The sequence below is a fragment of the Eutrema salsugineum genome, unplaced genomic scaffold (assembly GCF_000478725.1).
Source record: "Eutrema salsugineum unplaced genomic scaffold, Eutsalg1_0 scaffold_20, whole genome shotgun sequence".
NCBI lineage: Eukaryota > Viridiplantae > Streptophyta > Magnoliopsida > Brassicales > Brassicaceae > Eutrema > Eutrema salsugineum.
Genome location: NW_006256828.1, coordinates 748,465 through 819,384, shown reverse-complemented (window position 1 = coordinate 819,384; position 70,920 = coordinate 748,465). Strand labels below are relative to the sequence as shown.

Sequence of the window (70,920 nt, the reverse complement as noted above, 5' to 3'; positions counted from 1 at the left end):
AATTGCCAACAAATATTCAACTCCTCGAGTATGGTTGGTTGGAAGACTCAAAGCATCTTCCCGCCTTTTACAAAACCACTTTGTTAGCTTCGCCCGTACGTACTCCAACAGGAATACTATGGGAAATCCCCATGCCCGTTTGAGAGCAGAGTTGATAGACTCTGCGATGTTGCTCGTCTTTATATTGTATCTATCACCTGGAAAGTGAACTCTTGACCACAACTGAATGCCTGCCTCCTCCAGGTACGTTGCAAGGTCAGATTTTATATGCCTTATCTCATCCATACAACGGTTAAAATCATGTACCGTATATGCATACGCAACACGTTTGACTAAGTACATAAGATGCTTCCCCTTAAACTTAGTGACAATATTGTGTTGCAGATGATAATAGCATATACCGCGTGTTACCCATGGTAAAACAGTCTCACATGCCTTCTTAATGGAATGATGCCGGTCTGAAACTATCACCAACGGATACTCGTCTGTAAAACACTCCCGCAATTTTTTAAAAAATAATTCCCATGCGTGATCATTCTCAGAGTCCACTATTCCAAAAGCTAGTGGAAATATCTGGAAGTTACCATCTTGTGTTGTCGCCACTAGCAGAGTCCTTTCATACTTTCCAGTCAGATGACACCCATCGACAACAATGACCCGTCTGAGATATTGAAAACCAGCTATGGAGGCTCTGAAGGCTAAGAATAGGTACTTGAACCTATTCTGACAGTCGCGTTCAAGGGCAGTTATAGTACCCGGATTTGCTTCAGTGATCAGACGCAAATAAGAAGGCAGTCGACTATATCCATCCTCAGGGGTTCCCCTCACACATTCTTGTGCATACATCAAAGCTCTATACGAAGTTGTGTAGTCTATTTTCAATTGAAACATCGCCTGCATTGAATCTTTGATGTGTTCTGCAGTAATCCCATCAATTATTCCCACACGCTCTATAAATAACTTTCCAATGTATCTTGGAGTCGTATGCTTTCGGTGAGCCAACCGATCTGAAACAGAACAGGTATGAGTTTTGACATATTTAGTGACCCAAAACGTCTTTGCTTCGTTCTTTACAGCTGCTTTAACTCTCCATTGGCATCCTTTAACAGCACATTTAGCAACAAACAGACGTCTCGATGACTTATCAACTCTGAATGCAAACTTCAACATAACAGCCGTCAACCTGATCTCAGAAATCAGCTCGTCTTTTGTAGCAAAACTTCCGTTTACTTTTATTTTGTCAACCCAATTTCTTTCATATCCTCTTTGAGGAGCCTTCACCAGTTCTTCAATCCGCTCACCCTCTGAATCAGAATTTGAATCGTCATCCTTCACTTTCCCATATTGGCTGTAGTCCTGATCCTCAGAGTCCTGACCCTCAGAGTCAGTACCGTCTTCCTCCTTTACTGAATCGTTTTTGATGTCCTCGTTTATCTCATCATCATCATACTCATCGACATTTTCATCTTCACCTTCCTCAGTAGTTTGATTCCCACCTTCAACAGAACACCCATCAGCAGCATCAACACCACCAGTACGTCCATCATTGTCCTTGCGACTAGATACACAAAGACGTATAACATGCGTCTTACTCAACCCAATCAATCTCTGTACTTGTCTATCATTAGTAATATGCATAGGAGGGGTATCCAGATCCATGTGTGCTAACATTAAAAACGAAAAAAAAGCAGACTTCCAGCAAAACTCCACCCGGTTTCTTTCACGAAGAAGTCTGCCAAAAAGGCAGGGTTACTTTTGCAATTGACCAAATGTTTGACTTTCGTAGTAGACTTCTATATAAAGTCTGCATAAGAAAAAGGTTATTTCTGCAATTGACCAAACGTTTGACTTTTACAGCAGACTTCTTTTGAAGTCTGCTGTAAGAGGCAAGAAGTCTTCTGTTAATGTGAAGTCTGCTGAAGAAGTCTACACTACAAACGAAGTCTGCTGCAGGTTATTTCTGCAATTGACCAAAGTTTGACTTTCGTAGCAGACTTCATTATAAGTCTGCTGAGAGGTTATTTTTGCATTTGACCAATTCTGAATTAAATTAATAGCAGACTTCTAGTCTGCTATAAATTTAATTCGCAGCAGACTTCTAATCGAACAGTCAAATGTGGTCAACATCTTGGTCAAATGCAAAAATAACCTTTCAGGTCAAACTTATCTTTTTCAGACGTCTCCACGAAGTCTGCAGAAAAGGTCAAAGTATAATATTTTCCGGTCAAATGCAAAACTATTCTCGCTTTTCGGCAGCCTGAAATAGAAGTCTAAACGTTGTTTTTTTGTATTCAAATGAAAATTGGCAGACTTACAAAGAAGTCTACTTTCAAAAAAATACCAAAATGTCAATTACAAATCTAACATTTTACGTTGACTAGCAGACTGTAAAAGAAGTCTACTTTCGCGAAACATAGCCCAATGTTAAAGAAAAGATTTAGATGTTTACCTCCTTCCAATTTGAACTCGATTAACTTTGACAGAAGTTCAAAATTTTAGAGATGCACGAAAAGGAAACCAGCCCAGAACTCGGTTATCCAAGAATCTCACAAAATATATGATTTGCGAATTCAAACATATCAATGTCGACCAAGAAAGAGATTTTTAGATGAAACCAGATAGAAATTTGAAGATAGAATGAAGTTTGAGCTGCCAAATAAGCATTTAGAGCTTCAAGTGCAGATGGGCAAGCATTAACAGCTTCCATTTTGGTTGGTAATGGTAGTTGGCGAAATTGAAGATGATGACATTTTCGTAAATACTTGATATATCTTAGGATGGTTATGTCTTTTTCAAATTACCTAAAAAAATCGATAATTATAAATATAATGGCATTTATGTTATTATATGTGGCTTTAGGGAGAAAGTGGGAAGAAATTGGCTAATATTAAAGAGGGAGAAAAAAGAAGTTAAATTTGCATTTAACTTCAATTTTGAGGTCATATGTGCAAGAACCCCAAATAAAAACTACATACTCCCTTAAAACTTTAAAACGTGTAAAAAACTAATCCTTACGTAAATGTAAAAGAAATGAATTAGTTACAACAACAACAAAATAAACAAATCCACATGCAAATGTAATTTACTAAAATTCTTTAACCAGTTTAAATTTGATTTATTTCTTCAATATTTTGTTACTTCCAGAACATTCAATAAAATGTTAATTTTGCTGCAATCTCCATTTACAATATATACGGTTCATAATATTTAGATGTTCTTAGATCACAGTTTGATTAGCACAAAGACAAACAAATTAGTATGAAATCTCGTTTATATCCGTTTGATACAGTTTATGTAATCTATTCTCACATACTCTCGGTTTGAATTCCTTAACTGTTCTAAATTTTAAAAATATGCTGATAAAAAATGGACTTCTTTAATACATTTTCGGGAATTTAAACCAATTTCATGTATTAATATCTAGGAAAATCTTTTTAGATCTTATTTTCTAAATATTCTTAATCTAGCTGAATATAAATTACGAAATGGTTAATAGGTATGAGTAAGTTTTGTTTTTTTGGTTGAATATAGGTATGAATATTTATATTGTTGATGCCTTGATTTCTTTTTTTTTCTTCAGATTTTCCTTTAAGCTGAAATTGTTTTTTTTTTCAGTAACAGATAATTATTGTCTGTTTCTTCGTCAGAAAACAAAAATCATATTAACAATCTTTAGTTTTTGATTATTTGTAACACATTGAAAACAAGTATTGTCTTTTTACATACAGAATAAAACGTAGGAAATCATTAGTTAAATTCTGTAAGTTTGGAGTAATATTTATCCCTATTTTTCTGTCAAAAAACAAAAACCATCCCTAGCTAAAGAAATACAAGTAGTTTGCCCTAACTAGTTTCTCTCAGGCACTTTCTCCAAGACAGCCGCACAGTCAACTTTCCGATCAAATCTCATCTCCGATAGATTTCTCTCTGTTTTTTTTCTACTCTTCAGCTTGGGGTTGGGTCGAGCCATGCTCCGGCCACGGCCGTGAGTCAAGCGCCGACAAGATCTTCTCTCCTCCGCCGTTTTCCCTGCTTCGCTATGTCTCTCGAAATTCTGCTCTCTCTCGTTGTCACAACATCACCGGCACAGCCTCGCCATCATTGTCTCGGCATCCTCACCGTCTCACCTTTGCTCCGACACACCATCACGCCGTCTTACTCTTTTGCTGTCTTGCTGCCTTGCCCTCTGGCTGCCTTGCAATCTTGCCGTATTTCTGACCCAAAACTCTCCGCCATTACACCTTTTCGTGGCTCACTCTTCATCTTCCTGCCCCCGCCATTGTTGAATTTCTCAATAGATCTGTTGTTGCTGCCGCTACACTTCTCTCCAAACTCTCTAAAGCAGATTCGAGGACTATCTGCATCGGAAAAGTTAAGCTGGGAGCCTACGGCAAAGCAATTGACCTTGAGTTTTTTCGCCGCCGCGTTTGATTCCTCCGGTGAGATCTATTTCGGCGGCCTCTCTACCGGTGAAGCTTTCAGCGTTAGTGTATCCTCCACAATCCCCGAAGCTTCAATAGTGTGGGCCTGGTCCAACTTTTGGATGGGTTTGGCCCAAATTGGTGTCTACATGATTTTTGGAATTAAAGGCCCACAGCACTTAAGTTTGTGTGATCTTATTCTCTACGCTAAAGAGAGCTGCTCGGGCAGTGATTTATTTTTAAGGATGGTCCCTACCGGCGTTTCTCCGGTTAAAGAAACTTCAGGCTTCCTCGTCCGAGCCAAGGTATTCATCATGGAGCATATCTCTAAATCTAATCGTGTTGGATTCATGTTTGTCTTCTCGCTCTGTTCAAACTTTGGAAGGCATACTTTTTGTGCGCTATGGGATTTGCGGGGACTCATCTCCTCTGTGTTTCATCAAGTTGCCTATCCTCAGTTTTTCATTGCCGCCCCTCGACCCCCTCGGTTCAGCCACTGGTACCAGCTGTCTCCGCCACCCTGCCAAACTGCTCGTTGTTCAATCTTCCAAGAGAATCGATTGGCCGAGCACAATCGATTATCGAGGCTTCTAAGCCCGTGGTCCTTCTCCACTTTCGGTCTATCCCTTAGGTTCAAATCAGTTGTTGGTCTCCTTGGTCTTTCGATCAGGATAGCCACAAATTTGTTAGAGTTGGGGATAGCGGTTTTAATATCTTCCCTCTCTTTGAGAGTGGTATTTATCCCAAGCTCTTTGCTGGGAAATCTTATGAGGTTTCTTACCGAATTGTCGTCTTGCGTAGCGATCTGTACGAGACTAGAAGAGGCAAACCGGATCGCTTCTGCGAACCCCGGAGGTAAGACTTCAGCTTCAACGTCACATGCCAAAGTGACTAATCTCAAACAATCCGGCTTGGCCGTGAAAATGATATTGACACATTCAAACTTCGTTATGAATTCGCTGTCTTATTATCAAGTGCTATCTTTATTAAGTTATATCGCTTTTGCTTTGTATTTGAGTTTCAATGGAGGATGTTTGATTCCCTCTTGTTGTTCTATGTTTGATTAAGTAATGAGAAGAAAGATTGTGAAAAAAAAAAAAAAAAAAAAAAAAAAAAAAACCATCCCTGACAAAGAATTATATTATGCTATACATCATGTCCGTGACCGTACGCATTATACGACTTGAAAAAGGCAAGATCCGTACAACTCTATATGACGTATGCATGTGAGCAAGAATATTGCAATTTCACCAAATCCCCAAATAAACAATCATTATTTCGCCTTAGTGTTATTCTTTTTTTCCATATTAATTTGAAATACATTCAACGTCAGCAAAATTCCGGCATGAGAATAGCCCATCCACACCACATGAAAGACATGTTTTAATTTGAAAACGTTTGGATTAAAAACGTTGGTTTTTTCTTTGAATATAATTTAACATTAGATTAAAAAAAAAAAAAATAGCCCATCCATATTATTTCCTATATAAGCTTAATTCGTAACGAGACAAGATAGAACACACAAGAATACAAAACATTTAGGAAATCAAAAACAAAGAGAAGTTTCTAAAAACAGTTATAATGGCGCCTTCGGCTACAACACTCGTGAAGCTTTTCTTCTTTGCCCTAATCCTTGTCAGCTTCACTGTATCCCCGGCGATGTCAACGGCACCAGAAGAATGTGAAGCCGAGTCAGCAAACCCATGCGTCAACAAGGCTAAAGCCTTACCTCTAAAAATCATATCCATTGTAGCCATCCTCTTGACCAGCATGATAGGCGTCTCGGCTCCTCTCTTCAGCCGATATGTTCCTTTCCTCCATCCAGACGGAAACATTTTCACGATCGTTAAGGCTTTCGCGTCCGGGATCATCCTCGGAACAAGTTTCATGCATGTTTTACCAGATTCTTTTGAGATGTTATCATCGGAATGTCTAGAAGACGACCCATGGCACAAGTTCCCATTCACGGGCTTTGTCGCTATGTTGTCGGGACTAGTCACTCTAGCCATCGATTCCATGGCTACTAGCTTCTACACTAGCAAGGACGGTAGTGAAGTCGTGCCAGCGGCTAGTAACGGTGACCATGAGAGAGCAAATCCGATGATAACTCATGGTCATAGTCACGGTCATGGCGTTACATCAAATACTAAAAATGATGGTGGCTCACAGTTATTGCGGTACCGCGTCATTGCTATGGTTAGTTCACTAGAAAACATACCATTTTGAAATGATCTAAGTTATAACAATTTATTTGACCATTTTATATCCATATGTTTATATAAACACATAATGATAGGTTTTGGAGCTTGGAATTATAGTTCACTCCGTGGTCATTGGGCTATCGCTAGGTGCAACAAATGACACATGCACCATTAAAGGTCTTATTGCAGCTCTTTGCTTCCATCAAATGTTTGAAGGCATGGGCCTAGGTGGCTGCATCCTCCAGGTAAACTCGAAGCTACATCTTTACTGATTGTTTTGATTCAATAAAAATAATAGAATGGGAAAAAAAAAATAACCGAATTGATATTTGATTATTTATATCCATTATGTCAATAGTAGATATAGGATCAAATTCCTACTAACAAAATATTGTGAATTGTGAATAGGCGGAATATACCAATGTGAAAAAGTTCGTGATGGCCTTCTTTTTTGCGGTTACGACACCATTTGGAATAGTTTTAGGGATTGCATTGTCCAGTGTATACAGAGATAACAGCCCGACAGCTTTGATTACTGTCGGTCTTCTCAACGCCTGCTCAGCAGGGTTGCTCATCTACATGGCTCTCGTCGACCTTCTTGCCGCCGAGTTCATGGGACCAAAGCTCCAAGGCAGTATAAAGCTTCAGATCAAGTGTTTCTTTGCCGCTCTACTCGGCTGCGGTGGAATGTCACTCCTCGCCAAGTGGGCGTAGAAACTTATCAATAATCTTGGTGTTCAGATTCTAAAAGAGTTTGGTCAATTGATCTCATTGCGTTGCGTGTAGTGTTTTTGTCTTTTGTTGTTTATTTTGTTATATATTACTTCATGTTGTGTGATGACTAATGAATAACTGTTTGACAGAGTTTGATCGATGAAATGAAATTTTAATTTAATCTACGCGGCAAAACAACTAAACAAGCCGAATGATTATATGATTATATATGGAAGCAGAAATTTTAAGACTTTTTTCTTAATTTGTCTTTGTGAGAATAATTTTAGAGTTTTTTTTAATATAAAAATAGTAGTTTAATATACCTTTAGACTTTTAGTACGTAGTTGAATATTATGTAATATCCATTAATATTATATATATAACAGCAATTTCTGTCTTTTCAGTTTTATAAACAACATGCATGCAGTGTTTATATTGGAATTCGATATTGAAAAAATTTCTGCAAAACTGTGTGAAAAAAAATCATATTAAGTAATCTTTACAACGAGTTACTAATGCTGCATATGCTGGTACGGATATGTTAAAATCCGTTTACAATCTTAGTTCTCACGACTTATACACACATTAACACATACCCACAGTTTGTATACATTAGATGAGTATGATGTCACGGGCTTTTTCCAGATAATCGTGCTGTGCGGTGCTCGGCATATTCTTACTCATTGAGCCAGTCTTTATTATACGGACCATAATCGACTGGTTTTGCTCTGTTCTTGAGCTCCTCGGAAATAATATTTCATTACTCAACCAGTTTGTGCAGGGATGGCCTAGTCTTTTTTTTTTTTCAAAATCAGGTCCACGATCAGTAACAAACTCCGGATGGGTCTTATCTAACTCCAAATGGTTTTACTATCCTCAGTCATCTACGATCCTCGTCTTAAAACGCAAACATGCCAAAATAACAAGTATAATACATTTTTTTATTTTTTACTTTATTACTTTAGTACTAGTTAATGGTTGTTCTTTTAACTTGTTAATGCTTGTAATCAAAATAGTTTCTTAAAATGGTGGAGTGTATACAACTGGATCATGTCTTCCAATATAACGTCTAATTTAATGTATAGTGTGTATAAAAATGTGTCACTACTCACTACTATCAACTTTGCAATATTGTTGAACAAAATGTTAGTATTAAGCAAACCAGTAATGTATCCAAAATGAAATGTTCAGACATAAATAATGAGGGCTTAGTGGGAGAAGCAACCTCTATTCCTACTAGTTAATTTTCTCTATAAAGTCAATATCATGGATTTATGGTGATTAAATGCACACTTGTTGACAAAAAAAATGTGGTTAATAGGCAATTAAATATGATATTCAATAATTGCCCAATATTGTTGGCAAAATCAATTGCCCAATTACGAGGTCGGCCCCTTTACAGAACAACCCAATGGCTACTAATAGTACAATGCTTCATATTCTGGAACTTTTATTATCTAGATATAAGTCCAAAAATTAATTAAGAGCAATAATGTAAAAAAAATAGATAAAATAATGTAGATTTTCTTTGTTGAGGATTGCATGATACAGAATTCTTATTTACAAAAACAAGTGGTAAAGCTTTCTAAGAAAATATATAAATATCATCTCAATTTTTTATTTCATTGGTTTTCATATTATTTTCCATGTGTTTACACAGTATATATCACACATATATTCGAATTGGCTTTTACGAAATTAATTCCATTCAGTTTAATTTTACGTGATGCGTTGTTAGCATTTTCCGCTATGATTAACAGTAATCTAGTATAATATTCCTTTTAGAAAAATTCTATAAAATATCATTAAAATGAGTTTTTTTCCAAAATACTATTATTAACTTTTTCATTTCAACACTATCACAAACACTGATTTTTTTCACAAATACCATGAACACTAAAAGTGAGTTTTAAAAGTTTCTAATTTAAATATTTTCGTTTGAGTACACTATTTTGGGTTTATAGTTCAGTTTTAGGGTTTATAGTTTATAGTTTATTTTTGAGGGTTTAGAGTTTAGGAATGATGGTTAAAAGTTTAGTTTTTGTTTTGTGGTATTTGAGAGAAAAATAATGTTTGTGTTAGTGATGATATTTGAAACAAAAATTTATTCTAGTGATATTTTTGAGAATTGCCCTTGTCTTTATAAAACAACTGATTTTGAATTTTTTGTTGGGGTATAAATTATTTGATACAAAATTACATTGAAATTCTGAAAACGATTTTTGTTATGTTGACTAAGAGAACATAGATAATGTTTGTTTACTAAGAGAATATAGATTATTTTTGTTAACTAAGACAGAATATTTAAGGGAACAGGGTAAACCCTTAAATATTCAAGGGAACAGAATATTTTTGTGAAAGCATGTATATCGTCTAACAAAATATCGAAATTTCAGTACTAAATAGTTGTTGGACAATAATTTAATTTAGGGAAAATATAAATATTGGATTGCGACATTGTAACGTTTCTTGAACGCAATCATCGTAACTCGTGAATTCACACATCGTATTCATCGTTCTGCGTTCTGATTCAATCTGGTTGTATAAAATAATTAAGGGGTCTTTTTCTGTCTATATGCACTGCACAAGATACGACCCCAATTTAAAAGTTTATTACACGACAAATAATAATGACTTTAAATTGCAAATGTCGTTGAAGGTATCAAATTCAGACTATTGCTTTTTATGACGTTTCCTTCCTACTTTTTTATAGTTGGGATAGCGAAACTTGATTCTTCTTGTTTAACAAAAAAAAAGAGAAAAGAAATTTGATTCTTCTTAGAAAATTAATATATTACAGTCTTGTTATGTTAAACGTCACTGGAAATTTGCACAAAAAAAAACGTCACTGGACAACTTCATTATTAGTGAAAGCGACGTATATATTTTCTAAGGTTAAATGTTACTTCTTCTGTTTTAAAATGATTTTTTAAAAATTTTAATAATGTACAATTCTTTAAAATTGTTAAAAAAATTCCATACAAATAAAAAATAAGTACAAATTATAAATACAAAATATTTAGACCATTTGGAACCAATATTAATTTAATAAAGTCAAATATTCTCAATTAATATATACTAGATTCTAACCCGTGCATCCGCACGAGAATATTTTTTATTGTTTAACGAATTTTGTAATATAATTTGTGTTTTCGAGTTTAGATATAATTATTTTTATAAATATATTTTTTAAAAGTTGAAAATATTAATTTTTGTGTTTAGATATATTTTTATAATATTAAATTAATTATGATTATAAAAATATAATTTTAACTCATCCGCTAATATTAATTCAAAATGAACTATTATAAAAACATAATTCTAACTTTTCCGTTCATATTACCATATAATATAAATATTTGTTAAAAATTTGAGATGTATTAACAGTATTATTTAGCATTATAGTTTTTAAAATTTAATCAACGAAGAGAGTGTACAACTGATTTTTCAAACCACATTTTAGTGTATGCAATAATTTTTAATTTTTATGTTTTTATTTAGTATAAAAAATATATTTTTGATATACATGTATAATTCAAAATTAGTGATTTTAGTTACCAAAATATTTTTAACCCGGTTTTTATATATATTTTTAGTTCTATAAATTTTAAAAAATATATTCTTAATATTTAAATTTTACATTTAAATTTTAGTTATTATTTTATTATTAATTTGTAAATAAATCATAATCGTAAATATATTATATAAGCAACATACATATCATATCATTTACATCATTATAAATATTTTATATTTCAAATATGACTATTATTTTTTATATGTGAATTCTTTTTTTCAAAAATTCTATATATTTTTGATAAAAATGTTTAATAGTATAAAAATTATTTAAATTAGAATCTTTAAATCAAATCTAAATTAATATCTTATTTTTTATTTTTAATCAAATCAAATCAAATATCAATTACCTATATTTAAGGAACTCTAAAAATATTTAAATTAATAACTAATTTTCGAAATTAAATATAAATAATTACTAAAATTATTTTTAAACACTTTTAAAAAAAATTAAGAATGTTTGGAAGCAAGTACTAAATGTGCTTCTGTTTTAATATAATAGATTCTTTAAAATTTATGATTTAGCAACACCATTTAGTTATAAGTGCATAATAACCAGAAAAATGAATCTTTATTAAACACCAAAAACATATAAAAAAATCAATATGTTAGAATTAATGAGTATATAGATTTTTTTCTGTATATCATTTTCTAATATATATATTTTTTTTCTTTTTTTTATTTCTTCATTGTTACATGCATGAATTAGATAAAAGTACAGATTAAAAAATTATAATTTTAAATAAAATATAATTTCATTATTAGTTAAAAACACAATTCAACTAATTATAAAAACTTTAAATAATTAAAAAGATCAAATAACATTAAAATTTGCATAGAAATTTGTAAAACATCTTACGAAAAAATAACATCTTAATTATGGGACAATGAGAGTACTATTTTTTTGTGTTATCTATAGATTCATGCTAGATGCAATTGCATTTTACTCTATATATTAGTATATTACTGGTAAATAGAATTATAAATAACTTACTTTGAATTAGTTATCCAATTTTCACGAAATTTATTTTTGTTTCATCTCAAAGCTCCACATATACTGTAGTAAGATCACAAATGTCATTATTTATACTTAAAAAACGTATACAACAGACATAAATATCTAAGAAATTATATATGTAACATCCCAATTTAGGCCCAATTGGGAAAAACTCAACAAGACCAGGCCCGCTCCAGCAACCCTAATTTGCCCTCATATTTAAGTGGAGAATTAAATGAAAAGGAGCCTCATTCTCATTCTTTTAACCCTAGCCACCAAAGCAAAAAGGAAGAGAGAGAGAGAGAGAGGAGCTCGCCGCCGCTGAGGGAGAGAAGAGAAGCCACCGCCGCCGTCTGAGCTCGCCGCCGCCGCCGTCTGAGAGGAGAAGGAGTGGTCGTCAGCCTCCTCCTACGCAGAAACTCCTTGATTCCTTTGCTACCAGTTCTCCTTAAGTCAGATCTGCTTTTAGGCCAAGGTGAGGATTAGATCTAGGCTTTTCTTTTTATTCTTTTGTCTTCTTCTGGTGTGTGGAGTCTAGATCTGATGAGCCTAGGATGTTTCCTTGTGCATCTAGCTAGATCCATGTGTGAGTCTCATGAAAAGATCTAGGGTCTCATTAGAAGAAAAACCAGCATGTTTGATTGTTCACCCTGATGTGTGGTTAGTGATTGGTAGAGTAGCTAGATCAGGTGTTCATCTTGGTGATGGTGTGCCGAGGTATGGACATGTTTGCTGGGCTATTGCTGTCTGTGTGACTATAGCGATAGTTCAACGGTGAGCGGAAGGTACGCCGATCCTTCCGGAGCCTGTATGGCTGGAGGTGTGTCTGTGTGACTGCCTGGTATTATGTCTGTGTGACATGGGAGATCATGTCCTAGTCTGTGTGACTAGGAGGTGTGGCCTTGTGTGATAGGCGGGTTGGAGACACCATTGCTTGCTAGTTGTATGTGCATCGCTAGGATGCTTATGTGTTGCTTGTTGGATTTATTCTTGACATGTTGGTGGAAAATGAATGAGTGGAAAGGGAGCCTGGTTTGGTTCTCACTGAGTAATTTCCCCAGATTACTCACCCCTCTCTTTTAAATCCATATTGCAGGTGAGTGTGATGAATGTGAGTGTGTTGATGTCTGGGAGGAACTAGACGAGTAGCTCTAGTGTGGTGTGCCTTCAGAGATGGAGGAAGATTTTTATTGCTTTCAGAACTACTTTTTCGTATTTCCTTTTAAGACATTGGTTTCTGCTTATTTTCGGATTTATTCAGGTTATTTATTTCTAATGTAAGACTGGATTTGGTTTAATTGGGAATAAGAATTAAGGATTATTCAGGATTTATTGGTTATGTTAGATAATACTGTCGGTTTAGTCTGGTTTCCTTTGGAACCCAGAACCGGGGTGTTACAATTGGTATCAGAGCCTAGGTTCGAATTAGGAATAGAGAGATGTCTAGTCTAGAGTAGTGGGATTAGGAATTAGATGTAAAAAAAAAAAAAAAAAGGTTTTTCAAATATTTTCGAATTTAAAAAAAAAAATGAATTTTTCCGGATTTAAAAAAAAAAAGTATATATATATATATATTTCAAGTTCAAAGATTTTTCTTAAAAATGTTTTTAAACAAAGAAAACCACCACCTAGATTAGTCTCTCTAGTTATTGTTGTTATTTTTAATTGCAGGAAGTTCAGTCTTTACGGGACCTGACTGACTTATCTGTTCTCTCATGTTGTGCAATGTAGATGCCTCTGAAAGCCAGAAATGTGCGCACCAGATCCCAGGCTCGTCGTTCAGGTGGGGATGAGGAGACCACTGACACGACAGGAAGTGTGAACCGAGTTCCAGTGAACCAGCAGGCTGGAAATCCTGAGGGAGATGTACCTGTTCAAGTGCCAGCAGCAGCAGCAGCAGAAGCAGCCCATGCCGCAGTCTTGGAGGAGCAGCAACGCTATCGAGAGATGTATGGCCACTTGAACCAGGGAGTGGGTGTGAATGCTCAGCAGCAGCAGGAGCAGCAGCAGTCGCAGCATCAGCAGAATGCACCTCCGCCGCCAGTGCATGAACCGCCGCCCGTGGTTGTGCCGCCAGTGTTTGTTCAGCCTCAGAATGTGCCGCCGCCAGTGTTTGTTCAGCAGCAGTATGTGCCTCCACCTCCTGCGCCTGTCAATGTGTTTGGGCTGACATATTATCAGGCTATGAAGCACCTGAAGGATATGGGGATGGAAGCTTTTGGTGGGAGATCTGACCCAGTGTCTGCAGATAACTGGAGGAAGAGGCTGGAGAGGAATTTTGATGCCATGAGATGTCCGGATGGGTACCGGAAGGACTTAGCCGTGCAGTACCTGAAGGAAGAGGCGCTGATATGGTGGGATGGTGTGGTGGAAGCAACTCAGGGCCGGTATGAGTTGACTTACAATGATTTCCAGGAAGCATTTGCTAAGGAATATTTTCCACCTGAAGCCTTGGATCAGATGGAGAGTGCCTTTGAAGACCTGCGTCAGGAGAACCGTACTGTGAGGGAGTACAAGGAGGAGTTCAACAGGTTAAGGAGGTTCTCCAGGAAGCACTTCACTCAGGCAGACTTGGTCCGTCAATTCATGAAGGGCTTGAAGCTGGAATTGAGGAGCAGATGTTCTGTCAGGAGGTACCCCACATTAGTGGAACTTGTGGAGACAGCTGCCATTCAGGAAGCTAATTTTGATGAGCTGAGGAGGACTAGGCAGGGTCAAGTCCGAGCACCCCGTACCTTGGAAGCACCAAAGAGGACCTGGGATGATATGGCAACAGGGAGAGTCGATGGGAATGCTCTGGAGTGCCAGCGTTGTGGGAAGAGGCACACCGGGCCGTGTTGATTGATTAAGTGCTATGGATGTGGAGGAATGGGTCACCAAGGCAGGGATTGCCCAAGTGCTGCAAGGATTGGCAAGTGTTATCGCTGCGGGAGATCAGGTCATTACAAGAAGGATTGCAGGATGCCACCGCTTGTTCAGCAGGAAGGAGGAGCAGCGCCAGGAGCACCACCAGCTAAGAGGCAGGCTGTTGGACCTCGTGTCTTCGCCATTGGAGATCCTGAGGGAGGCTCACCGATCGCTGGTAAGTAAATGTTCGAGTGATTCTATATGTTGCTTGTGAATAGGAATGTAGAATGGAAATGCATAACTAGACATAAGTATAAATCATGTAGGATCGGTCTCAGTAGGGGGCGCGATTGCATATACCTTGTTCGACACCGGTGCCACTCATAGCTTCGTGAGCCCGAGGTTGACCAAGTGTTGGACTTTTTCTGGGAAGTTCATTCCTAGGTCTAAGGCAGTGGAAACTGCTGGGAATGAGCAAGTAAGGACCATTGGGGTACATGAAGGTGTACCAATTCTATTGGAAGGTGCAGGATTTCCATGGAATCTAGTGGAAATGGAGTTGAACCTCTATGATGTTATTCTGGGGATGGATTGGCTGAAGCACTATGGAGTCGTCTTGAATTGTCGAAGGTCGAGAGCTTATATTCCACAGCAGGGAGAGGAGTTAGTTTTTCAAGGAATGAAAACTGATGTAGGAGTGCCAATCATCTCAATGATTCACGCAGAGAATCTTATGGAGGAAGGATGTGAAGCATTCCTAGCAACAATCTCTATGGCTGAAGAGGGAGCAGACAAAGACCTTGAGGAGATACCAGTGGCAAATGAGTATGCGGATGTATTTGAGCCATTGACTGGACCACCACCAAGGAGGGAAGTGGACTTCACTATTGAAGTAGAACCAGGGACGGCTCCTGTTTCAAAGGTCCCATATCGATTGGCACCAGCAGAGATGGCTGAGCTAAAGAAGCAGTTGGAGGACTTGACGGATAAAGGATTTATTCGGCCAAGTAGCTCGCCATGGGGAGCACCAGTGTTGTTTGTAAAGAAAAAAGATGGGAGCTTTCGACTTTGCATCGACTATAGAGGATTGAATAAGGTGACCATCAAGAACAAGTATCCCTTGCCGAGAATTGATGAGCTATTGGACCAGTTAGAAGGAGCTTCATGGTTCTCTAAGATTGATCTAGCATCTGGCTACCATCAGATTCGGATAGCAGAAGAAGATATCCACAAGACAGCATTTCGAACTCGCTATGGGCATTATGAGTTTGTGGTAATGCCGTTCGGATTGACGAATGCGCCTGCAGCTTTCATGAAGTTGATGAATGATGTTTTTCGGGAACACTTGGATAAGTGTGTGATTGTTTTTATTGATGATATATTGGTCTACTCAAGGAGTGAGAGGGAGCATGAATGGCATTTAGGAATGATTCTTCAGAAGTTAAGGGATCAGCAGCTTTTTGCGAAGCTAAGCAAGTGCAGCTTCTGGCAAAGGAAGATAGGATTCCTTGGGCATGTTGTTTCAGAAGCAGGAGTGGCAGTAGATCCGGAGAAGATCACTGCAGTGACAGAATGGCTTGTGCCTACGAGTGTCGCTGAGGTCCGCAGCTTTTTGGGTCTGGCAGGTTATTATCGCAAGTTTGTGCCAAATTTCTCTAGAATTTCAAAGCCGCTCACGAGTCTAATTGGGAAGAATGTGAAGTTTGAGTGGACAGAGAAGAGATCCCAGAGTTTTGAGGAGCTGAAGAAGAGCCTCACAGAAACTCCGGTGTTGGTACTCCCGAGGACAGGAATACCTTATGATGTATACACCGATGCCTCTGGATCCGGACTAGGATGTGTGCTTATGCAGGAAGGGAAGGTCATAGCATATGCATCCAGGCAACTTCGAAAGCATGAAGTGAACTATCCAACTCATGAGTTAGAGCTAGCCGCTGTAGTTTTTGCTCTTAAGATATGGCGGGCCTACTTATATGGAGAGAAGGTGCACATATTCACAGATCATAAAAGTTTGAAGCATGTGTTCACTCAGAGTGATCTGAACCTGAGGCAGAGGAGATGGATAGAGTTGTTGGCAGACTATGATTTAGCGATTTCATATCATCCCGGAAAAGCTAATCATGTAGCTGATGCCTTGAGTAGAAGAAGGAGAGATGTTTCTGAGATCAAAGAAACACAAGAACTGATAGCAACGATGGCGAGGTTGAGTTTGTGTGTTGCTGAAGTGGAGGATGACGCCGCCGGATTAGAAGCATTGGACAATGCTGACTTGTTGTGGAAGATACGGCAAGAACAGGGTAAGGACTTGGCTTTGAAGGAAATGTTTGACAAGCAAGTGGTTGGATACCACCAGGCGGATAATGGAACCTACATGTACAAGAATCGGGTTTGCGTTCCGAAGGATGATGAGCTAAGGAATGAGGTGTTGAGCCAAGCTCATCAGTCCAAATTTTCTATTCACCCTGGAAACACCAAGATGTATCGGGACCTGAAACGCTATTACCATTGGGCAGGTATGAAGCGTGACATTGCTGCTTGGATTTCTCAGTGTGCTACATGTCAGCAAGTGAAAGCAGAGCAGATGGCGCCAAGTGGACTACTCCAGAACTTGCCATTACCAGAATGGAAATGGGACATGGTGACAATGGATTTTGTGACAGGGCTGCCAAGGACACTAAGTAAGAATAATGCGATTTGGGTAATCGTAGACCGCCTTACTAAATCAGCTCACTTTGTACCAATCAGAAAGACAGATGGTGTCGAGCAGTTGGCGCAAAAGTATATTGATGTGATTGTGAGGTTACATGGAGTTCCAGTGAGCATTGTGTCCGATCGAGATCCGAAGTTCACAGCTAGTTTTTGGCAAGCATTTCAGAAGGCATTGGGAACAAGGGTTCATTTGAGCACAGCCTATCACCCTCAAACGGACGGCCAATTGGAAAGGACGATTAGGACCTTGGAGGACCTGCTAAGGGCTTTTGTCCTGGATTGGGAAGGAAGCTGGGAAAAGCATCTTCCTCTAGCAGAGTTTGCTTACAACAACAGTTATCATGTCAGTATTGGAATGGCTCCGTACGAAGCTCTTTACGGGAGACCATGTCGTACACCCCTCTGTTGGACAGAAGTAGAAGAGATGAGAGAGTTAGAACCAGAATTGCTGAGGGAAGCATCTGAGCAAGTGGAAATGCTTAAGATCAGGCTAAAAGAAGCCCATGATCGTCAGAAAAGCTATGCTGATCAGCGAAGGCAGGAATTATCTTTTGAGGTTGGTGATATGGTCTATTTGAAGTTGAGAACCTTTAGAGGAAATGATGGGCATAGGAAATTGAAGAAGCTTAAGCCAAGGTACATGGGACCGTACCCTATTGTCGAAAGAATTGGAGAAGTGGCTTACCGCTTAGAGTTGCCCAAGGAGTTAGCTGAGTTCCATGATGTGTTTCATATTTCGCTTTTGAGGAAAGTTGTGAGAGAGCCAGAGCTCATTTTGCCTCAGCCGCCATTGGATGTGAGGAAGAATTTCTCAGCAGTATATCAGCCGGTGGCAGTGTTGGAATTTCGGGAAATGGAGGTCAATGGTAAGAGGAAGCAGTCAGTTAAGGTTTGTTGGGAGAGGGATGGCATCCGCGAGAAAACCTGGGAGTTGGAACAGGATATGCGGAAGGGTTACCCGGAGCTCTTCCAGGACAAGGGCCAAACCGGAGGTGTTGGAGAGAATTCGGGGACGAATTCCTTGGAAGTTGGGGAGAGTTGTAACATCCCAATTCAGGCCCAATTGGGAAAAGCCCAACAATACCAGGCCCGCTCCAGCAACCCTAATTTGCCCCCATATTTAAGTGGAGAATTAAATGAGAAGGAGCCTCATTCTCATTCTTTTAACCCTAGCCACCAAAGCAAAAAGGAAGAGAGAGAGAGAGAGGAGCTCGCTGCCGCTGAGGGAGAGAAGAGAAGCCGCCGCCGCCGTCTAAGAGGAGAATGAGTGGTCGTCAGCCTCCTCCTACGCAGAAACTCCTTGATTCCTTTGCTACCAGTTCTCCTTAAGTCAGATCTTCTTTTAGGCCAAGGTGAGGATTAGATCTAGGCTTTTCTTTTTATTCTTTTGTCTTCTTCTGGTGTGTGGAGTCTAGATCTGATGAGCCTAGGATGTTTCCTTGTGCATCTAGCTAGATCCATGTGTGAGTCTCATGAAAAGATCTAGGGTCTCATTAGAGGAAAAACCAGCATGTTTGATTGTTCACCCTGATGTGTGGTTAGTTATTGGTAGAGTAGCTAGATCAGGTGTTCATCTTGGTGATGGTGTGCCGAGGTATGGACATGTTTGCTGGGCTATTGCTGTCTGTGTGACTATAGCGATAGTTCAACGGTGAGCGGAAGGTACGCCGATCCTTCCGGAGCCTGTATGGCTGGAGTTGTGTCTGTGTGACTGCCTGGTATTATGTCTGTGTGACATGGGAGATGATGTCCTAGTCTGTGTGACTAGGAGGTGTGGCCTTGTGTGATAGGCGGGTTGGAGACACCATTGCTTGCTAGTTGTATGTGCATCGCTAGGATGCTTGTGTGTTGCTTGTTGGATTTATTCTTGACATGTTGGTGGAAAATGAATGAGTGGGAAGGGAGCCTGGTTTGGTTCTCACTGAGTAATTTCCCCAAATTACTCACCCCTCTCTTTTAAATCCATATTGCAGGTGAGTGTGATGAATGTGAGTGTGTTGATGTCTGGGAGGAACTAGACGAGTAGCTCTAGTGTGGTGTGCCTTCAGAGATGGAGGAAGATTTTTATTGCTTTCAGAACTACTTTTTCGTATTTCCTTTTAAGACATTGGTTTCTGCTTATTTTCGGATTTATTCAGGTTATTTATTTCTAGTGTAAGACTGAATTTGGTTTAATTAGGAATAAGAATTAAGGATTATTCAGGATTTATTGGTTATGTTAGATAATACTATCGGTTTAATCTGGTTTCTTATGGAACCCAGAACCGGGATGTTACAATATATGTGGTGATCAGTAAAAATTCTAGCTGGTGTTCTGTGTACAATGCAATCACATTCGATCTATTCTATATATTGATGTAGTAATTCTATATTTAAATTGAAATAGTGTACTAATTAATTCAATTATATATTTATACGTAGAAAGTTTATTTATGAATACATAAGTAAGTGATACTTTACGATTTTCTCACCTCCATTGTCGATTTCATTAAACATAGGTGATGCGTCGCGCCAGAAAAATGTTGTTTTCATATTTCATCTGTCACAAACTGATTGTAAATCCACAACTGTTGTTTTCCTCAATTAATGGATACATTAAGTTTGTAGTATTCTTTTTTTGAAGGGCTATTAAATTCATGTTACTTATTCAATATAACAGTTCTATTCTATGGTGTTCTTCATGCTCGTTCATCTCACATATTAATCAATATAGTAGTTCTATTCTACTCAATGTATTATATGTCATGTAACTGATATAGTTTGGAATTATGTGACGAAAGCAATTCCATCTAACGTGCAAATGAAAGTTACATTTTTTTTTTCTTAACATAGTGCAAATGAAAGCTACTATAATGAGTATTTCCTCTCTATTTTTTTCTATATGTAGCTATTAGCCACTGGTCATTAGACAAATTTACCTTTTGTGTTATATTTAATTGCTTGGCCAGAGAAGAAGTAAAAGGCCAAGGACCACCTCACATGTTTTGGAGAGATTCTTCAAAATTTCTTTCCCCATTCAATTATTATGTCGTCTTTTGCAACTTCCATTTTTGGCTTCCACCGAAGTTTCCAGGAAATAACAAAAAATATATCTTATTAATAATATTATTAATAACAATAACAATGCGGTCATTATGACCATTATAATGTTAACAGATTATCTATATCTCACAAAGATTGGACGTGCTTTCAAGTTTAACCAACGCTATCTAGAATAGACGTAAGGGCTAAGGTATAAACCAAACCAATAAAATTGCATCGTGATTTAACTAAAAACCTCTATAAATTAATAATATCAAGATCAAAATATTTTATTAATTTATCGTGATATTATTAATTTATAGAAGAAAATTGTTTTTCTCTCATTTTCTTTTTAAATTTCTTTCAAATGATGTTATATTTAAGAATCTAAACTCTTATGCTTATAAAATGATATGCACAAATTTAAAATTATGATTACTAATCATAACAATCGCAATAGAATAGTTATTCTATTTGTTAATTATGGACTAAATTATTTATGTAATAATTAATATAAATATTCATTAATACAAGATTTATAAAACATTATGGCTACTATCTTTAATGTTGATGCTGAAATTGAAGACCATACCTAATATAATTCAAAACAGTTATGCGTAAGAAAATTAAGTATCACATTTATTTTTTAAAAAAAATTTGAATGGAGATAAAAAAAATAACATTAAAAGTTATTGATGTAAAAAAGTAAAGAGATGATTTTTATTTTTCAATAAAAACTCAAACATAAATAAAAACAAATAACACATTAATCATATTTTAGTATATTATATATTACTTATACATATACATAAATTTATGTTATTATTAATTTATGTTTATGTTGGGACCATATTTTAATATAGAAATTTTATAAATATTATTATCTTATTATCTTATCGAATTTGATGAACTTTTACACTGTTCCGATTCGAGACCAAGAAAATTTATTAATTTATAGTAATTACTAATTTATCGAATATTAATTTATAGAGGTTCTACTGTATATGGGAGTAAGAGTTTCATTTTCCTCTTTAATGTACATATATAACTTTTGTGTGTTTCTATTTTCTAACCATAAATACACTTAACTAATTATCATCATTCTCAAAAATATGATCCTAACTAAATATATTGTTATTCTCCAAATTTCCGATTTCTGATATGGTCAATAATGATTTTAAAGGCCTCTTCAAATAAACATGGAAAAAAATGCGTGTCGAAGCCGAAGCATTTGGTGGCATCGACTTGGTTGGTTATCACAATTCACAAGTGATGCCGAGATATACTTTTGTCATGTGGCTTGCAATTCAGATAATTATCTATATGAGATCTCATGAGGTAATGGAGATAGTCCAATCATGTTCTCTTTGCTGGGAGGTTAATGACAAGATAATATCTCTTCTTTATGTCCTTATTCTTTCATGATATGCAATTGGTTTTGTTCCATCAAAGCTTATAAAATATTTGAAGCCAATGTGAGATGAAATACCAGAATAGACTAATAGTTTATTTTGACACTCAAAAATAACACTATATAAATAATATGATATAATTTAGAGAAAGTTCATGAATTTATTTTTATAATTTATATATTTTAAGCTAATGTGAGGTGAATTACAAAATAATCTATTGTAACACTCATAAATAACACTATAATAACATGACATAACTCAGAAGAAGTTCATAAAATGATATTTATTTAAAATTATAATCACATGCAACAGAGTGCGAAGTTAAGTTAAGAATTACATAAAGACTAAAGAGGGTATTGATTTCAAATTGAAATTTCCAAAATTCTTCTACACAATGTCTCGAATCACAAGCATTATATCGTTCTGTGAAAATATTGTCGCAATAAGAACAGGAAGCATGACTTAATTGGTTAAACCGTAAGAACATGAAGCATAACTTACTTAAACTTTTTTTTTTAATTTGATGAAGTATAACTTAATTAAACTTTTTTGGACCATGTAACCCGTAATCGGTAATCCTAACATATTTTAATTTTTGACGATTACAAAAGATGAGGCCAAAGTGTCGCATTGATTTAAAACAAATTGTATATCTATATACTTCCGTGCGAATGAAGAAAAACAAATTGTAGTTAATAAGATTTTACAAAACTACAAAAAATGAATCAATTCCATAATCAAAGGTTATAAAAAAAGGAGAGTCATATACTTCTCCTTCTTTTTTGTCCCCTAGTTTGCTATTTATCCCTTCACTAAAAAAAAAAGAAAATTATAACAAAAAAAACGGAAAAAAAATTTAACTTAAATTAAAAAAAATTATGGTCATGACATGTTAACATGTACACTAGCATTCATGACCATATCACAAACAGGGCACGCCTGTAACAGAGCCGATCCACAAACCGTACACAAACACAAATGGCGGCAAGGCAACACCAACACACTCGCCGTTCTTTCACCGCACCGTCTACATCCTCCGGTCACCGCCGTAACATCATCGCCGTCGGCTCCGTCGCAGCTTCCGCAGCTAGATTCCGCATCGTCTTCTACCGGAGGACGAACGGTCGCCGTTGCAGAGAAATCATCGACCTGAGCTAAAAGTTGCTCGAGATTTGATCGGAGATTGTTAGCTGTAGCTTCATTGCTTTGAGCGAGATCCCGCCAGATCTGATTCTCGACGTAGAGATTCTTCACTCGCTCTTGTAAAACCCAATTCAGCTTCCCCATCCGTACAATCTCGTCGTCTTTCGCTTTAAGCTTTTTCACAATCGCCGATTGAACCGCTGACGCTAACATCCGCGTTTGCGTTCGCTGCCTCGCTTCTAATTCTAATCTGAGCGTTTCCGTTTGGTAAGCGACGAATCGGTCGATTTCTGATTGTTGTTGTTGGATCTGAGAAACGAGTTCCGCGTCGATTAGAGACGCAGACGCCGACGTTTCAAACGCGATTAATCTCCGTTTCTGAGCTGCCATTAGAGCGTCGGAGTCAAACGTTGAATCTCTCTGACGTTTGGGTATCGCTGGAGATTGGTTAAAATTATACGTGAGACCGCTTTCTGATTTGTTGAAACTTGCTGCGATTTGAATCGGATCTATGGCGCGAGACTGTATATACGGTAACTGCCGATCATCGAATGTTACCGGAAAATCGCCGGCGATTTCGTTGTTCATGTTGGGTTGAGATTTAACGCATTCTCTGAAGATAAACAGAGAGAAAACAAAAAAATCAATAAACTACGAAATGGAAGTTTGGAAAATCGAAAATGGATCGAGAGGAGAAAATGAAAACTAACCTGTTGTTAACAAATTGAGAAGCGAATAGATTCAAATGACTTGCTTCAATAGCCATTGATACGTTTTCTGAAGGTTAGAGAGAGTTTACAGAGGAAGGAGAGAGAGAGGTTGTGGCGACTGGTGAAGAAAACCAAGGAGGGTGGCTTTTATTTAAGGAAGACAGAGAAAAAGTCAAAATATTTAAAAAAGAAATATGTTGTTGATATCATTTCTTTATTTTTTTTTATTTCTAGAAAGAGAAATATTATCTTATTCCAGTTTTTACATTTATTTTTGAATAGTATAACCCCAAATACGTATCTTAACAAACACCAGCACATGTGACGTATATAGCTAATTTTTTTTTATTGACTTAACTTGTAGTGTTATCGTATAAATATTTTATACTATTCTATAAAAAAATTTGTTTATAACGTTCCAAACAAAGAAAGTGCTAACCTATTTTCCATGAAATCCGTTTTTCTTTTTTGTCACCTTTCCTTGGAACCTGTTATATGTTCCCGTGTGAAGTATTTTTGCATAAATGCTATTTCTAATCTTGTTATCTTCTAGAGCATAACAAAAGGAAATAAAATCTACCTAATTTAAGATTTCTTATCAGTTTTGTTTTGACTACACGAAATTTAGGAATCATTTAACTAAAATAGTTGAATGAAAATTTGAAACACATATTTCAGTTTTCTTTTGACTAAACGAAAAATAGGTAAGTTGTCAAAAATAAAAATAAAAACGAAAGATAGGAATGATATTTATTAAAAAATAATTAAAATAAATAAAATATATGATTCGTCAGTGTCCATCATTTCAGAATCTTTAGGGCTATTTAGGTAAATTTAGCTTTGTTTCCTTCAATGCACTCGTTGAATGTAGCAGACACAGAAAAATCGGAGGCTGGCACGTCACATATGCTACACGTGTTATTTCCTCTCCAGGCTTACCACGTCATGCGGTTACCGAAAAGATTTCACCGTGTAATATTTGTTTTCTTTTTTTAATCGTTTATATTTTCTTGTCAATCACTCAATTGTGATATTTTTTTCCTTCAACGGGATAGTATTAGCATTAATTGGAGAATGTAAATGTAGTTTTAGTTTAGATTACTTGGTTTATTCTTGGTTCAGTCAATTGTATAGTTTTGGTTTACAGTCATGACAAAATATTGTCACTAATAGTATATACCAAACTTGGTTTAGATATCTTTGTATTCCAAAGTAGTATACCAAGTAGAAAAGGATACTTATCGAGTTAGATGAATTATTAACGTACTAGTATCGTCACTAATCTTCATTTTCGTTTGCGCCAATAAGTCAAAAAGAATCCTTATATGCATCGGGATAAATACGTTTTCCGTAGAGTCCGTAAGGCATGGACCATATCCGCCATTTTTATATTTTTTGTATTCCAAATAATTTTGAATTAGTTGGTTTGATGATTTTTGTTCTTCAATTGGCATGCGTACAAATAATAAGATTAATTCGAAATATATGAGTAAGTGCGAAATTTATCTAAACAATATTTAAGAACAAGAGTGGGTTATCGAATCCAAATTTTGATCCAGTGCTGAACAGTCATTTGGTTGAAATCTTGATATGAATATTCCATAAAGTGTACATGCACTATATAGCGTATTTGTCGTATTTGAATTATGAGCTATACTAATTAATTATGAATATCAATTAAGTGGTAGTGTATTAGTGGTTCAATATTGGTAGATAAATTGATTTATAAGTTCCGATCAATTAATCAAGGATTGATTATTCACAAGCGTAAGATTATTTATTTACTTTTGTAATTAATTAAAGTAACGTTATGTTAAAATCTATATAAACTTGATAAATAAATTACTCGGTATTTACATTCGTTTTGAATGGATTTATTGAGTATTTGAGTGATAAAAATATTTCGATCATAATAATATGAGTTCCTGAGTAAGTATTCGGTTACACGTGCCGGACGTGTGGGAGCCATGATGGGAAAAAACAGCCGATGCCACGTTTTGGTGGAACCCATCAAAACATCTCTGTTTCGTTTTTCTATTTTAGTGAAACGGAAAAAAGAGCATTTTCTTTCTTCATGCTTTGGTGGGAACAAGATTTGTCCTTTTCTTTTTCCTTTTTTTAATCATAAAAAACAAACCAATAATTGTGAAAATAAATACTGAAAATTATCCGATAAAAGTAACACTGTACGGCAAATAAAATAAATTGTTTTTATTTTAAATTTGGTTAGATGTTGGGATAAATAGGTGGACCACGAGGAAAAAGGGTCTATTTTTATGTCTCTGGACTCATTCATGCGTGTCCCTGTGTATTTAATGTCTTTTAGTCATTGTTACATGTACAGAGCCGAATCTACGTATCAATCCCTCTCTCTCATTCATACAGACGGATACGTACAGATATGTGTCACCAAGAAGAAATGATACATATTATATTTTGAGAAATCTTTATTATCTAGATTTTCAAAGACGTTTGGAAAATATTTGAGGTTGGCAAGAAAAGTTTTTTAAAAAACGCTTTGAGGCGTCGGTGTATAGTGTATCAAGATTGGAGATTAAATCGATATTAGTATACCGTTCATAGAATATGGACTACTGATAAAACAATATTATAAGAAAATGTAGATTCAAAGAACAGGTTGAATCTTTAAAGTAAATAAATACATGAGTAAAGTTTGTTTAGATTTAGGACTTTCAGGTTTTAGGTTGATGTTTAAGAATAATATTTTATATATATATATATAGGTTGATGTTTTAAGGTTAATATTTTATGTAGGTTGATGTCTTTAGGTTGATAATTTATAATTTGGTTTTAAAGATTTAGTTTTAACGACTCAAAGTTAAGTTTTCAATGCTTAAAATTAGAGATTAGTATTTAGATTACAAACTCTAATTCATCATTGTTCTATGGGAGAATTGGTTTTATAATGCTAATTGAATTAGAATTTGTCCCCTTAATGTTTTCTAAATAAAATTTGTTCCTTTGATGTTTAATTTAAATCTAATCCAATTATATCATATAATTACGAATTAATAAATTAATTTACTTTTAAAAATGTTTTATTAATAAAAAAAAGAAAAAACAAGTAGAAAATATTTTCTACCAAGCGTAAAAAAAAAAGAGAAACCCCAATATCTCCATCTGCATCAGCCACAAAAATCCACTTTTTATATGTCCCTGATTTCCATGAACCACAAATTACATAGATATGTAGTATGTTTGAAGCAGATGATATGTAAATCTAGGGAAAATCTGCTTGATCAATGTGAAAGAAGAAGAAGAGAACGATGATAGCCAAAAAAAGAAAAAAACGTCAAAAATGATAAAAAACCGTTGAAAATTAAAAAAAAAAAAAGATTTTTAAAATTTTTAAGATCTGGAAGTTAACTAATTTTCCTAAATTTTTATCAGATTTTGGTAGAAGATGTATTCTACGTTAATGTAGAATGAAGTCTAACAGGTAGAAGATGCATTCTACGTTAATGTAGAATGAAGTCTAACAGGTAGAAGAACCATTCTACAATAATGTAGAACATTGTCTAACAGGTAGAAGATATATTCTACTAACATGTAGGATATAGTCTATTCAGTAGAAGTTGTAATCTACCAATCGGTAAAATATATAAAGATTTATAGAAAACGACTTTTACAGACTGGTAGAATATGTGAAGAACTATAGAAATGGGATTTTACGTGGACATAGAACATAGAACATGCATTCTAACAAGCGTAGAACAAATTTTAAAAATATTATAAAAATATTTTTTTTCTTGATATACAAAAATATTTTTAATTTTTTTTGATATTTTCGAAAATTTTAAAATATAGTTTCAAATTTATATTTTATTATAACTGTCATACCTGATTTAAAAGGGCAACTATGTCAAAAATAACAAAAAATAGAAACATTAAGGGGAAAAATTCTAATTCAATTGGCATTATAAAACCAATTCTCCCTTAATTTAATGAAAAAATCTGCGAGATATAGACATTAATATCTCCATATTTAGGTTAATGTATGATTTCAGATACACTGAAATAAAAAATATGGCTCGAACTACTTCAATTAACTTCACCCATAAACGTAATAAAATGTCAAGTGATGGGATAATAGAAGATGAAGATTGGAGGTTGAAGCATTGTAATGAAGTTGTGGAGAATATAACGTAAAGAGAAAGTGGGTAGGAGTGCCATATACTAGGCATGGGAGAGGCCATTAATTAATAAAGAAAAACAAAACTAAATTCATTCATCATGCTATCAGTCATAGTTTGTTGCTGATGAAGAATTATTTAGGATAATAATCTTTAAAAACTTACAGAGATTAAATGGTACATGTAAAACTCTATAGAAAGGACTATTCAGTTCAATCCAATGAGATTTTTAATGCATATATTGACTTACAATTATACATATACAAACTCTAAAAGACTAAAACCCATAATCAAAGATCGGTAGTATTTTACTATTTTATATAGTTTAATCCTTCTGTCAATCGCCGAGCTAATGGCACACCCACTAGATTTTTGAGTGCACTTCCGTCTCATTATTAGTTTGTACTTTTGTAGATTCATTTTAAAATAGTGATAATTAATTAGTCGATTAACCAAAAGTTTAGACAATAACAAGACAAGAGTACTAGGGCCGTGGCCAAGCTCATCCTTTGTATTTGCGGAAACGCGCCCACAATATAATAAATATGATCACAATTATTATAATTTTTCGTTAACATTTTCTTTATTTTTTATGAACTGTGATTTCAGTATTTTATAATAGTATTTTTAGGTTCCTTCACATCGTGGATGAGTTGCTCATCACAATTCTCAACCAATTTAATTGTCCTTTTCAATATATATTAAATGTGTTTTCTTGGTGGTTTTGCAAAATTTGCATAAATTTATTCACGGGACATGCACTTTCACGCCCATTAAACACATGTATATGTTTAGGTACCATTTTTTCCTGTCCTTTTTCTTTATTAAATGTTTTTGGATTTTACAGAACTTTCCTATACTCCTAAAATTTATATGTATATAGTATAAAGAAAAGACAGAGAGTGATAGAACCAAATCTGAAATTGTTGAAATAATCAAATTGGTCCCCATCATCACCCACTCCTGCACAAGCTTGTTAGGTCATTGATCCTAAAGCACAGAAAAAGGAAATAACAATAAAGCATAAAAAGAAATAATAAAGGAAATTCAAAGACAGAGAAGTTATGGGAACAGTGATCCCCACTAACATAATAATGTGTCTGAGACTTGCTAGCATTGTCTTAAATTCCCTAAAGCACTGGCAAAATAAAGGTACAAAAAGATCCTCCTACACATGTATATGTATATATACATATACCTAGTAATATATATATAAGAACTAAATAGTTGCAATTTTTAATGGACAAGAGTGGTGGAAAATCATAAATGGAGATGCCATCACAAAAGGTGGCATATATTGAGATTGATGGATTCTCGGTATCCACCACCATTTCTCTTTATATATAAATAATATATAGGTATGTAATTTTAATGAATTTTTTTTTTTATGGTTAACTACATTGTTTTTATAGGCCATATTAGACTAACCTACACAAGACTCATGAAGCCGCTATATTAATTCTAAACTCTATGAAATTACGTGTTTCCAACAAAAAATAACATGACAACATCACCTAAACCATAGGAAAAAAATAAGAGAGTACTAGCTAGACTGCAACAAGTTAATATTAGCTATATTGTTTTGCTTTGAATTTGCTATAGATGCTATGCAAAATGCGATGGTCGAAAATGATCAGAGATATTTATTAGATAAACCGATTTTTGTTGTTTTATTTGTTTCTTATATGTGTAAAGAAAGCTCGAATATATATAAAGAAGAAGTTATACGATAAACATAAAGTGATAAAACAATGTCGGAAGACCAAATAATTGGATATAATCTAATCAGAAAAATAATTAAAGCATCTTCTTAAAATAATCAAGATATTATAATACTAGGTAGTGATCTAGACTTTCCAATAATACTCATTATGTACTATAGGATAAAAATATATCAAATCAGTGTTTGCTAAGTTGGAGAATGGAGAGCATATTAGGTAAAGATTTTGTGTGCTTTTAGAAACACATGCTAAAAATTAAAAAATAATATAATTAGTGGAGATTGATCAGAACTTAAGGCTAATTTGTCTGCATGATTGTGTCAGCATATACTGTTTAATTAGTTAGTTAATCAAAGGACCTATAAACTTAATCATATGACCAAACTGTCTTTAATTTTCTTTTTAGAAAATATTACTCTTTATTAGGAGAAATGGAAGAGTGTGGATGACTTAGATATAAATAATCATCACATTCACATGCCACCATTAACGACTGATACCGAAAACACAAATACATGGGAACTTGATCACCAGACGCACGCATTGTTATACTTATGATAAGAATTGGTAATACTAGGATTTCTAAGCAAGTTTAAGTATATAATAATCAGATCAAATTAACAAAAAGAAAAAATGTGAAAGATATATGTATGATATGGTTTGGTTTGGTATTAAATAATAGTGGACCATAATTTGTGAACTGGGACTACACTTGAGAAAGCAAAAATGTACTTTACCTTTTAACCTATTTTCTAGTTAATTTTGTAAATTTTTCGTTTTGAAGTTTGTTTATTATTATAAGAAAAAGAAACAAGAGAATCGATGATAATTTGCACGTCCCACAATGGCTATTCAGCATCTTATCTTTTAATTTCTCAACTTCTATATTTTCTTTTTCTCCCTTCTGTGTCTGCCAAGTCCTCGGGACAAAAGAAGAAAGCTTGAATAAAAAAACCATGAAAGACTACAAAGATAACAAATCAAGTGCATTATAATATCATGATTCCAAAATTAACATTAAAATAGATAGAAGGACCCCCTGTTTAGTGAAATTATCTTAATGTCCACATCTGCCAACCTTTTTTATAGGATTTCTTCCGACTTGTTTCAGAACTTAAGGCTGTTTGTCTGCATGATTGTGTCAGCATATACTGTTTAATTAGTTAGTTAATCAAAGGACCTATAAACTTAATCATATGACCAAACTGTCTTTAATTTTCTTTTTAGAAAATATTACTCTTTATTAGGAGAAATGGAAGAGTGTGGATGGCTTAGATATAAATAATCATCACATTCACATGCCACCATTAACGACTGATACCGAAAACACAAATACATGGGAACTTGATCATCAGACGCACGCATTGTTATACTTATGATAAGAATTGGTAATACTAGGATTTCTAAGCAAGTTTAAGTATATAATAATCAGATCAAATTAACAAAAAGAAAAAATGTACGTATGTAGATATTGAAAGATATATGTATGATATGGTTTGGTTTGGTATTAAATAATAGTGGACCATAATTTGTGAACTGGGACTACACTTGAGAAAGCAAAAATGTACTTTACCTTTTAACCTATTTTCTAGTTAATTTTGTAAATTTTTCGTTTTGAAGTTTGTTTATTATTATAAGAAAAAGAAACAAGAGAATCGATGATAATTTGCACGTCCCACAATGGCTATTCAGCATCTTATCTTTTAATTTCTCAACTTCTATATTTTCTTTTTCTCCCTTCTGTGTCTGCCAAGTCCTCGGGACAAAAGAAGAAAGTTTGAATAAAAAAACCATGAAAGACTACAAAGATAACAAATCAAGTGCATTATAATATCATGATTCCAAAATTAACATTAAAATAGATAGAAGGACCCCCTGTTTAGTGAAATTATCTTAATGTCCACATCTGCCAACCTTTTTTATAGGATTTCTTCCGACTTGTTTCAGGTTTCTGTCAGTTTATTTAGAATATTTATTTATTTAATTTTAATTATTTTAATAGGATAACTGAATAATTGAAATCATTATTAGCAGAAATAAATGAATTAATTTAAAATTCTATAAAAAAAAATCTGTAACATAATATTTATAAATTCTTCAAAGATGAGTACAAAATTATTCATATTGTCAAAGTAAGTTTTGATATAGAAGTAAAAACATACATAGTGTGTTTTTAAAGAAAATGAGTAGTAATGTTAGTCACGCCTTTACTTTTTAATTTAATTAGTAACATAGTTTAGTTATTTAAAATTGAAATATTGTTTCTGACTTTAATGTATGTAAAACTTGTTAGACAGTTTGATTTTTGGATTATCGTCAACTATTCAAAAATTGATACTCTTAAAACTAATTAATGTTTCTTACTCATGTCACTTTAACTTTTCTTTTACTCATATTACGAATAGTGTAAATTTGTAGTCATGATAGGACATTCTATTATAGACTCGATATTTTTTCCAAAGAAAACAAAAGTAGTGGGTCTATTACACATCCACGTTTCAAACATCTTAAATGATGTGTTGATTGATTTATTGTCTTTTACGGATCAAATAATGAAGCGGTTGATTGATTACTGACAGGAAGTCTTTAACCATATTTTTGGTTGAAATGATTTATCAAGACTAGAAAATATATATTTAAATAACTAAGTTGAAAAAAATGTAATTAAAGGATGGCTTTTTAACAGCTGCAAAGGATGGTTAACGTTTGTATATTTTTGACTAAAATTCCATTGGCATTCCGTAAAATCATGTTAATTATGAACTAACGCGTTATTGGGTCAAATAATGTATAAAAAAATCAATTATTAAAATTAAAAGCACGACATTTAAACGTTAATATGAATGAAAAACATGATATTGTATTCTAGCAACCAAATAATATATACGTAATGTTTTCAAATTCTACGCACAATCTTTTGCCACCTATATTTTGGCTGCTTAACCCTATAATATTATAAATATAGTATTTATATTTTCGTGAATCCAGACCTTTATGGCTAGTCTGCATTTATCTGAACTTCATATTCGGAATATGACATATTGACGTAATCTAGTGAAACTATTGTAATTGATATCTTCGATCCAAAGTAAGTATCAATTTTTAATAATTCTATCAGTTTAAACTTGGGCCCATTATCCTCGATATGAATACTAGCTACAATATTCATTACTTTAAGGTAGACTGCTACAGCAATTGCAATTAGCACAAGCACCTTAATTACGCATAGATAATTTTGACGGTATTAACAGTCAAAATCCGCCGTATCATCATTAGGCATGGAATTATTTGACCGTATTTACAGTCAAACTTAGTTGTTATATTTATATCTATATATATATATAACAAGCTAAATAATATAATATTTACATGGATAACAGATACAAAGATTAATAAGCTGAATATTTTATAGTGAAAGAAAAAATATTTGTCTTCAAAGGTTAATGAAATACTAAGTTTTAGGAGTTAAGGTTTTTATTATTGATTTATGGTTTAGCTTTTTTGGGGTGGTGGTTAAATTGTAAATTTATTACTAGGACGCTTTACGGGGGTTTTAATTAGAGTTTCTTACAAAATATGTGATGATAGGCGTTAGGCTTTCGAAAAAGTGTGTAGGTTAAGGTTTATTTTGCATGGTCTAGAATTTGGAGTTTAGGGTCTAGATATATAGAATAATTGAAAAATTTTAGACTATTTTTCAGAATTCTCCATATATAAAATTTTATAACTACAAATTTACCCGTTAGGTCAAAGTTTAGTTAGTAATCATCGCCCCACCTATCTGAATGGAATGATTTAAATGTACTCCATAATATCTATCTGTCCCACTAATCCCGCCGCCTAAGTGTTAAGTTTAACCACGACACGGGTTTAGATCTAATCACTCATTAATATAAAGTATATATCGCATACAAGCATGTCATAAAGTTAAGTCACTATCATGATCCACTTAATTATTTGTATACACTTTGTCATAATTCGGACGGACAATAGACCACTTTGCTAATCTTTAATTTAACTTCCTTTAGTTAATGTTCAAAGGAGCAGTGTTATTAATCACTATCTGTTCCACATTACAATCATACTTTGAGAGACTATCGGGAAGCTTCTTCACCTACTTCTCAGGCTAATCTATAAATATTAAGTGAGATCGTTTTATGAATTTGTGGATATTACATATTAAATCTGTCTGCTCAATTAATATCCAAAATATTAAATAATTTGACAAAAATTAGTATACAAATACCACACAAGTTGAATAATTTAAAGCAGTGACAATTTTAGGCGGCTATTATAGGTAATTAAATCCAACTAAGAAAATATGATTCTGATATAGTTAAACGTCAAAATCAATATGAGCCAGCAAAATGCTAATTTGAAGAAGCCTTCAATTTATTATTATCCGTCACGATGCATGCACGCATATAATAAATACATAACGTTGCGGAAGGGGTTCACCAAAACAAAAATAACAAATACAAATATACAATATGGCTAATCTTAACAATACATCAAAACCTCCCACTGGATTGATATGGATTCTTTTGCTGTTTTAGTTTTAGTAGGTAGGGTTTGTTTGTTGCTAGTTTGCTACCCTCTGCTATAAACGATATTTTACTTGTAAGACCGGCCTTGTTATAAATAATTAAATAGTGTATATATATATATTTTTTTTTTCTTTCTTGGAAATCATCAACTAATTTATCCGGGCCGGGCAATATTATTGATCTCTTTTAAAATAAATCTATTTCTTTATAGTAGAAATTTGAGATGATAAACCTTTTCTACGGTTGGACTGGAAAAGATGCATGGGATGGGGAGAAAGACTAAAAACTTGATTTTTAATTTATTTTATTTTAATCATGTGTGTTTGAGTCGCGACCTTCACGTAGCGATATCTATGCAATCGATAATATGCTATCGTATTCATTCATGTTGTTCAGTCATTAGATAATACGGATCGTCACAGCAAAACCTAATTTTGTTTTTCTTAAAAAAGAACCTAATCTTTAAATATCATCAAAAGAAAATAGCAGTTGGATTAGTTATCAAGTTAATTAACGTGGCTTTTAGTTTCCATGACCATTAATTTATCTATAGTTTGTTTGTATTAGTTAGAAGAGACAGCTAAAGCCTTCGCCCAAAACAGAGTCTTTGCTTTCCATCAACAAAAGCACCAATGGGCCAGTTTCTCAGATCCAACCGATAAAGAAAAAGAAGTAAGGAAGACCGAAGTGGGCCTACCACAAAAAATCAAGCCCATACCTCTTCAACCGCCATTGGCTCTGTAACGGTAACGGTAACGTTCTCTTCCCACAAACGGTAATCGTGGACCATAAGCAAGCAAGCATGAAGCTCGTACAGAAACGCTTAGCCATATCAAATCCAGCTGCATAATGTATTTGCTGATCTAGGATCACGAGCTGTCATGTATAGTTATCATTAAAATGAACAATCTATAAACGATTTCCTTCTTGTTCTTCAAGATCGTTTTCAAGCCATAGAAGGTTTTTATACACAAACTTCTCCTGGTGCTATATGTAGCATCACTTAGTGCATTCCTCTAGAACTCAACTCCTCGGATCATCTTCTACGGAAGAAGCATTTTGAGTCACAGCTCTCTAACCAAATATATGTTGTTAGGTTTTGTTACTCGTGGTACCACAAATCCAATTATTACTATCAAGATTGAAGATATGGTCTCGAAAGCACCAAATCCGGATTTTCTCAAGTGGGTTCAAACTAATCAAATGGTCTTAGCTTGGCTTTTTGATTCTCTATCAGTAGACGCTCTCAAATATGTTTATGGCCTTCACACATCTCAAGAGGTATGGCTCACTTAAGTTTAATCGTCTTTATGTTTCTCGGAGATTTGATATACAAAGACGTTTTCAATCTGTTACAAAGAATGGAAAAATTAATGGTTGATTACTTAAAATGAGGTTATGATAATATGCAATGATCAGCTGGATGTTAAGATTGGTTCCTCAAACTCTCTTGAAACACAATCTCAACTCTCCGAATTTGATGAATAAAATATATTGATGTAACAAAGAGGAATACAACTTTGAATCTATGAAACTCAAGGGATATCCAAATTAATCTCTCGCAAACTGAGAATTCCAATCCACTCCCACACTCACGAATCCTCTCAAGAGAATATCACCTCAAGACTCTCGTCTCACTCACAAATTGCAAAATCATAATCTCCAAGAAACTAGAAACTTCCTTATTTTATTTATACTTGAGCTGCTTCCTTTAACTGCAAAGACTCTGGACCAAAGAGAGTCTATTAATACATTTTATCTTCATAAGCCGATTAGTCTCTTGCTCTGCCTTTGAAACCTTGTTCTTCTTCCTTAAGCACACCGCACACTTGATCAGTCTTATTACTGGATTTCATTAGATGTCCAGTTGCTGATAATGAAAAGATCTATAGGATTTTAAATGGTATAGGAAAAAAAAAATATAAATCTATAGTCTTGAATCGAAAAAGCCGTGGATTCGTTTCCTGGACATGTTTTGAATCGCCACCGTAGTCTCTATATAAACCAACTTCCTAAAATAAAATTTTGCATAAATCTCATTCGGTTCGATTATTTGTTTGCGTTTACGTTTGTGGTTTACGTTTGTGGTTGTGCTTCCATATCATAATCCTCCGAAACGCAAACGTAAACATAGACGTAGAAAAACAATCGCGGTTTTTGTCGTCATCAACGTATGGCACATGTTATCTCATTATGTTAAAGATGGATGCTTAAGCACCGTGAATTTTGTAGTGATCTAACTAAAGTGCTCTACACTTAGAGGTTTTTGGTTTGATATTAAAAGTTTAGATTGTTTTAGTTCGCTTCCATAGATTTTTTTTGAAGTTGGTTGGTTTAACAAATTTTAGCTCAGTCGATTAATTAAACGTATAAATAAATATTTCGCTTAGAACCATCGCTAAAGAGTAAATTGTTGGACCCAAATTATTACAAAGTCCAAAGGCTTTAAAATTTGGTCAAGTGTGAATAAAAATAAAGCCCTTCAAGGCAACTTAAAATGTGAGGAACTTCATTTTGTCCCACATCCAAAGATTGGAAAATTTAGAGTCATATAAATATAGACACACACATGACATAGTTCATAGTGTTTGAAAGAGAACCAATGACCCTTCGCGCACCGCCGCCGCCACCGAGCCGGGCTCGGTCTTGGGTCTTGGGTCTTGGGTCTTGGGTCTTCGGCCCACAAAAGATGTTCTTTTTGGGCCACGTTTTGGTCAACATTTCTGGCCCAAATTGCTAAAAATTTTGGTTCAAATTCTTAACAGAATCACGACATTAAACTGCAGTCAAATATCTATCCCGAAAATCACGCCAAGATTAACGCCCAAATCGCATCATTAGTGCAAAATTAATCACGTCATTAACACGCTGATTAAGTGCGACGCTCCTCTCTCCTTCGCTATATATATCGACTTTTCCTCTTCCAATTTTAATCGCTCTCTACAAAAATTTTACAGAGAAAAATCGTTCACACTTTTCTTCAATCTCTCGCGTCTCTTTTCTTCTTTCAAGAGTAAGTGTCCGAGAGTATATCGTAGAATATCAGTTTGTCACATTCTATAATCGGGTGCTGCAATTATACGAATACTAGTGGTTGTATCCTGGGATTCATTATCTCATCCAACCGCCACTCTGCGGGAGATATTTTGAATTAAGGAAAGAGATCATCTCGCCTCCACTTCTCGTTTTTCCTTAATCCGCTTTTATAAAACGTTTTTCTGTATCTCAAATCGTTTTCTTACATTGCAATATTTTTCTCCTCTAAATTTACGTCCTACAGTCTTAATTCAAAATAATTCGATCCTGCTTATCGCTTGAATCGGATCCTATATTGCTTTACAAACGATTTTCAGAAAATGTTTTAAGGAAAAAACGATTGGTTTTTACAAACAAGAACCGTTTCCGCGAAGGCCTTTGGCAAGTTACGCGAAACGTTATTGGACCACACAAGGACAGTTTTTATAACTTCCTTTCTGCGTCTGTAAATCGTCTCGGTTAAATCCGTGAACGTTTTTTCGAGTTCAAAACTCAAACGCGATTCTACGACCGCTCTATAGCGTTTCCGCAGAACGCATAAATTAGCGACTCTTATTTTAATCGCTATTCTATCGATTCTATTCAACGAATCTGACATTTTTTTTTCTGTCTCTTTTGGAACAGATGTCGAAAAATGTGGAGAAATCCGTTGATGGAAGACAAGAGGATGTCGCTGAATCAACACCCTTAGCGGTTGGAGATGCAGCACTCGGATCCCTACCCACAAACATTCCGACTTTACCCAGTGCTATCTCTGCAGGTATCTCACCGGATAAGTTTGATGGTACCAACTTCAAAAAGTGGCAGCAAAAGATGCACTTTTTCCTGTGCACTCTGCATTTGGATAGGTATCTCACCGAGGAAAAACCTGCTTTGCCCGCTGGGAATACTGATGTGCGTGCTGTTGCAAGCGTTGAAGCATGGGTCCATGGGAACTTCCTTTGCAAAGGCTACATCCAGAGCCGCTTGGTTGACCAATTGTTCAATGTCTATTGCGAAATCAAGTCGTCCAAGGATCTCTGGGAAGCTTTGGATAAGAAGTACAAGACTTTCAATGTATCCTCTGGAAGGTATGCAACCTCCAAATTTACGAGGTACATGATGGTGGACTCAAGGCCCATCATGGAACAAGTCCATGAACTTCAGATGATTTGTCAAGAAATCGCTGATGAAGGAATGAAGATCTGTGAAACCTTCATAGTGAATTGCTTCGTCGACAAGCTACCTCCTAGCTGGGTAGACTTCAGAAACTATCTGGATCATAAGCAGAAGTCTATGACCTTGTCAAATCTGATTTCCAGGCTGCAAAATGAGTCTTTGAAACGCGAGGTAAAAGCTGCCACGCCTGTCAACCCTGAACCATTTCACTCCTACAATGCAAATGTAGCAGAGTTCAAGAACAAGGGAAAAAGGAAAGTCAAAGGCAACGGGAAATTTCCTCCCAAAGGAAGGCAAAACAAGTTTGCTCCATCATCATCCACTTCCTTCAAAAAGGAAACTCCCAAAACCAAATTTGTTGGGAAGTGCACCTATTGCAACAAGAAGGGTCACACCTCCAATGAATGTCGAAGCAGGTTAAGGGACAACAAAGGCCAAGCCAACTTGACTCAAGCTGATCTGAGTGCAATGGTCACAGAAGTTAACATGGTTGAGCCAAACCCAAAAACGTGGTGGTATGACACTGGTGCAACCACTCACATCTGCATGGACAAAGACCAGTTCTCAACCTACAAGAAATGCAAGAACAATGCGCACTTGTTGATGGGAAATGAGTCATACTCCAAGATTGAAATCATAGGCAATGTGGTCTTAAAGATGACTTTGGGAAAAGAAGTCACCCTCACCAATGTGAAGCATGTGCCAAAAATGAGGAAAAACCTGATCTCTGGAACCATGATCAACAAGCACGGATTCGACGTTCGCATTGGATCTAACCAGCTGATTTTAAGGAAACATGGGGTTTTTATTGGGAAGGGTTATGTTAAGGATGACTTAATCAAAATGTGTGTAATGACTGTCCTAAAAAATGATGTACCTTCTACCAGTTCAATTAATAAGAATGAATCTTCTTACTTTGGTTGAGTCTTTTGATTTATGGCATGAACGATTAGGACATGTGAATTATAAATCTATACAAAGATTAATAAATTCGAACTTAATCCCCAAATGCAAAATAAGCAAAAATAAATGTGAGACATGCGTACAAGCAAAACTCACAAAAACTCCATCTCCTCATGTCGATCGAACTACTGAACCTCTAGGCCTCATACACACAGATTTGTGCGACTTAAAGTTAGTACAATCTAGAGGAGGTAAAAAGTATTTTGTAACTTTCATTGATGATTGTACAAGATACTGTTACATCTATTTACTAAGAAGTAAAGATGAAGTCTTGGAGAAATTCAAAGAATATAAAATCGAAGTTGAAAATCAACTCGGTAAAACTATTAAAATTGTTAGGAGTGATAGAGGAGGCAAATATGATGGTCCATTCAATGTTTTCTGTCTAGAAAAAGGCATTATACATCAGACCACCGCTCCCTACTCACCAGAATCTATTGGAGTTGCGGAACGCAAAAATCGAACTCTTAAAGAGATGATGAATGCAATGTTGCAGGAATCTGGGCTACTCCAGAATCTGTGGGGGGAAGCAATTCTCACTACAAACTATATCCTCAACAAAATACCGCACAAAATAACTGGCAAAACGCCATATGAACTATGGACAGGTAGAGTACCTTCGTACAAATACCTGAAAGTGTGGGGGTACTTAGCAAAGGTCGCTGTGCCACCTCCTAAAAAGGTCACCATAGGACCAAAAACTGTTGATTGTATTTTCATTGGATATGCACGCAACAGTAGTGTTTATCGGTTTCTGGTTCACAAATCAGATGTACCGGATATTCAGGTGAATACAATAATGGAATCACGAAATGTTTCATTTTTTGAACACATTTTCCCGTGCAAGGATAGAAAAAATCTAAAACGTCCTCGGGAAGAAGAGGCAACCACATCTGGGGTTCCTGGTTCAGAAGACGAAGAGATTGAACCTAGACGCAGCAAAAGAGCTCGTAAAGAAAAATCCTTCGGTCCTGAATTCTTGATGGTCTTTCTCACCGAGAACGAACCAAGAACATTTACTGAAGCTATGTCCACTCCTGATGCACCTCTTTGGAAGGAAGCAGTCAATAGTGAGATGGATTCCATTAGACAGAATCATACTTATGAAATCACTGAGTTACCTGAAGGTTTAAAGCTCTAGGGTGCAAATGGATCTTCAAAGCGAAATTGAAGACCGATGGCTCAGTTGATAAATATAAGGCTAGACTTGTAGTGCAAGGATTCCGACAAAAAGAAGGTCTGGATTTCTTTGACACTTATTCTCCAGTAACGAGAATAACTTCCATCAGAATGCTGATTGGAATTGCAGCCTTAAGAAATTTGGAAATCCACCAGATGGACGTCAAAACAGCCTTTCTAAACGGTGAATTAGACGAGGAAATCTATATGAAACAACCCGAAGGATTTGTAGTCCCGGGACAAGAACACAAAGTCTGTAGACTTGTGAAGTCGTTGTATGGACTTAAACAAGCACCAAAACAATGACATGAAAAGTTTGACAATGCGATGATGTCAGATGGCTTCAGCATAAACGAATGTGATAAATGCATTTACATAAAAACGACCCCTAATGGATATATCCTACTATGTTTATATGTAGATGACATGTTAATTATTGGCAGCAATAATGACATAATCCAACAAACTAAGAATATGCTTAGTGCACAGTTTGACATGAAAGACATGGGTCTAGCAGATGTCATTCTTGGGGTACAAATCACAAGAACTTCTGATGGGATTACCTTGTCTCAAGTACATTATGCTGAAAAGATACTTGAACGGTTTAAAACCTATTCAAATGGAACTGCAAAAACTCCTGTTGACTCTCAACTTCACTTGACCAAAAACTCAGGTGAAGCAGTGTCACAAGTCGAGTATGCAAGAATAATTGGTAGCCTTATGTACTTAACCAATTGTACTAGACCTGATCTAGCACACGCGGTAAACGTACTAAGTCGCTATACAAGTAATCCAGGACACAAACACTGGAAAGCCATATCTAGAGTATTAAATTACATTCGATACACTAAAAGTTATTGGCTGCACTATGGGAGAGAACCCGCAGTTTTGGAAGGATATAGTGATGCAAACTGGATATCTGACACCAAAAACTCGAAATCCACAAGTGGATATGTCTTTACCCTTGCTGGTGCAGCAGTCTCTTGGAAGTCTTCCAAACAAACTCTACTGGCCCGATCAACCATGGAGTCTGAATTTATAGCTTTAGACAAAGCTGCAGAGGAGGCCGAATGGCTCCGAAATTTCTTGGAAGATATTCCAATGTGGGAGAAACCAGTCCCGGCAATATGTGTACACTGTGATAGTCAATCAGCTATCGCCCGGGCACTGAATTATCTCTATAATGGTAAATCTCGTCACATAAGAAGGCGACATAAAACCATTAGAAGCTTGATCACAACCGGAGTAATCTCACTAGATTACATAAAATCAGCTGATAATCTAGTTTAGAGTTATTTCTATTCATGTGGGGGATTGTTGGACCCAAATTATTACAAAGCCCAAAGGCTTTAAAATTTGGTCAAGTGTGAATAAAAATAAAGCCCTTCAAGGCAACTTAAAATGTGAGGAACTTCATTTTGTCCCACATCCAAGGATTGGAAAAATTTAGAGTCATATAAATATAGACACACACATGACATAGTTCAAAGTGTGTGAAGGAGAACCAAGGACCCCTCGCGCGCCGCCGCCGCCGCCGAGCCCGGCTCGGGTCTCAGATTTCGGGTTTCGGGTCTCGGGTCTTGGGTCTTGGGTCTTGGGTCCACAAAAGATGTTTTTTTTGGGCCACGTTTTGGTCAACATTTCTGGCCCAAATTGCTAAAGTTTTCGGTTCAAATTCTTAACAGAATCACGACATTAAACTGCAGTCAAATGTCTATCCCAAAAATCATGCCAAGATTAACGCCCAAATTGCATCATTAGCGCAAATTAATCACGTCATTAACATGCTGATTAAGTGCGACGCTCCTCTCTCCTTCGCTATATATATATCGACTTTTCCTCTTCCAATTTTAGTCGCTTTCTACAAAAAATTTACAGAGAAAAATCGTTCACACTTTTCTTCAATCTCTCTCGTCTCTTTTCTTCTTTCAAGAGTAAGTGTCCGAGAGTATATCGTAGAATATCAGTTCGTCACATTCTATAATCTGGTACTGCGATTATACGAATACTAGTGGTTATATCCTGGGATTCATTATCTCATCCAACCGCCACACTGCGGGAGATATTTTGAATTAAGGAAAGAGATCATCTCGCCTCCACTTCTCGTTTTTCCTTAATCCGCTTTTATAAAACGTTTTTCTGTATCTCAAATCGTTTTCTTACATTGCAATATTTGTCTCCTCTAAATTTACGTCCTACATAAATAATCTCTTGGTAAACCCGAATATCATATGTAATATCACTTCAATGCAAAATCAAAATTAATATTAAGCTTTTGAGCCATGACTCGCCTATGGTCCCCTCTATCCCTTTCCTCGAAGTAAAGATTCGATGTTCTAGATGAACAAGTCAACTTCTGTTGTTATTTTTAGTTTCTTTTGAGTTTGCAATTTGCAAGGAACATTTTCTTAAATTTGGCTAATAAATTTATTTTTGAAGTTGACACTTAGATTATATAATTTAACGAAACACTTTGACGAAGTCTTAGAGAAAAAATGAAGTCTTAGTCACTTGGATTACATAAATATTAGATAGGAAAGACTTTATGGGAGTAGACCTCTGCAACCAATGACACTCATATGATCATTTTAAAAATCGACACTTGTATATTGACCTAAAAATTATACATACTAAGAGTTTACCAAAAAAAAATTATACATACAAAGATTTTAACAAAACTTAGTCTCGATAATCACGTAGTCTGATTAGTTAGGTAGATCAGCGTAAGAATAATATTTTATTCTATATTATTTTTTAACGCTGAGCTCAATTTTGGATGTTGCAAATTAAATTCGTTTCAAGGGATAATGTAAAACGAATTATATTGGTACAAAAACGAATTACAATATGTTTGTAAGTAACTTTCAATTGTGAATTAGCTCTTTTTTTTTTTTATAGAGGCTCCATAAAAAATGAATATCGGCGAAGTTTAGTTTGATTTGGTTAAAAGTGATGTTTATGACCTTCAAGTAAGGCAGCAATTAATTTATCTGCTCTACATCTATTAATTTGTGTTTATGAGTTTGGTAACGTTGGTGATGTTGACTGAAAGGAGATAGCTGTTGGGATCGGTGGAATTGTGTATGGTGGTGCGCTCGGCAATGGCTTGTGTACCACATTCAGAATCAAGATTGGATATGGTGGCTGTTTGGGCAAATTTTAACCGGCTCGTACGTGAATAGTTCTACGGAATGACGAGAAGAGATAGATCTTTATTAATCAACGAATATTAAGTTACAGGCAATCAATATTGAAAAGCAAAGTAAGTTGGTATCGCCCGTCGTTCGGTAGTCGTCGTCGATTGGCGAGAGCGAAGGTACGATGAGATCTGGTCGTTCGGTTCTCTGTTGCGAAAATAAAGCTTTTAGGGCTTTTTGTAGTATATGTTTGTCTGTCCGTCCTTGCTCTAGGACTTCTCTATTTATAGGGTTATGTCAATCCTAATTCTTATTGAATTAGGTTTTATATGTCGGTCGGTCTTTCCATATTTCCCTTTGAATTGGGAGCTCATGTCGGTCAGTCGCTCCAATTTTTCTGGACGGTTTATTCAAGAATATGAACCAACGACTTATAATAAACCACTGGTTGATGTTAAACCGATTGACAATGACGAATAGTCGATGTTGAGACTCTCTCTCTAGTGACCGTTTGTCACTCCCATTCTTTTCAGGTATATGATCACAATGACCGTTTGTCATTCATACTCTCTTATCCGCGACACGATCACAATGACCATTCGTCACTCCTTTCCTCTTGCCAATGACATGTTCACAGTGACCGTTCGTCACTCCTTCTTTCTTAGCAGTGACATGATCACGGTAACCGTTCGTCAATCCTTTTCACTTAGCAGTGACATGATTACATTGACCAGATAATGAATTAATTTCACCCAACAGTGGCGGAAGAAGGAGATGAGCCGAAAAAGGGTTTTAAGAACTATAATTTTTGCTCTGATATCATAGAGATTAAGCTTTTTAGTATTAATGAACTTGGTACAAATATTTATACATATATGTTATAGTCAGTGTGAGAACAATTCCCATAATGTCATGAATCTCCATTTCAGAAATGTATTCCCCAACCGGTTACAAATTATGGATTTCCATTTAGGAACGGGATAGAACAAGAATGAGATTTCCTACAATTTCATTTCAAACAAAAAAAATAGATTAATTACATAATATTATATATAATTGAATATATTACATATATTAGAAAACAAAAAATAATGGGATTTTTTTTTTTTAATAGTCTGAAACTTCATTGATTGAAGTGGTGGAAAAATGTTTAGTACAAAGAAAGATTAAAGCATCAAACAGCTAAGGGAAGGGTTATACAGATACTTTAATCAAAAAGAGTTCTGACGAAGGAGGTTGTGTAACCATGAAGGTCATCCATCGTAATGTATGATTGAAAACGTCCATCACGAGTCACGCTCTTGGCTATTTCCCTTGCAGCTCTGTTAGCTTCAGGCGCCTCGTATTCAATGGAGCAGTATGAGAAGCCAATACATGACCGATGTATGTAATCAGTAAAAGCACGATATCTTGGCCACTCTAAGGGTTTGGTAATCGCGTCGATCATGACCTGTGAATCCGATACAACAATCACCTCTGAGACGTGTAAGTCGTGTAGACCTTGAGGTGCCCATATGAGGCATCTGAATTCAGCAATCATTCGGTTAGGTGACGACGTGAAGGCTTCTCTAGCGTGAAAGAGGGCTGCTCCAGAGTGGTCACGTAAAATCCAAGAACCCCCACTATGCAGTTTGTCATTGCGCCAATTAGCATTGATATTGCACTTGACGAGACCTGAGTGAGGAGGACACCATCGCTTCTCTATGGGAGTAGCTGTTCTCGGAGAAGCTCCTGCTGGAGTTGTTGGTACCTGGATTGTGAACCATAAGGATGTTTCATAAAAACAATATAGGAAATATGTTTTCTGATTAGAAAAAATTATATATTTATTTTTAGCAATTTTAAACACTTCATAAAAAACAAAAGGAGTTTTAAAAAATAAAACATATAAATCAAAGTCTTTTAATATATTTATATATATATAGACAAAAACCAAAATCTAAATAATCCACCATTCAAGTTTTCTTAAAACCAAAATCTACAGCAAAATGAAAAACCAAAAAATCAAAAACTAAAATCTGAAAACCAAAAACTTGAAGCCAAAAACCAAAAACTAAAATCTAAAAACCAGTCAAACATTCATGGGCTTATTCTAACAAGTCATAAAGTCTATTTACTTTCTTTCGGTTTCATAATATTTATTGTTACAAAAATCTTAATATTTTAAAAAGGAATATCGTTTTGTATTTTTCAATACATATTTAATACAAAGTCCCAATCTTATCTTAAAAAAAAAGTTTTATCAGTGTTCAAGACTATATATTTATTTATTTCTTTCACCCGCACTGTATTGTAGTGACAAGTCTTATAGAGAATTCATCAAATCAATTGTCAAGAAAGTTAAAAATTTGCTAGACAGTATCCCGTTGGGAGGAACAGATCAGAAACGACAGGAAGTAAATAGCCAGTGTTCTATGATCTATGCAAGGAGAATCGTTATCACACATTCGGAGAAACCAGAAATTTGGACATGGAGTTCTATTTACGAGCCACAAAAGTAAGTGTTTTTTAAGAATAATCAGTTTCTCACTAAACTACTAAAGTACCGTCGTATTTTCTTTTCCAAGCTGCTTAATAACATCTATATCCTACAGTGTCTATTTATACGATAATGCACCTCTACAAATGGTTGTGGATACTTACAGTTACAAAATATCTGTTAAATTGTTCTTTAATTAGTTATAGTAATTATATATAAAAAAATAGACGTTATCGATCACATATTATTATATTTAGAACCCTTCTATTTGGTAACTTAAACTACTAAAAAAAAATACTAAATGCTTTTGTACAAAATGTTAGAAATATGTCACCTTATTTCGTATGCCCTTTTAATTAATTATGATTTAAATCTGTCATATTTTGGAAATACTTTTCAGCGAAGTATCCATTGAAGTTGCGATACTAAACGAAGTTTACTGGTTAGACATAAGAGGAACTTTTTATACGAGTAAACTGACACCAGAGACAAAATACGAGGTGGTGTTCGTGGTGAAGTTAGAAGAGACTGCATCTGGATGGGAGGAGCCAGTGAACTTAAGTCTTAAGCTGGTCATGCGCGATAAGAGCGAGGTTCTGCAGGAACAAACATTGTGTTTGGAAGACTACATATGTGACGAATGGGTCGATATTAGAGTCGGAGATTTCGTTGCACCACCAGAGGACGCATTAGTGAAGCTCGTGTTCATAATGAATCAGTATGACGACACTGTCCGTAAGACCGGGCTTGTGGTTAAAGGTGTTGCAATTCGTGCCGTGACCTAAGATACAGAAGCAAAAGTATATTGGATCTTTCTTGTCTATTTCATTTCAAAGAAAAACCTGGTTTAATGTTTGGTCAAAGGTGTGTGCATTTTATACGTATTATAAAATAAGGTTTGTACTTTGAAATTCTAAAAAGTTGAAATTTTTATTCGGTTTTACCATTATAATTTTCTGTTATTTATCCATTCTTTGTGTGTGTTTAGATAAATTATAACTTTATTACTAAATAAATTAGGAAAAATTCAAAACAAAATTTTTAAAAAATCAAAAGCAACAAAATGAAGTATAAGTCGTATTTTGATAAACTTAAATATGAATAGTTGTATGTTGTATTGCTATATAAAAAGGTCATCAGTTGCATTTTTTCGAAAATTGTCATCAGTTGCATTTATTCGAAAATACTGACTTTTTTTTTGTCTTCCAAATCCAAAATTGATATTAATTATTTATTCGGCAATTGATATGTTTATTAGGTGATAAAGCTGCAAAACCGACCACGCTTGAACTTATTTTAATCAGACGGGAAATCATAATCAAATTTATTTATTTCATATTCAAAGTTATTCTTCAAGCTGGCCAGCCAAAGAAGAAAAGAAATTCGTTATGTATTTTTGGATCGCCATTGTAGTTTCTATATAAACCAACTTCCAAATACCAGTTTGCATAAATCTCATCTTAAAATCTTCTCATTCATCAACTAAACGGAAATCACTAAAGTAAACGCTTCAAAAGCGGCCATAATGAAGGCGTTTTTCATTCAGATGTGGCGTGGCTGATCATCGCCGGGGTGGTCGTTGACGTTATAAAACGTAAATCTATATTAGTGTGGCAGCCGAACTAATTTCACTCGCAGCTGCCATGGCGTTAGTGGTTAGAATCTAACTTTTGAATTTTCACCTTTTATGTATCTTTTCTATATATATGCTTGTTTATATCATTATATGAAGTTGAGGTATGAGATTTCTAAATTTGGACAGATAAAGTTTTGGGTCCTCAAGCAACAAAACGACAAGGTCTACATGATCAATGCTAGGGATCTCTCTATCACATGGTCGGATAACCCTGAATATTGGTCTTGGCTCCCTTTTCTAAACGAGAAACCAAAGTAAGAAGTCTAAAACTTTCTTTAATCTATAAACCTTCCACATGCATTACAAAAATGGGATATATATTGTAAGATTATGAAACTCCGTAGAAAATTTTATTTATAAGACAATTCTTATACAGTAAAACTTCTATAAATTAATAATGTTGGGTCCATGATATTTTATTAATTTATCATGATATTAATTTATCTATAAATTAATAATTATTAATTTATAGAAAAAAATTGCTTTCCGCTTATAATTTTCTAAAACTTTATTTGAAACAATGTTATATTTTAAAATTTTAACAACTCATAATATATATTATGATTAAAAATCATAACTATCACAATAAAATAATTTTTTACCATATTGGATTGTCCATATAAAAATATAAATTTTCATCAGTTGAAAATTTATTAAAAAATTATGGTTATTATCAATATCATTGATGATTAAATTGAAGATAACATTACAATGCATTTAAAAATATTTACATGTAAGAAAATCAATTATCACATAAAAGAATCATCATAAATTTTGAATGTATATAGTAAAACAGCAATAAGAGCTACTGATATAATAATTAGAAAGATGAGAACCAATGAGATTTCAACTTTAACTAAAAACAAACACATTAGTCATATTTTAGAATATTAAATTTACATATAATTGCATAAATTATATAATTATTAATTTATGTTTTTGTTGGGACCATGTATTTACATAAAGGTTTCAAAAAAAATTATTATTTTATTATCTTATCGAATTTGATGGATTTTTACATTGACCCGACTTGGGACCAACAAAATTTATTAATTTATAATGATTATTAATTTATCGAGTATTAATTTATAGAGGTTCTACTGTGTATAGTTACAAGAGGAGTAGCCTCCAAGTAATCTTTACATATTTGACAATATTATATAAAGAATATATTCAATTTTCCTATAATCTTATACTCCTTGAATTCGCAGTCAGAGCAGAAGGTTCTCGAACGCTCAGACTGGATCGAAAGTCAAGGAGGAAGAGCTTGGAAGGTAGTCCCTTGGTGAAGATATCAACATACTGTTGAGCTGACGGAACATGTAGAACTTTAATTTGACCAAGTGCGGCACGTTCCCAAACAAAATGGATGTCGATCTCGATGTGCCTGGTTTGTTGATGTTGAACAGGATTAGCGGATATATAAACGGCACTGACATTATATCACAGAAGACCACATATGTGCGTTGAAGCGGGTACTGCATTTCAAGAAACAAGTTTCGAAGCCATGTTAACTCCGATACTGCATTAACAACACCTCGATATTCCGCTTCAGCACTACTCTTCGAGATAGTGTGTTGCCGCTTAGAAGACCAGGAGATCAAATTATCACCAAGAAAGACACATAATCCAGATGTTGAACGACAAGTAGTTGGACACCCAACCCAGTCAGCGTCAGAATAATAGGCCGTGAGCTGAGTTGTTGAAGAAGACCGATAAAGCTGCAAACCATGAGAAAGTGTCCCTTTGACATAGCAAAGGATACATTTCAAAGCTTGGAAGTGAGCTTCATGAGGATCATGCATAAAAAGACATACTTTCTATACCGCCTAAGTAATATCTGGTCTGGTGAATGTGAGGTACTGCAGAGCTCCAGCGAGACTACGATATAGAGTTGGATTCTTCATAGAAGAACTGGCTTTAGCTGCAAGTTTGAGCTTTGTGTCAACCAGAGTCAAAAATGGGTTGCAAGCAGTCATGTTGGCACGATAAAGAATGTCTGCTGCATAATTATGCTGATGAAGGAACAAGCCTTGTTGATTACAACATATGGAGATTCCGAGAAAATGATGTAATGGTCCTAGATCAGTCACGGCAAACTCGGAATGAAGTGAGGCTATGATCTACTTAAAAAATGATGGCGTGGAGGCTGTGAGGGTAATATCATCAACGTAAAGTAAGAGATATGTACGCTCACTACCTCGAATCATGATACACAGCGAGGTATCAGTAGTACTCTGGTGAAATCCAATACAGCTAGAAAAGACAGCAAACTGCGTGTACCATGCACGAGGAGCCTGTTTAAGACCGTAAAGAGACTTGTGAAGTAAGCGGGCATGATCAGGTTTGGATTCATCACCAAAAACCAGGAGGTTGATGCATGTAAACTGTTTCTTATAGATCGCTATGAAGAAATGCATTCTTAACATCGAGTTGATGAAGATGCCAGTCACTCACAACAACAACACTTATAACCACACGGATCATAGCCGGTTTGAACACAAGACTGAAAGTGTCATCGTAATCGATGCCTTGTTTTTGAGACTTGCCATTCGCCACTAGACGAGCCTTGTAGCGCACCAGCTTGCCACCTGAATCAAATTTGTGCCTAAACAACCACATAGAACAAACAAAATTAGCAGAATTTGGCCGTGGTACAAGAGACCACATTCTAGTTTTAATAAGAGCATTATATTCCTTATGTGTAGCAGGGTTCCAATTTGGATCCTTCAGAGCCTGAACATGCGAAAACGGAAGAGGGGAAACAACGTCAGTGTGAAGACATAAGCGTTCCCAAGGCTTGAAGATGCCAGTACGAGCACGAGTAGTCATAGGATGTGTTGAGGTTGTCGGCTGAGGCGGAGGAGGTGGTGGTGGTGGTGAAGGTGGAGTTCTCAGAACAGTTTGTGTTGTATCCAAATTCGTCGAAGATGGACGTATGATCGGTGGAGGTGATAACTCAAGTTGTGGAGGTGGTTTTGCTTGAGGAGACAGAGACGCAAAAGGGAATGTCTCTTCATCAAAAATGGCATGTCGAGAAAGAAGGACCTTGTTTGTAGAGAGATCCAAGCACCGATATCCACGATGATCAGTAGGATACCCCAAGAAGACGCAAGGCATGGAGCGATGAGCAAGCTTGTGTTGTGTTAGAGGAAGAAGATTTGGATAGCAAAGATAGCCAAACACGCGAAGTTGATCATACATAGCAGGCTGGTTGAAAAGCTTGGTGAATAAGACTGCTTGTGCAATAAACGATGATGGGAGCAAGTTGAGAAGATGAACTGCGCGCGGTGGAGAGTGCTTCTACCCAATAATTTGGAGGCAAATGAGCCTGAATGAGGAGAGTGCTTCTACCCAATAATTTCGAGGCAAATGAGCCTGAATGAGGAGAGTGCGTACCAAGTTATTGAGGGCACAAAGCATGCATTCAGCCTTTCCGTTTTGTTGAGACGTATACGGGCAAGAAAAGCAAAAATTGATTCCGGTAGTTTCAAATAGTGTCCGAACTGTCCATTGTCATACTCAAATCTATTATCACAATGAAAAGAGATTATATTCTTCCCAAATTGAGTCCGAACCAATGCTGAGAAGTGGAGATAAGATGCATAAACTTCACTCTTTCATCGCAGGGGATAAATCCAAACGTAGTAACTAAAATCATCAAGAAAGATGAGATAATACTGAAAACTACTGATACTCATAACAGGGGAGGTCCATAAATCAGAATGAATAACTTCAAATGGTTTAATAGTAGATGTAGTAGATAAAGATAAGGGTAGACGAACATGTTTTCCTAAATGACACGCATGACACAATTTTGTCATGTCGGTCGTTTTAAAAGAAATAACACCAGAAGAAATAAAAGAATCGGTCGTCGATGAGCCAGGATGACCAAGTCGACGATGAAAAAGGTCCAGAAACTGATAAATATGCATGCGTGGAGGAAGATGAAGTGGGCGTGACGGAGTAGAAAGGTCTTGAGCTATCACATCTGAGGAGTTTTGTCCGCGTTCGAAGGTCCTTAACACAAAAACCAAAAGGGTCAAACTCAATAGAACATTCATTATCAGTTACAAACTGGCACACATATACTAGATTCTTGACGATTGATGGACACACAAGCACATTGCGAAGGTGAAAGGGGCGAGAGTTGGTTATGAGGCTTGTATGATCCGTGTTAGTAACAGTGGCGGTAGAACCATTACCTACAGTAACATGAGGAATATTTTTGCTCTTATTAAAAGAAGAATGTAGCGTACCTGATTAAGTTGCGATGTGGTTTGTAGCGCATGTATCCATGTACCAGGTGTGTTTAGAGGGATCTTGAATACTTATGGTATTAAACGCAGTTATGAGTGCATATGAGATGTAGCTGTTGGAGCTGTTCCGCACAGGACGGTGGAGGCGTCTATTAAATGTAGTGGACGTTGCTAGGGTTGTGGTGCTATGAGACGAGGACGGAGGTGGCGCAGGTGCATGATAATACGACGGTGGAGAAGCGTATGAGGAAGGTCCATGATATGATGGAGGCACCGAATATGATGGAGGATACTGCCACGGTGAGCCATAGGACCATGGTAGATACGCATAAGAACCGGAGCCGTAATTGTTGTTGTAGTTGCGATCGCGATCTCGATTTTTTCGACCGCCGTGTCCACGTCCATGATTGTTGTGATTGTTCCCATAAGACTGGTGTTGCTGCTTTGGATCTGACTGTTGATTCAAAGAGGAGTACATGACCGCCGACGGAGATGTGGATTCAGGAACCTGAGGAACAGGTTTGACTTGCTTAAAGAGACGCGGTTCCCCCATAAGAAGCATCAAACGAGCTTTGGTGAAGGAAGAGAATGGAGTTTGATGCTGAATAACATTAAGAATGCTATCATACTTCTCCGAAAGCCCGTTCAACATGTGCATCACTAGCAAACGATCTGAGACAGGAGAGTTAAGGTTCGCATGGAGATCAGATAGGGTCTTGATTTTATGGCAGTAGTCATGAACACTCAAGTCACTGATGAGAAGGCTGCGAAGCTCGTTTTCGTGTTGCATAGCACGAGCCTCATTGTTGTTACAAAAAAGATTTTTGAATGTGACCCAAATATCATAAGGCGTTGCTTTGGCCTTCAGGATTGTATTGAGGATTTGTTCGGAGACAGTCTCGTAAATCCACATCTTCACAAGTCCGTTGTGTTCTTTCCATGTCTTTTCAGACTCAGGGGTAGGTTTAGAGGAGCAATCGAGATGACCTTGAACACTCAACGTGAGGTAGTGAGTCTCAAAGAGCTCACGCCAGACATTATAATTCATCTTGGTGAGATCAAGTTCAATTGGTATGTAAGCATGAATTTGAGTGATTCCAATCGGCTTATCGTTCGAAGAAGGAGAGGAAGAAGGTGTGTTTGTCGGAGGACACATGTTGATGAGAGAAGCACGGAGAGGAAGAAGAAGAAGAAAGAAAGAGAGAGCGGAGACTGATCGAGTCTAGCGGCCGAGGTAGGGTTATTCGGTTAAGTTATGTTAAGCTCTGATACCATGTAAGATTATGAAACTCCGTAGAGAATTCTATTCATGAGGCAATCCTTATATAGTTACAAGAGGAGTAGCCTCCAAGTAATCTTTACATATTTGACAATATCGTATAAAGAAAATATTCTATTTTCCTATAGTCTTATATATATATATATATATATTCAAAATACACTGTTCATTTTTATAAATTGATATTCGATAAATTAATATCTCGATAAACTAATTCATTTGTTAGATCCTCCAATTAATTTTTTTGGCGTATATATATGTATATATATATATTAATAAATTAATAACTCTATAAATTAATAAAAAAAGTAATAAAATAACGTAGGTATTTTCAACAATATTAGTTTATAAAGATTTTCTTGGAATTTCTAACATATTTTATTCATGTTTCATTGTATAAATGCATCTTGGATTCATATAATTAATACTTCAGTAAAGAGTTTGTCTAATTGTGATGGACCGCTCTCTAACATATAAACTGGTGATTTATGCAGCGAGCCAGTGGTTGAGGCAGCCGTGTTGAATAATGTTTGCTGGTTAGATGTGTCGGGAAATTTTGACACAAAAGGTCTACTTTTGGGGAAAAAGTACGAGTGGTTTTCGTGGTGAAATTAGAGGATATATACCGCTTACGGATGGAACAGGGACTGGGCACCCGTTAAGCTGAAGCTGGTCGTGCTCAAGTGTAGTGAGACACCGCAAGAGCATATTGTGAGTCTTGTGGAATATATTGGGAAGCAGTGGATAGATATTTCGGCCGGTGAGTTCATGATGTCGAAGGAGAACCTCGGAGACATCACTTTCTTGTTGTATGAGCAATTGAGCATGATGCCAATATGTGGAGGTCAGGGCTTATAGGCGTTGATTGGTTCACCCATTAGCGTTTGCGGTTGATAGCGGTTAGTGGCGTTTTATAACAATCATAGAAATCGCTTCAAACTGCTCTGTATCGTTTTATACCGCTGAAATCCAAAAGCTACTTCCCGCAAGTGATTGCAATTGCGGGTGGTAGCGGGTGAGTAAAAAAAAACCACACTAGAAAAAAGAAAAGAAAAAATCATATTATAAAAAATTATGAATTTCTAACTTTACTGTAGTCTTCTATCATTTTTTCTATCAAGTTCTAGTTTCGTCCCCTAATCATGGTTTCTATACCAGTTAAAAAAATAAAAGTACAAGCATAAATACCATAATATTTTGGAAAAATTGGATCTATTGAAAAAAATTTTACATTATGCATAGGACAAATCATAAAGATTCACATATTGGAGCAATTTTTTTCAGTTTATTACATTACTGGATACAATTTTGGGTGATATTCCCAACAATTGAAATAAAACATGTTATTATAAAATTTCTTAGTTTTTAAATAATTATTCAATATTTATTTATGATTTTTTATTAATTATTCTGAATTAGTGATTTTGATATTTAGCATAATAATATATTTTTGATACTTTTTTAGGGATAATTGGCAAAATACACTTTTTAAGTTTTTGAATTAGTAAAATACACTGCTTTTTAATATTTTTGAAAACAACACTTTTGATATATGTAAAAAAACGTTTTTGCCCAAAGTTAATTAGATAATTACGTATTTTAATGAAAGAAACTAAAAATTCGAAATTATTAAAATTATGACTAATTTTTGTTTGAGATAAAGATAACTAATAATTTAGTATTGTATAGTTTACAGTTGGATAAATCTTTCAAAAATTTTAAATTTATCTTACAAAATTAGTGTGTATATAAAGATGACATTAAACGGTTTCATCAAACAATTCAGTTTTCTTATGAAAAAACAGAGCTAAAAGAAAGCAGAGCAACATAGCTTCTTTCGATTTCTGGTAGTCTCTCTGATTCACAACAACAATAACCGAGAATAAACAATAGATTGTGTCATGCGAAATCACATTGGTTTCAGAGCATTGGTAATGGTATAAATGTATACGTAATTTCCGGTGTAATTTCTGCGAACATTGACTTTAAATAATATGATACACCAAATCTATCATACTGCATATATAAAGTAGTATTCTTGTTTCATCAGAATAAGTAGTGATTGAATAGATCTAAGTGCACTACGTTACTTCTATTTTAGGAGGTACTGTAAGAAGTAAGAACTATACTGTATTTTCATTTCTAACTATACGTTCATTCCTATGAAACACATGTGACCTTTTCTTTTATTATTTTTTTTATTTTAAGATGAATGTGTAGTAAGAGAAATAAAATCATCACAAACAAAAGCATTCGAGTCGAATATCATCTAAAATTTTTCTACGATAACAGATGGTAAGACAGAACATGTTTAAAATGAAACGCAATAAATTTAAAAATTATTCTTTTGTCGTCAAACATCTCTAATTAAAAAGGACATTCTATTTAAATACTATTTATATTGGTTATTAGAATATCTGTAAATATATTCTAATTTTCTTTGAAAAAACATTATGATATAAATGTAAAAATTAGTATAATTATTATATAGGTTAATTTAGTCATTTTACTCTTTGATAAGTGTAGTTATCAATTTTTTTTTAAAAAAGGTGTAGTTTCCAAAATATAAACTCACTTCAAAGTATTTTCTCAAATTTTTTCTATTTTTTATGATTATATATCATATTTATTTTGGTAATTATATGTTTAACCGCTATTACATCTGCTGGTTAACCAATCATAAATATTTCGCTAACGGATTCGCTTTCAACAGTTAAACCAATCGTACAAATTGTTCAATAATGTTCGAAACCAAAATCGTCCGTTTTTGCAAACTCTCATACTCATAACCGCAACCGCTGCGTTTAAATTAGTCAAATTCATAGTCAAAGGCGTTGTAATTCGTTCTAAACACTAGGTCTAAGGAAATGTATGTATTGATTTGGTTACTCGCTGATTCTATGAGAACCTATATATACACTTTTATATTGGTTATGGACGGTGTACCATTATAATGAGTTATCTGTCTTAACTAGATAAGCAGTCAATTTTAGCATAAATTAAGTAAACGACTATGATGACAAAATGTTAAATACATATGAAGGAAGATGAGTTACGTGAAATTAATGAATATATATATAATATAATCTTTTTTTTTATAGTTTTGTGAAATTGTGTGATTTGACATCTGATAGAATAGCGTGTTAATTATTTGGCAAAATCGCAATCGCCTATTAACCAATCTGATAGAACATCATGTTTTCAGAAAAGAAAACATATTTTTTTGACCGGGGATGCCGATAGAGTTAAAAGACCAATTCAATCATAAGAAGAAAAAAAATATGTTGACAACTTACACATTAAATTATTGTGAAAATTCCTCAGACTAATCTTTAAGGTTAATGAAATGACAAACCTAACCTAACATATTGAAAGGCTTACTAGACTAACCTTATAAAGTTGGTTTAAGTCCATTTTATCCAGATGTTGAATATTATTACGAAAATGCGATTATGATTTTTTTTTTTATAAAATTTTTTTTTTCGAAAAAAATTTAATTTCGAAAATTTTTTTTTAAAAAATCGAAATTTTTTTTGACGAAAAAAGCAAAAAAAAAAAAACACAAAACCAAAAACTAAAAAAAAAAAACCCTAATTCATCTTCTTCTCTCCCTCTTTCTCCAGCGCCGTTTTTTTTTCTCCCATGGAGCTGCTCTTCTTCATAACTTGGTAGCCTTCCTTTTTTCACAGCTTTCTCTTCACAGCTTTCCTTTTGTTTCACAGATCCACATAGATCTTGCCTCAATCGCCGTTCAGAAACTTGTTCAGGTTTGTTTTTTTTCTCATTTTCTTATTTTTTCTTCTTTCTTCTTCGTCTTCCTCTTTCCCTTCGTCTTCTACTTTCTGTTTGGCGGAGGAGGAGTTTTACTGTTGGTGTTAGAGATCTCGGAAATATTGGCACGACTCTTAAGCGGCGTTCTCGCCGCATCGCGCACAACCGCACTGGACAGATGTTGTTTCGAAGAAATGGTAGTGTCCCGGAGGTTGACGGCGGCGTAAGTTTTTTTCTGTAAAACCCGCGACCCTAATTTTTTTTGTTTCAGGTAAGTTTGGTAGATATATTTGGAAAACGATAAGTAGTTTGGTAGATTTATTGTATTTTTTGTTGTAAAGTTCATAATATGTGATGGTAGATTTTTTTGAAAAACGATATGTAGTTTGGTAGATTATTAGTTATTTGATGGTAGATATTTAGAAAACGAAATATGGTTTGGTAGATTTATTAGTTATTTGATGGTAAAATTATTTTAGAGTAAAAACGATGTCATTTGGTAGATTTATTAGTCATCTAATGATAGACTTACTTGTAAAACGATGTGGTTTGGTAGATTTACTAGTCATTTAATGGTAACTTATTTGAAAAATGATTTGTGTTTGGTAGATTTATTAGTTATTTATGGTAGATTTATCAGTCGTATATATTTGAATTTTATATACGAATGACAGTATTTGTTTATTTTTTTCTGACAGATTATGGGTTTTGCCATGGTGAACAAATCTTTGATGGGATATCCAGCATCGATCCGACATGTTTTACTATGAATTGTAGATTTGCATTTGGTAGATTTGTTTTGAAATAATGGTAGATTTATTATTAAATTGATGGTATATCTGTATTTTGAATTTGTAAAAATGATAATTAGATTTTAAATGATAATATTGTTGTTTTCAAATTATATTTGTCGTAAAACATTGACCCAGACATTTTCACATTTATACCACATTTGCTAGTAATGTTATTATTCAATTTAATTTATTTCTTTACTTTCACTATAATGTATATCATAACTGAATAAAATTTTAATTTAAAACACATGACTAAAATCATTTGACATTGTGATGTTGTAAGAGTTTATGTAAATAGAGTTAAATGTAACAAATATTCAAAAATAAAAATAAAAAAAATCATAAGTTAAGAAATGGTTATTACAGATATGACATATGTTCAAAGTTAATATGAAAAGCAAAGTTATCTTAGAGAAAATATATATCATAGAAAAAATATTCATGTTTGAAAATTTTGACCATTGATTATGGCATCTATATCGTAAATACCAATAATCATCTGTGATCGAATCACAGTTAACCGACATAATCTTAGCAAACTCATGCAAAAAAAACGTCAATGGTAACAAAACCAACTCAAATATAACCATGGAACAAGTCTACCATATGTACGAAACTTGTTTAACATACGACACTTCAAAACAAGTCTACCAAACGGTAGGTTTTTTCGTAGATAGAACAATTCTTTCAGGACAAAAAAGTAATTTCACTCCATAAAGTCAAATGTCTGCCAAACATTAACTACTAAGTCTACCTCAAGCATGAAAAATAACTCTACCATATAAACAAGTCTACCATAAGCATGTCATATGTCTACCAGATCAAGGTTATCTTTGTAAATACCAAACTTAATTAAATCTACCACATTATTATTTTAAGAAGTCTACCATACGTTCGATAACTCTACATATTACATAAACTCTACCAAACATACAAACAAATCTACCAACATTTCGTAAGTCTACTTCATGTATTATTAATCTACCACAAACTAGAATGAAATTTATTTTAAATTTAAGTCTACCACAAAACAAACATATCTACCACAAAACAAATAAATCTACCAAAAGTTTTTAAGTCTACCTCATGTAACATATAATCTACCACTCACCGGAATGAATTTTAACTGAATTAAATCTACCACAAGTCAAACATATCTACCACAAAAGCGAAAACTCTACCAACTATTTATAACTCTACCATAAAACAGATATATCTACCGCACGTATTAACAACTTTTTCACATAAATCTACCACTAAAGGAAATAAGTCTACCAACACAGAAAATAAATCTACTTCATTGTCAATAAATCTACCGAAAAAGTCAACTATGCGAGCAAGTCAACGCTTTTTTTAACAAGTCTACCAAAACTTTTGACAAGTCTACCATTCATAACAACAAATCTACCGAAACATAATAAATCTACCTCTCATCGTCAAAACTCTACCAAGATAAGTCTACCAACATTTAAAAACTCTACCAACTCTCGAATAAATCTACCATCGACCTAATAAATCTACCAACAAAATTTCTGCGTTGACCAAAATTTCATAAGTCTACCGTCATAGCTTGGTAGACTTATTAAATTTTGAGCGCCATAATCTGCCTACGTGGCATTAAAAAAATAATGGCATTTTTGTAATTAGGTTTTTTTCAACAAATGCGAAAATGATGTTTTAGGTATGCTAGGTTAGTTTTGTAAAAAAAATAAAAGTGCGTCGAACGACTAATATAGATACTTTCTAAGGTTAGTGTAGTAATCCTCCCTAAATTATTTTGATATTCAAGTTTATAAAGACGTTGTAATTAGCTTTATCGCTCAAAGCATCTTGACTGACAAAATGTCAAACAACAATTAACAAAAACTCTCATTTAGCTTTTTTTTTTCCCAAAAAGAAAGAGAAGCTCTCACATGGCCGCTTCTTCATCGGTAGCAACCCTAACGGGGCCTCAAGTGTTCATCAGCTTCCGGGGAGAAGATGTGCGCAAGAACTTCATAAGCTTTCTCGACCCTGCTTTGAGAAGAGCCAATATAAATGTCTTCATAGACGAGAATGAGTTCTTGGGCGCAGAGCTAGCTAACCTGTTGACGAGGATAGAAGAGTCTGAGATCGCACTGGTAATCTTCTCAGAGAATTACGCCGACTCAGATTGGTGCTTGGATGAGCTGGCCAAGATGAAGGAACGTAAGGATCAAGGTCGTCTCATAGTGATTCCCATCTTCTACAATCTTGATCCTTCCGTTGTGAAAGAACTTAGAGGAAACTTTGGCGATAAGTTCAGGGATCTGAAGCGCAGACATCTACACCAGCTAGAAAGAACTCAGAAATGGGAGGAAGCTTTAGTGTCTATTCCTGACATAAAAGGCATGCCCCGAGCAGAACAAAGGTTAAGTTTTTTCTTTTGGTCCATTTCTTTCTTATAAGTTATAACTGAAAGTTTCAATCTGAAACTAGACTAATAATCTACCTAGGCCCTAGTTAAATAAGTCAGTAGTAACCAAGAAGATACTTACATCTAGAATCTTATATTCTTGTATGCCTAAAGTATGTTGCAAGTTCTAATTCATAGAAAGAACAAGCTTGTTGATATCTCTCATCACTTGTATGGTATGACAGTGATAGGACTGATAACGATTTTATAAACTCAATGGTCGTCGGGATTCAGAGATTGCTGGATCATATGGCCGTGAGAGGAAACCCAGCAAGAGAAACAAATCGTCAAGGAGGTTCCATGGTCCCTGCAAGGAAACTAGTAAGAGAAGTGAATCGTCAAGGAGGTTCCATGGTCCCTGCAAAGAAACTAGAAAGTAAACTAATTCGTCAAGGAGGTTCTATGGCCCCTTCCATGGTTCCTGCAAGAGAACTAAAAATCTTCCATTCTGAGGATAGTAAAAAGTGGGCTTGGAGTTTTATTAACGAAGCGCCAAAGTAAGTACATTTTTAATGGAATCTAGATTTTATCTCTTAAATGACAATCATATGAAAACACAAAAACAAACTTTTGGCAAAAACACTGTAGCTAGCCTTGGCTGGGCTTGTAATAAAATTACACTTCTCATGCATTAAATAGAAAACCCTTTTGGCAAAAAAAAAAACAAAAACAAAAACAGTTTAAAATCAAGTTGTTTTGGTCATATAACTAAAGAAATTGTGATACAATTTACACACCATCTTATTCTAAAAGAAAACTAGTTTTGATGTGGTCTTTTTTTATTGGTCGTCAATGATTTTGATTTATCTATATGTTTTCAGCTCTGCGCCTCATGAAATTGCAACGATGATTAAAATTTACTGGCTAAAAATAATCGGAACTATTGAGACGAGTGATCTGATACCAGGAACAAAGTACGAGGCGGTTTTCCTAGTGAAACTAGAAGATGGTGCGATTGGATGGGAGCAACCAGTGACTCTGAAGCTAAAGGTGGAACAACACGATGGGAGCGACAACCGGGTGGATCGGATTGAGAACTTGAAGGATTACATAGGCCACGACTGGGTGGATATTCTGGCCGGAGTTTTCGTGGTGCCGCCAAGAAACAAGCCGGCAAAGATTACTTTCACCATGTACCAGTACATGACCGATGATCGGAAAAAGGGTCTTGTCGTCAAAGGTGTTGCCATTCGTCCCACCAACTTATAATGCGGACAAGCAAAGCATATTGGGATCTTTCTTATTGTCTAATATTTTTATTTGATTCGAAATAAAATAAAACGCATGCATGTCTTTTTCTGGTAAAAAGTGTTTGCCATGTATTAGAAATTAATGTGTCCATAAAAAATGTACTTATAAGATTGGGAGATGACTAGTACTCTCTCAAAGCCAAGCTATAGACCATGATATTTAACAAAGATAATGTAGAGATATTTTAACAGGAAAAACTTAGAAGAAATTTAAACAATAGTATACAAATATTTACAACCCATATGTTAAACAAAGTGTTTCGTCAATGTCTCTTAGTCTCTAATATATTATTTATATCAGACTCATATCTCACTTCTAATGTGAGGTGTATATATATATATATGTATATATTTCTTAAGCCTAAGATATTAAAGGATATAGTGATCATATGAAATATTCATCGACACAAGATCACGTAAAACTTTGGTTTTTAACTGCATGCACAATTAAAGTCTATACATCTTTTTGAAATAATTAATAAGTACTAGAACGAGTCACAAATCACAAATCACAATATATGCTGGCTGGCTAGACCAAGGTGTTTCTTCATTTTTACTTCGTCATATTCCCCCTATTTATGCTATCCATCCAGTTGTAAAACGATATAAATGATTGGAGATCGTCTCAATCCTTTCAATCACGTTAGTAATCCCAAGGACTAGAGTCGTACGTACTATATCCCAAATAAATGTCATTTTAAAAGAAATAAATAAGTTGAAGATGTATACTGAATTTAAGTTGGCCCCGAGTTTTAGAATTTCAATTTTTTTGTGGGTTTACAACAAATAAATAAGTTTGGGTAGTCGATCGAAGATGAAATCTTTTTTGATGGATCCATATTCGCTAGTAATAGTTGTTTGCATCTAGAAGAGATTGAGGTAGACTAGCTAGATTGAGGGAGTACACAAAAACATGAAGCTGATCTTATTTTGTATTCGTTGTTCTTTTAAAATGAAGTGTAATGTGTTTAAACTTCTTTCTTAGAATTAAAAATAAGATATTGAAAAATCTTGGCATCTCTGAATCAAGTGGTTAAAGCATAGAATTTTTTTATTTTGGAAAACAAAACTTTATTAATAAAAAAATTATATCGTCGTGATTCATGAAATAAAAGAGAACTTGGCTCGATTCTTGTCTCACAGCGTTCAAGAGCTCAGTTTTAAATGATATGAAGTTATGACCAAGTCCAGTTATCTTTTATTCTTCGCAGTTGCAATTTTTAAATTCGACACTTGGATTATATGATTAGTCAATGGAAAGACTTAATGAATTGGGGAGGTCTTTGAACACCTGGATTATAATTGAAGGAAGGACTTTAGGAAGTAGACCCATGCAACCAATCAAAACTAATACCTTGTATCATTTACTATATACATATATTAGATTCTAATAAAACTCGGTTTTGTAATCAAATAATATTAGTTTTTATATGCATGTTGTACTGAATCGAGCTCAAATCCTCAGCTCCGGTTTCAGCTTGTTGAACCTAATCGATATGAAACGAAGAACAAAACGGAGATAGAAGAAGAGAAGAAAGTACACAGGCAAGATTTGATAATCCAGGGTTCACTTCTAAGACGGCCATAGCTACATCCCTGAGGCTTGACGGCACGAGCAGATGGTTTATTGTTTTGAAAATCTATTACATATATGTTTAAAATTTTAACAAAAATTAATTTAGAATTTTATATAATACTTTCAATTTAATTGTAATTGTATTCAATATTTTAATTTTTTTTTTTAAATTCAGATATTCTGAAATTAATCTTCTCTCTAGAAGATAGGCAGTCGTTACCAATACCATGGTATCACTCTCACCACAATAAGTTACTGAAATTCTAAAATTAAGGCTTGTAGCTGCACGGGTTTTATTTGACATAATATTTTTATAAATATATTTATATTGATATATATATATGTAATTAATTATAAGAATATGATAATTTGTTTGATTGTTTGATTGTTTGATATTAGTTTATACTAAAACAAAATCTTTATTAAACAAATATTTTTTTCTACGATTAGAAGATTAGAAGTAGAGTAAGTATAAAAATTATTTTATCATTTTAGAAATTATAAACATGATATATATGATATGAGTAAAAAAAAAACATAGATAAAAGCCACATTTTTTTGTGTTGAATTGCTTGAAAATATATAATTAAGACTTAGGTTTTCGTAAGCTTAGAGATAACCTGCAGAATAATGAAATTGTGTTTTTAAACATGATTTCGAAAGCTTTTCACAATCTCTATAAACCGATTTAACATATTTTTAGAGCAAACCCCAAGATCATAAAATCAAATTTAATTTTTTTTTTAGTGAGATAGAATTTTTCTAGCAGAAATTCGAAATTAAAATTATAAACAACATTTTTAAACCCTAAATTTATATATTTTTTCAAATGAAAAGTTGAAAAGACGAAGAAGATGAAAAAATATAATTGAAAATATAGATGTTTTTTAAAAAAAGAACTATTGTAATTTTTTAGATGAAATTTATACTTAATAAATTGAAAATTAGAATAAATGTTATTAAATTTATTTTTAGAATAGACACTTGTTAACCTCTGTGAAATGCTGATGTAGGAAAAGTAAAAATGGTTTTTCTCAAGATCAAACCGGTAATCGGTTAAAAGTTAAAACGTCAAGAAACAAAAAATAAGAAAAAAGGAAAAAGAAAAGAAAGAATGTGAGACGCCAATTCCAACGTCATCCATCGAGATGAGTCTTCTTCTCCCTTGTGCCTCTGCTCGTAGCTGCAACCTACTTTGTTCCCCTAACAAGGTTCTCTCGCTCCCTATACTTCTCTCTCTTTCTCTTTACATTTTGGTAGATATGGGTTTTTAATACATGACGATGAGATTTTATACATACGTATTCCTGGAAAGGGCAATGGAGGACAAAAAGAATGGAAATTTCCAGTTCCTGTACACCACAAAGATTTTGAATTTCTGATAAAGAAGTTAGCTCCGCCTCTCACGGCGGTTCTACTCGCGGTGTCGCCGATTTGTTACCCTCCAGGTAACTCAAAGCTTCCAGATTCAGAGTTTATTATTTCATTTTGGTTGAGACATTGCAGAACAATTCTTCTCTCAAGGCATTTGTATGCTCACTCAATGGTTTATTATCAGTCTCTGTTTGTGTCTGATTTGTTGTTTCATTCAAGAAAGTTTCTTGTTGAAACTAGGTGATATGGAATCTGAAATCTTACTCTGAATCCGGATTCTGACTAAATCAGTGTAGTCAATGTATCGTTGAGCAAGCAAACTGGAATAGGAACATAAGAGAATGAAAAGCCTTGAATGTTATTCATGAAAGTTTCTTGCTTTTGTGGGTCTTGTGTGGTGTAGAATCTCTTGGGCAAACTTTGGATATACAAAGAGGAGCAACTTTGTTTAATAGAGCTTGTATTGGGTGTCATGATACAGGTGGAAACATTATTCAACCAGTGAGTTTAACATTATAACATTTTTCAGTAGAGCTTCTTGTGTAATCTTTCATTTCTCTAGGAGTAAATAAGCTCATATTCTTCTCTTTCCAGGGCGCAACGCTTTTCACTAGCGACCTCCAGAGGTAAAATAACCAATGCTCTACGCTCAAAGAGCCGTGTCTTGTGTGCATTTATCAGATTAGTAGTTAAGATTCACAATGGCTTTTTTTAATACAGAAATGGAGTTGATACCGAAGAGGAGATATATCGTGTTACATACTACGGAAAGGGAAGAATGCCAGTGAGATCTCCTTCAAGAGCTTCCTTATATAAAATGATAATTCACTTCCACTTGACTATATTATCTGATAAGGTAAATGTCTGATGATTTACTTCAGGGATTTGGGGAGAAATGCACGCCGAGAGGACAATGTACTTTTGGACCGCGGTTACAGGACGAAGAAATCAAGCTTCTGGCTGAATTTGTGAAGTTTCAGGCTGACCAAGGTTGGCCAAATGTATCTACAGACTAGCAAGTAGCAACAAAGATTAGTACAGTTCAATTTGGTTGGTTGAGTTCGAGTTTGCAGCATTAGTTTGATGTCACATTATGTCTAAAGCTCAATGTATGCTGTTAAATATTATGAGATTTGGAAGGCTTCATTGATAATGCTCCAAGATGTTCCTGAGGTACAACAAAATCATAGGTGTCCATAATCCACCAACACATATCTGTCTTAACTTTTGACTATCCTTTGACATTAGCCATTACATATATGCTGCTATTCTCAATAATTTTCCACTGGAGAAAAATGCAGTGGAAAAAGAATAGTGATGTTGTTACTGTCTCATGAGTGAAACTGTGAGAGAGCAAGCATCTTGACTCTTTTATGGTTCTTGAGAACCATCCGATGAGTCACTCCGCTTTCTTTTCTTTGCATCTGATTCACCTAACTGCAACGAAAAGTTAATCTCATCACCCGAGCCACTAGTCTTAAGAGAAGACAGGTTCTTGGATTCGAGTTTCTCTGTTCCAATAGTTTTCTGATGGGGTGGAGATCTGTTGTTGCTTGAACTTGGAATGAACTGATGTTCTTCAACCACGGCCGCTGATTCTAACACGTCCTCTATTTGGAACTCTGGTTGAATGTTCGAGTTGTCTTCTTCTCTAAGAACTTGCTGGACATTCAAGTTAATTGGCTCAAAGTTCTCACCTGTTTTACACCTGGAAAACTTGCACTCACTCGGGGATGATTCCACGATCATGGAATCAACTCCTGCACACATAATACCGTTTCTCTGTTCTTGCACCGCGGCTGCACTAAGCAAAAGAGACATTGAACTAAGCAGTGTATACAAAAAGTCATGAAAGAAAGAACGTGAAGAGATCACACAGACCTTGAAGGCCTTCATTGGAAGTGATGAGATCAAGCTCAAGAAGGTTAAGAACTCTGCCAAGATCAACACCACTTGTCCAATTCTCTGGTTGTTCCCCAACTTTTAGCTTTAACCGTCCCCGGTTAGCTGTTCCTCCCCAAATGATTCCAACAGGACGTGGCTTCTCATTCTTCTCATCATCTCCAGCTGCCAACAGTATAAGGCTCCCACTATCACCCTCGAGATCAAACGTCTGTTGGTTTTCACCAACAACAAGAAAATCAGTGAGGAAACAAATCCCTTTCTCGTCATTGTATTCCAACGCGTAAGCCATTATGGTCCCGGTGGTCAAACCAGAGCTTCTTCCAACTTTGACAACTCTTCTTCCTATTAGACTGTTCACTGGAGACTGAAGATCAGTAACATGGATATCACCGATCTCACCAATGCCTTTGACAGTTGTGGTTACATTGTTCATATTAAAGTCCTCAGCGAATGGAATAAAGGCTCCATCAGCTCGAACAAATGTTTCTGCAGAAAATGAAAAAAATAAATAAACAGCAATGAGAATGTGCTACGCCATTAGACTACAACACCAAAGTTATTATATGCTTTGTTACCGGACTACCTGGGTTAGTTCCAGCGAAAATGCCATACCAAAGGTCATCGGTAATGAATGAAGTTGCTCTTTCCACTGCACCTAAGTAGACTCCTGGTCCGAGGCTAGGTGGCAATGGATGAAACATTTTCTGGCTTGGGTAGTCTAAATCAACTGCAACATGGCGGTTTGTTAGGAAACCAACTTGTCTGATGCCGGTTTTACTCTTTACAATAGCACCCAAGGTTCCATATGTCTCTTGGCTAGCCACCTACAAGAAGACAGGTATCTCTGGATAATGTTCTGTAATAAAAATGTTGAATAAATGCAGACATGAAAGCAAGTTTAGTACATAAATTACCTGTGAACCAGATCCGATAGACGAACCACTGCCTCTCAGATCATCAACAAGCTCTGTATACACCTGCTCTTTAGGCGTTTGCGCAGGTGCACCATAATATTGAAACTCAACAACATCTACGTCACACCACACTCCTCCAGGACCCTGTCAAAGTAAGATACTTTATGATTACAAAAAGTAAAGATAAGACCCACAAAGAATCATAAGCAAGAGATGATGACTCACCTCCAAGGCTGTAGGTAAACACTGAAGAGGATTAAGCCATTGCTTGTGAACTTTCCGAGCAACAAAGACAAGAATAGCCGCAATATTTGTCAAAACACCTCGCCGGATCCGAAAACCAATAGCTGTGCCGAGGCTAAACCTCCGTAGATTCTTACTATGAAACGCTCTGATCATCATCAACTCAAGCAATGTAGTAGCTTTCTTCCCCGTAGGCAAACCATCGAAAGTTTCAGGCAAAACACCTTTCTGAAGGTTTGCGAAGTAGTTTGCTCTGTCTTCAGCTGAATCGTTTAATCGACTTGAAGTAGGCCAAGAGAAGTAAGCAGCAGCAGCACTGGTTTCAGGATGCTGACCGCCAGATGGAAACGGTTGAAGCGGCGGTGAAGACGCCGTTTTGAAATGATTGCAGCCGTTTTTATCCAAATCAAATGCAGATTCCACGGATTGTGATGATGTAGAGTGATGAAATCTAAGATCCAATCTTTTACCTTCCATTTTTTAACCTCTGCTGCTAAATTGAATCATGTACATTAGTTAAAAAGACTCAAAATTTAATAGAAATGAACAAGAACACAGCTCATCACATCACTCCGGACCAAACATAAAATGAAGAAATCGAATTTAAGAACACAACCAAGCTTTTCTCATCAATGAAATTTTACCCCATCTAAAAAGGTTAAAGCTTTGTTTGGAAATCATGAGCTAGAGTGAAAATCATTATAAGCCCAGAAAAGGTTACATGAAAAAGCTTCGAGAGAAGCAAACGAGAGCAATTAAGCAAAATCCAAAGGGATATTACGGATTTCGGGTTATCTTCGATACAGAGAGAGAAATACTAACCGATCAGTAGTGTTAGAGCTTTCTCATGCTTCGCGATGATCGAATACAAACGGATTTGGGAAGAAGTGTAATAATAGAGAGGACCCAAGAAAGAACTCCGTTTGGCTTGAGAGTGGAAGACGAAGACTTTCTTTTTTTTTATCTCAAAACAAAATTGAAGGAAAGTGCGACTCTTTTTTTTTTTTTTGTCGACAAGTGCGACTCTTTTTGTTTGCCATTATATATTTTTACTTTCTGTTTATTTTTATAGTTTTTTATCAATTATGTATATTTTAGTTGAATTTAAATTTTTTTAAAATGGCTATAAAATGACTATTGACTGCTTTCAAGAAGAACACCGAATCGATAAATTCACCGAATTTCAAGATGATTAACTCATTAAGTCATTAAACCTTTCTTAACTTCTGGCTCTCTAACAAAAACCAGATTTTTGTTTTTCATCAAAGAAAGTAGATACTTGTAGATTTCATTTATAATTCCTGAAAGAAGCCATTTGTCCACACTAGCAAATCAAGAAATGGATGAAAGATTCAAAAGAGATTCAATAATGTTTCTTTTCGTACAACTTATCTTCAAAATGGTGTGATCACACTTAGGCGTCACTAAGTGTGCATTCATATTCACACTCTCTCTTTCTCGTTGTCATCTTTGACCAACGAAGACTTTAACAAAAGCGTTTCAAAGTGTTTCAAAATATAGATTAATCTCAAAACATACAATCACTTAGCAAAATGTAGAACACACCATGACTTGCAACATTTACACACACAAACACACACAAGTATTGACTTTCAAACAGAAACAGAAAAAAAAAGACTGTTGCTTTTAGGACAGGTGATAAAACATAGACCTTTGATGTTTTTGGTATTTTACGAGGAGAATCTGTCGCGGTCGTGAGGCGAAGAGTAGTCAATATTCGGCCCCTGCGGAATGATCCCAAACGGGTTTATCGTAGGGTGGCTTCCGTAGTAATGTTGCTTAATGTGATCCATTTTCACAGTGCTACTCATTCCATTGATTTGGTAGATATCTTTTATGTAGTTGAAGATATTCGGATACTCCCTTAAGAGTCTCTTGTTGCATTTGAAGTGAACCGCGTAAACCTGCAACGCAAAGAAAAGAAGAAGATAATGTCAAGAATCTGATGAGCTTTTTATGTATTGGAAACAAAAGAAGAAATGTCGATTCAAAATACCTCATCAAATCTTATGAGAGTGACGAATAGTCGGATATCTGCTTCAGTGAAAGTGTTTCCGCAGATGTATCTTTGTTTCCCGAGTATTGCCTCACATCTATCTACTGCTTCATACAACTGGTTCACTGCCTGCAGAGAGAAAGAACCAACTTTCAGAATCAATTAGCTATTCTGGTTCTTTTTCCGTTGTATAGGAATAAACATTGAGGATCTTGTACCTCATCGTAAGGTTCTTGTTTCCTAGCAAACCCACATCTATAAACACCGTTGTTTATCCCGTTGAAAACCCATTCATTAGTCTCGTCGATTGTGTCTCTAAGATGAGAAGGATAAAGGTCAAGTGACGGGTTTTTTGCAATACTATTGAACTCGGTGTTGAACATCCGAATTATCTCTGAACTCTCGTTGTTAACCACAGTCTTAAGCTTCTTATCCCACAGAATCTGCCATAAGCAGAACCGAAAAATTCAAGAAACACAACAGGAGTCTAAGACAAGAAAAGGTCACCAAGAGATAAAAAAAAACTTACAGGAACAGTGTACTTCCCTTCATAATTGGGGCTAGCAATCTCATAGAGATCTCTCACAGTCTTGGCACCATTTAGATAATCAGGCTCAGCTCCAGGGAGCTCAGTATCTGAATCCGGGAAAACCCATCCTCTATGATCATCAGTTTCCTTGGTTCTTCCCCAAATTGTGTGAACCGACTAATCAAAATCAAATAAAAACCAATGCTTTAACTTAAGTCAAGAAAGTTAACAGTCTAATTTGATACTGAAACTGATTAATACTGACCGAGAAGCTGATTGCTTCATCAAGACCTTTGATCTTAAGGTAAGAGAGACATCTACAAGCCCATGGACAAGCATAGGATATGTAAAGATGGTATCTTCCTGATTCAGCTGGAAACTGAGAATCAGGATCTTGAGACACAAAGTTGCGGAACGTTGATGCCGTTCTTACAAAAGCTCCAGATTCTGATGTCTCATCAACCCCAGACCTAGCCATTTCTTGCTACATAATGAAACACAATCAAAAAGATGATTCCTTTTTAAAACTCTTCGTGAAAATTCACATGACCAAACCCAATTTTCCCTAAAGAAAAATGAATCATAATTTTATAGTAAATCATTAGACCCTAAGACCAGTCGCAATCGAACCTATTTGGGAGATTTCAAATGTTGATTTCCCCACTGAAGAAATATCCGGATCGAACCCAAAACTCAGTATAACTCTACCAAGATCCATGATTCATGAAAGCCAGGAGAATGGAGAAACCTGATCACGATGATGTTTTGTGATTGGAGGCAAGATCCGGAAGATAAAAGGAAATGTCGCTGTTGT

General features: G+C 35.1%; 9 protein-coding genes across 12 annotated transcripts in view; 5 read left to right on the top strand and 4 right to left on the bottom strand.

Annotated features, from left to right (window-relative positions):
* Positions 1-6,002: 6,002 nt before the first annotated feature.
* On the top strand, positions 6,003-7,336 carry LOC18016202 (fe(2+) transport protein 1). 2 transcript variants are annotated; one of them, XM_024155293.1, is made up of 4 exons: positions 6,003-6,468; positions 6,514-6,617; positions 6,718-6,867; positions 7,031-7,336. In XM_024155293.1, the coding sequence occupies exons 1-4, from the start codon at positions 6,003-6,005 to the stop codon at positions 7,334-7,336; spliced, it is 1,026 nt and encodes a 341-aa protein (XP_024011061.1). The 2 variants fall into 2 exon arrangements, with proteins under 2 accessions (XP_024011061.1, XP_006398156.1); XM_006398093.2 differs by having other exon boundaries at positions 6,003-6,617.
* Positions 7,337-22,528: 15,192 nt separating this feature from the next.
* On the bottom strand, positions 22,529-23,875 carry LOC18016201 (BOI-related E3 ubiquitin-protein ligase 1). The gene is made up of 2 exons (XM_006398092.2): positions 23,752-23,875; positions 22,529-23,654 (listed from the first exon to the last, which is right to left on the bottom strand). The coding sequence occupies exons 1-2, from the start codon at positions 23,805-23,807 to the stop codon at positions 22,781-22,783; spliced, it is 930 nt and encodes a 309-aa protein (XP_006398155.1). The 5' UTR covers positions 23,808-23,875; the 3' UTR covers positions 22,529-22,780.
* A 20,978-nt stretch (positions 23,876-44,853) lies between these two features.
* LOC112086423 lies at positions 44,854-45,729 on the bottom strand. Its single transcript, XM_024155339.1, has 3 exons — positions 45,724-45,729; positions 45,619-45,624; positions 44,854-45,396 (listed from the first exon to the last, which is right to left on the bottom strand). Exons 1-3 carry the CDS (start codon positions 45,727-45,729, stop codon positions 44,854-44,856), a joined length of 555 nt encoding a protein of 184 aa, XP_024011107.1.
* Positions 45,730-46,426: 697 nt separating this feature from the next.
* Positions 46,427-46,910, top strand: LOC18016200 (uncharacterized protein PHLOEM PROTEIN 2-LIKE A7). The gene is made up of 2 exons (XM_024155338.1): positions 46,427-46,443; positions 46,526-46,910. Exons 1-2 carry the CDS (start codon positions 46,427-46,429, stop codon positions 46,908-46,910), a joined length of 402 nt encoding a protein of 133 aa, XP_024011106.1.
* An 858-nt stretch (positions 46,911-47,768) lies between these two features.
* LOC18016198 (uncharacterized protein PHLOEM PROTEIN 2-LIKE A4) lies at positions 47,769-54,157 on the top strand. Its single transcript, XM_024155337.1, is given in 3 exon segments — positions 47,769-47,780; positions 47,888-48,015; positions 53,794-54,157. Coding segments are annotated over 3 exon segments (504 nt in total).
* A 5,620-nt stretch (positions 54,158-59,777) lies between these two features.
* Positions 59,778-61,507, top strand: LOC18016197 (protein PHLOEM PROTEIN 2-LIKE A6). Its single transcript, XM_006398088.1, has 3 exons — positions 59,778-60,253; positions 60,484-60,795; positions 61,120-61,507. The coding sequence occupies exons 1-3, from the start codon at positions 59,778-59,780 to the stop codon at positions 61,505-61,507; spliced, it is 1,176 nt and encodes a 391-aa protein (XP_006398151.1).
* Positions 61,508-64,242: 2,735 nt separating this feature from the next.
* On the top strand, positions 64,243-65,674 carry LOC18016196 (cytochrome c6, chloroplastic). 2 transcript variants are annotated; one of them, XM_024155242.1, is made up of 6 exons: positions 64,243-64,335; positions 64,440-64,572; positions 64,902-64,979; positions 65,061-65,124; positions 65,219-65,282; positions 65,380-65,674. In XM_024155242.1, the coding sequence occupies exons 1-6, from the start codon at positions 64,273-64,275 to the stop codon at positions 65,512-65,514; spliced, it is 537 nt and encodes a 178-aa protein (XP_024011010.1). In that variant the 5' UTR covers positions 64,243-64,272; the 3' UTR covers positions 65,515-65,674. The 2 variants fall into 2 exon arrangements, with proteins under 2 accessions (XP_024011010.1, XP_006398150.1); XM_006398087.2 differs by having other exon boundaries at positions 64,902-64,999; positions 65,093-65,124.
* On the bottom strand, positions 65,621-68,520 carry LOC18016195. The gene is made up of 6 exons (XM_006398086.2): positions 68,383-68,520; positions 67,543-68,050; positions 67,318-67,461; positions 66,987-67,227; positions 66,380-66,889; positions 65,621-66,297 (listed from the first exon to the last, which is right to left on the bottom strand). The coding sequence occupies exons 2-6, from the start codon at positions 68,035-68,037 to the stop codon at positions 65,870-65,872; spliced, it is 1,818 nt and encodes a 605-aa protein (XP_006398149.1). The 5' UTR covers positions 68,038-68,050; positions 68,383-68,520; the 3' UTR covers positions 65,621-65,869.
* Positions 68,521-69,065: 545 nt separating this feature from the next.
* Positions 69,066-70,920, bottom strand: part of LOC18016194 (glutathionyl-hydroquinone reductase YqjG) — a 1,920-nt gene continuing 65 nt past the window's right edge. The window contains exons 1-6 of one of the 2 annotated variants that reach the window (XM_006398085.2): positions 70,855-70,920; positions 70,372-70,590; positions 70,107-70,283; positions 69,796-70,020; positions 69,578-69,706; positions 69,066-69,485 (exon numbers count right to left, since the gene is read on the bottom strand). The exon at positions 70,855-70,920 is cut by the window's right edge and continues 65 nt beyond it. In XM_006398085.2, the coding sequence (XP_006398148.1) occupies positions 69,252-69,485; positions 69,578-69,706; positions 69,796-70,020; positions 70,107-70,283; positions 70,372-70,584 (978 nt within the window). In that variant the 5' untranslated portion in view covers positions 70,585-70,590; positions 70,855-70,920 and the 3' untranslated portion in view covers positions 69,066-69,251. Of the gene's footprint in view, positions 69,486-69,577; positions 69,707-69,795; positions 70,021-70,106; positions 70,284-70,371; positions 70,672-70,854 lie in introns of those variants that run through there. The other variant, XM_024155236.1, reaches the window with a different exon arrangement.

What these genes read in the sequence shown, in the direction of transcription:
- LOC18016195 (XM_006398086.2), bottom strand. Translation starts at nt 68,037, where the DNA reads ATGGAAGGTAAAAGATTGGATCTTAGATTTCATCACTCTACATCATCA. An exon ending in GTTTACCTACAGCCTTGGAG is followed by an intron (nt 67,462 to 67,542) that starts GTGAGTCATCAT and finishes TTACTTTGACAG; the next exon opens with GGTCCTGGAGGAGTGTGGTG. An exon ending in CTATCGGATCTGGTTCACAG is followed by an intron (nt 67,228 to 67,317) that starts GTAATTTATGTA and finishes GTCTTCTTGTAG; the next exon opens with GTGGCTAGCCAAGAGACATA.
- LOC18016197 (XM_006398088.1), top strand. Translation starts at nt 59,778, where the DNA reads ATGGCCGCTTCTTCATCGGTAGCAACCCTAACGGGGCCTCAAGTGTTC. An exon ending in ATGCCCCGAGCAGAACAAAG is followed by an intron (nt 60,254 to 60,483) that starts GTTAAGTTTTTT and finishes ATGGTATGACAG; the next exon opens with TGATAGGACTGATAACGATT. An exon ending in TTTATTAACGAAGCGCCAAA is followed by an intron (nt 60,796 to 61,119) that starts GTAAGTACATTT and finishes ATATGTTTTCAG; the next exon opens with CTCTGCGCCTCATGAAATTG.
- LOC18016202 (XM_006398093.2), top strand. Translation starts at nt 6,003, where the DNA reads ATGGCGCCTTCGGCTACAACACTCGTGAAGCTTTTCTTCTTTGCCCTA. An exon ending in GGTACCGCGTCATTGCTATG is followed by an intron (nt 6,618 to 6,717) that starts GTTAGTTCACTA and finishes ACATAATGATAG; the next exon opens with GTTTTGGAGCTTGGAATTAT. An exon ending in TAGGTGGCTGCATCCTCCAG is followed by an intron (nt 6,868 to 7,030) that starts GTAAACTCGAAG and finishes AATTGTGAATAG; the next exon opens with GCGGAATATACCAATGTGAA.
- LOC18016196 (XM_024155242.1), top strand. Translation starts at nt 64,273, where the DNA reads ATGAGTCTTCTTCTCCCTTGTGCCTCTGCTCGTAGCTGCAACCTACTT. An exon ending in TACTTTGTTCCCCTAACAAG is followed by an intron (nt 64,336 to 64,439) that starts GTTCTCTCGCTC and finishes ATTCCTGGAAAG; the next exon opens with GGCAATGGAGGACAAAAAGA. An exon ending in TTCACTAGCGACCTCCAGAG is followed by an intron (nt 65,125 to 65,218) that starts GTAAAATAACCA and finishes TTTTTAATACAG; the next exon opens with AAATGGAGTTGATACCGAAG.
- LOC18016201 (XM_006398092.2), bottom strand. Translation starts at nt 23,807, where the DNA reads ATGGCTATTGAAGCAAGTCATTTGAATCTATTCGCTTCTCAATTTGTT. An exon ending in TCTCAATTTGTTAACAACAG is followed by an intron (nt 23,655 to 23,751) that starts GTTAGTTTTCAT and finishes GTTTATCTTCAG; the next exon opens with AGAATGCGTTAAATCTCAAC.